This window comes from Crinia signifera, chromosome 3 (genome assembly GCF_055691185.1).
Source record: "Crinia signifera chromosome 3, ASM5569118v1, whole genome shotgun sequence".
NCBI lineage: Eukaryota > Metazoa > Chordata > Amphibia > Anura > Myobatrachidae > Crinia > Crinia signifera.
The window spans coordinates 33,103,635-33,175,723 of record NC_139219.1 but is presented as its reverse complement, the minus strand read 5'-3'; the positions used below and the strand labels follow the sequence as shown (position 1 = coordinate 33,175,723).

At 45.1% G+C, this 72,089-nt stretch overlaps 2 pseudogenes; both read right to left on the bottom strand.

Moving 5' to 3' along the window:
- Positions 1–41,002: 41,002 nt before the first annotated feature.
- Positions 41,003–41,121, bottom strand: LOC146066167 (5S ribosomal RNA; annotated as a pseudogene).
- A 10,100-nt stretch (positions 41,122–51,221) lies between these two features.
- LOC146066155 (5S ribosomal RNA) lies at positions 51,222–51,340 on the bottom strand (annotated as a pseudogene).
- Positions 51,341–72,089: the final 20,749 nt, after the last annotated feature.

Genomic DNA, 72,089 nt, shown 5'->3' with positions numbered 1-72,089 from the left:
GACAACTGACAGACTTTTTGAAGATAGAAGTCAGTTTTTCTCATACATGAAAATAAAAGAGATACAGAAAGATCTTATGGTGTAGTAGGTCATACAAACGGTTTAAAAGTAAAAAAAAAAAACACAATAAAGGGTGGGGTCCACTATGATATATAGGTCCGTGATGTATAACTTCTACGGATTCACCTTCGGTGCTTATCGTTGGATGACAAAAGCTTACATGAAGCTCACTTTAGAAAGGTGCGGATAACACATATAAAGGTATCTTTTTAAAACACAAGTGCTTTTAGATGCTCACATGAAGGCTTAGGTGCATGTAGAGGATCCTCGCATCAAGGTATCTTTCCGTTGTCTTCAAACCGTTTTCAAAAATTGGCTCAAATGATGTTAAAAAACGTGTTTATTTATAAATAAATAAAATATAAAAATATACAGAAATGTTCAAAAATATATACAAATAGCTATGGAGCAGACTACAGTTGGAATAATTCTATACAAAAAACATTACTGGGAGAGATGGAATACACAAATTAACCCGGGTATTGTGCTCACTAGTAGGTCCAATGCAATAGTTGTGGTAGCTCGTGATATAGCCAATCATGTTACACCAATGCGTTTCAACACTAAGGGCCTTATTCTGGTTGAGTCCGATGGTTCCGAATGCAGACGGACGGCCGATGGTTGGTGTTTGCGCATGTGCAGAGGCGTATCTGCGCATGTGCGAACGCCGCGCAACTCCAAATACGGCGTGAATTCTGTACAGAAAATGATCGGTTGTAGCAATCCGAACAGGGGGTGGAGAGGGTCGTGAAGGGTTGTTTGGGCTCATTACCATATGTGTACGCCCCGCGTTTCATGGGCGTTCCCATGAAAACGCTGGGCGTACGTATGGTAATGTGGCCGTGACGCACGTGTGGGGGCCGACATATGACATTGCCGGATGCCAGCTGTCCGTCCATATCCCTGCTTTTGCACAGAGAAATGCCCGAGTGGTCTGGAGCACTCGGTGCTGCCTGACCACTCGGTCCAGCATTCGATGGTTGGAGACCTTTGAATGATGGAGGAGGTGTGCACATGAAAAATCCGCTCGCTGTCCGTTCGGTCGGCATCTTACCGCAATCGGACGGTGTGAGCGATCCATACGGAAGGCGGGGCTAAGAACACTCGGTTCCTGTCCGAAAACACGCATCCGACCGAACCAACCAGAATAAGGCCCTAAGTGTCTTTTTTAAGGTCATCGCCTGACCAAATGGCCTTCCCCCCCACCACCCGATTCCCCTCATTTGCATGCAAGGGATGTGTACGCTTACACTTCCCAGCACATACAGCCGAAAGGAGGAGAAATCATTAGATGGTTGCTGACCGTCAAATGATTTCTGCAGTCTGCGGTCTAAAAAGTACTGTAAGGAATTTTTATAGGGACGCCCATAAAATGCTGTGCGTTCCCCTCCTGCCACCCCTTGCCCGCCCCCGGCCCTCCCTGTCTGGAGCGAATGGCAGTTTGCTCACGGATTCTGCGCATGTGCGTATTCATGCGGAACCTGCAGGGCATACGAGTGGCTGTTATACAGTAACAACCATTCGCAGGCCAGGGGGAACCTCCCACATCTTTCAATGGTCGCTGATCATCGATAGTTGCTCTGAGCAACCTTACATATGCGTGCACACTGGGAAGGAAATGGGAGGTTAGCTGACATCCGGTGATGTCAGCCTCCTGCCCGCCCCCCCCCCCCCCGCAACTGCGTCATGGCTTCATTAGCAGGAGAATGCCCATGAAACTCTGGTCATTCCAATATGCTAATGGGGCTGCCCAACACCCCACGCCCCTCTCTGCCCCCCGCCCGCTGGCCTGACTGTTCGCCGTTGGGGCATGTACCCTGCGTATGCGCGTGCGCAGGGATGCGCATGAGCAGTAAGAAAACATTGGTCCCCGTGCAAACGTAGCGCTGCTAGGAACGGACCGGAATAAGGTGTAAAGTGGAGATAATGTAGAAAGTGAAAATGCACCAGCCAATCAGCTATGTTTGAAAAATGACAGTTAGGAGTTGATTGGCTTGTACATTATCACTTTCCCCTTTATCTCTTCACCAGGCTTAATACATCTGCCCCTGCAAATCAGTTTAAAGAGAACAACCATTACATGTTTACAATTACTTTAATAAGTCACAATAGGAGGCGTACTGCCATATTTCAAATCAGGACACTGTAGTGGTTCAGTTATACCCCATTCACACCAGCATAATTTCCCAGGTTGGGCCGACTAGCGCAGGTGTGAAGGTTCCCGGGCCAAAATCCCGGCAAAAATTGCCGGGATTTCAACCCTGCTATGGAGCAGGGTTGTTCCTGGGTTTAACCCGGGGACCAGGCCGGTGTGAATGGGGTAGGGGATACTTACCCAGGTTGCCGGTCCTCAGTGTGCTGTCCGGTCGGGGATCCACACAGGCGGCTGGCGCAAATGACGGGACAGGCGGCGGATGAAGATGATGCATCTCTCCGGCGGCAGTGAGGGCACTGGAGAGCTGCGTTATTTTCATCCGCCGGCTGTCCCGTCATTTGCACCTGCCACCCGTGTGGATCCCTGGCCTGCACGGAGGACCAGCAACCGGGGTGAGTACATACCTCCTTCCCGCCTCCACCACCATCCCGCCTCCTGCCGGCCACCTCCTTGCCTCCTTCCCGCCCCCTTCACACACCAAAAAATGCAGGGACTTTTCTGGTGTTAAAGGGGCCAACCCAGGAATGGCCCGGCATGATTCCTGGGCCATATTCCCGGGTGGGTCCCTGCATTTTCTGGTGTGAAAGGGGTACTACAGACTTGTTATATAAACAAGAAAACCTGGGTTACCAACACAGACTGTGTACCAACACCAATCACCAGCAATTGAATTTCCCCTATGTGTGCTCCCATTCTTCTCTCTTCCAGTTGGCTGGTGAAGTCATCTGTAGGACAGCGTACAAAGACAAAAGATGTCTAGTTTCTAATTGGTCATTATGGATAACACCATCCTTTTCCGGTTTTTAGAAGCTTTAGTAAATCTCTCCAAATAAATCTAGGTTGAGCTTTGATCTTAAAACTAGATCTACATGAGCAAAAAGATTAATCACCAAGAGGATAAAAACCTGAACTCATGCAAGGCGAATGAACTGTGACCTTGTGCTACTGTAGGACACCATTACACCACGAAGCAGTTAAGACTCACTCGTGTAGCAGGGCACATAGAAAATAATGAGTTACCAAATGAGCAATCTCAATTCTAAGATTCTTGTATTGAAACTTGTGACTACACTTGCCTGAGCTGTATTGTGTTACTGCTTATTACGATCTCTTCTAACAAGTGCTTGACATAAGGGCCGTTCAACTGTTGCTATTTATATGCTAATAGGATGTTTCTAATAGACAATGTGCAGTAGTATTGCGAGATCCTGCAATGTCTCAGAGGGCTTTCTGTAAAAAGTGAAACCAATTACTATATGGAAATGATTTTTTATTATGGGTTCGCGCAAAGGTTAGGCTTACTGTTGGGGTCAGATTCAGGAGTACTATTAGGGTTACCATTAATGACAGAGCTAGGTTTAGTGTTATGATTACCTTTCAGGTTAGGGATAGAGGGCGAGATGTCCTAAACCTTGAAAGTGATAAAATAGTAACATAGTAACATAGTAATTAAGGCTGAAAAACAGACGTTAGTTCATCGAGTTCAACCTATCTTACTTGTAATTACTGACTTGAATAAGTCATATATATATAGGATTCCCTTAGTGGCCAAAAATGCATCCATATTTATTTAAATTCATTAACAGTAGTTGCTGTAACCACCCGCACCGGCAATGAGTTCCAGAATGTTACTGCTCTAATGGGGAACAATCCTCTTCTTACTGTAATTCAGTACGGAATTTCTTTTCCTCGAGCCTCAGTACATGCCTGCATGTCCTAAGTATAGGCCTGTTACTGACCAATCATCTCCCAGTTCCTTATGATTCCCAATCCTGTATTTGAACATACTAATCATATCCTCTCTCAACCTCCGTTTCTCCAGTGACAACAAATTCGGCCTGGTTAACCTATCTTTGTATTGTAGTGATTCAAGACCTTTTACTAGTTTAGTCGCCCTTCTCTGTACCTGTTTCAATTCATTTATGTCCTTTTTAAGGTGCGGTGCCCAGAACTGAACACAGTATTCCAAGTGTGGTCTCACCAATGCCTTGTCAAGAGGCACTATCACATTGGCATCCCAAGAATCCATTCCCCTTTTTATGCATGCCAGTATCCAGTTTTTGCTGCTGCACTTGAGCAGTGTGCACTATTACCCAATTTGTTATCTATGATGACCCCCAAGTCCTTCTCTACAGCAGAATTCCCTATAATAAATTCATTTAGCCTATGAGTAGCTTGTTCATTTGTGTTCCCCATAATCAATTACTTTATATATATCAACATTAAACTACATTTTCCACCTTCCCGCCCACCTTTCCAGTTTAATTAAGTCACTTTGTAATGTATCCACATCCTCTCCTGAGTTAATTTCCTTACTCAATTTTGTGTCATCTACAAATATTGCAATTTTACTCACTATGTCACTTCCTATATCATTAATGAATATATTAAACAAGGTGGGTCCCAATATTGAACCTTGCGGGATTCCACTTTGGACCTTACCCCAGCTGGAATGTATGCCATTTACCATTTACTCTCTGTCCCCGATTGAGCAACCAATTTTTTATCTAATTACAAATTTTATCTCCTAACCCTTAATTACCTTGTTTTATTAATAACCTTTTATGAGGCACCGTGTCAAAAGCTTTAGAGAAATCAATCAACAGATTTCCCTTAATCCAGCCCCCTACTGACTTCCTCATAGAAGCTAATTAAATTAGTCTGACATGATTTACAGTATTGTTGATGAACCCATGCTGAGCCTTACTTATCACCTTCTACTAAAAAATATTGGGTACTATCTCTTATTATTAATTCTAATATTTTCCCCACAATGGATGTAAGGCTGACCGGTCTATAATTTACAGGGTTAGTATTACTACCTTTCTTCCGTATTGGTACTACGTATTGGTACTACGATAGCTACACGCCAGTCCCCTGGCACCGTTCCCGAGTTTATTGATTCCTCGAATATAAAACAGAGAGTGATAAACCATCAGCAAATCAGCTCCCAACTGTATTTTTTATAAACACAGCATGAGCCATGGCAGTTGGTAGCTGATTGGCTAAAAGTTTATCACTCTCCATTTTATCACTTTTTAAGCTTAGTACATCTGTCCCAGAAACAGATGAGAAACACAGTGAGGTAATTTACAATGATGGGAGTTCTACTGAAGATGGGATAGTGCCATGGGCAACCAATCAGATTCTATCTGTTATCTTTTAGATGGTGCTAATAAATAAGAAATAGTTTCTGATTGGTTGCCCATAGCAATATTCCATCTTCAATAGAACTCCCATCTTAATAAATGTACCCATGTTGGCAATTCAACACAACAAAGATTCAATACTAGTAAGCCCACTCAAAGCAAAAGCTTCAAAAGCTGGTCTGCTACCTTCTGTGTTTGTGCATGCGTGAGAAAGAGATGTAGTTTCACTCTCTACCAGCAGATGGCAGTGTTTCGGAGACTCACGGACACTAGACATATGTATAGATGATACATGTTTCAATGTATTTGTTTTTCTGTTGGCAATGTGAAATTAATATATTAAAACATTTTGTTACCTACTTGTACTATATGGGGAGACTTGACTGCTGCCTATTACCTGTCTATACAGTATTTGGTTCCTGTCTGAAACATGGTCCCCGCATACTCCCAACTTTGTTCATTCTGGAATCAGGACGAGATGGGCGTGGCCTTGGTGGAAGTGGCATGGCCTTGCACTGCGACCCCGATTTCTGTCATTTTGGGGAGTACTCAGTGCTCCCCCATCAAGTGAGCATCCCTCGGCTCATCTCCCTGCACTAATAGATGCTGTTACCACGACAGTTGGGAGGTAAATCCCTTTGAATGCAACTGTCAAAGTATTGAGCCACTGGGTTAACAGTGAACATCGTCCAAATGCGTCCTTGTATATACTGTAGTTATATTATATTAATTTACTAAAATGCCACTACACTTTCTGCTGCTGCTGTCCTTTAAGTACTTTCTATTATTAATGATCTACTTATTAATACACAGCAATCACAAAGATAGCAAAGCAATGTACTAAGAAGAGGTTTCCATGACAGCGGAGTGATACTCAGCTCCTCGGCAATACTGGCTGGCAACAAAGGAACTTATTGCTTTACAGGCCAGTCTGGAGCCCTATGAGCATTGGATCTTTGCAAAATGCAGATTCACACTTGATGTCCGGCTTCCAGTTCCACACTTGCTTATAAATTTTTTTTTTTAAATTGGATTTTTTTTTAATAATAAAAATACAAAATTCTGTAATTACTTCTAGAATGATTTCTTTCATTATTTGTACAGTATACCTGCTATAGTCATTCTGAGATGGCAGTGTAGCCTTGAGCTCACATACAGGTTGTATAGGGAAGGGGCCGTGGCAGGCAGCAAGTTGGACACAATTGACTGGCAGGCCGCATACAGCCTGTGGCCCATAATTATCACACCTTAGACCTACACCCCCAACCTCCAGGCAAACAAAGGCCTAGGGGCGAGTTGGACACTTTAACCTTTCGTTGCATACTGTTGCAAATTTGCTACATACCCATATACATATACCCATATACACAAGGTACAGTTGTGCTCATAAGTTTTCATACCCTAGCAGAATTTGGGATTTCCTGGCCATATGTCAGAAAATACAAATGATAACCCACAAACTTTTCTTTCACTCATGGTTAGTGGTTGGGTGAAGCCATTTATTGTCAAACAACTGTGTTTACTATTTTTTAAATCATAATGACAACAGAAACTACCCAAATGTCCCTGATCAAAAGTTTACATACCCCAGTTCTTAATACCATGTATTGCCCCCTTTAACATCAATGACAGCTTGAAGTCTTTTGTGGTAGTTGTGGATAAGGCTCTTTGGCCCTTATTCTGCTCTGTGCGGATTTTTCCGCATGCGGTCGGACCGCCGATGGTTTCCGACTGCGCATGTGCAGAGGTCACTCTGCGCATGTGCAGGCGATTTCGCCGCACGGATTCTTTATACGCCGCACAGGGGGCGTAGAGGGGCGTGAGGGGCTACTTAGCCTCATTACCCTATGCATACGCCCCCCGTTTCATGGGCGTTCCCATGCAAACGCGGGGCGTATGCATGGTAATGAGGCCGTGACGCGTGGGTACGGGGCGGGCATCTGACATCGCCGGATGTCAGCTGCCCGCCCCCATACATGTTTTCACATGGACAAGTGTCCGTGTGGTCTTGTGTTGCGGGACCTGGTGGAGCGTGCGGCCCTGCATTCGATGTTCGGCGACCATCGAATGCAGGGGCAGCTCCCAAGACGGAGGAGGCGTATCCCCGTCCAATTTCATGCGGATCGCCACATATCCGCGTACGGACGGCAGGTGGCGATCCGTATGGAAGGCGGGGATTCGCCTGCACGGTCACGGCCGCATATTCTGATCGGGCCGCACCGATCAGAATAAGGCCCTTTATGTTCTCAGATGGTAAAGCTGCCCATTCTTCTTGGCAAAAAGCCTCCAGTTCCTGTCAATTCTCGGGCTGTCTTGCATGAACTACACGTTTGAGATCTCCCCAGAGTGGCTCAATGATATTGAGGACAGGAGACTGAGATGGCCACTCCAGAACCTTCACTTTATTCTACTGTAGCCAATGACAGGTCGACTTGGCCTTGTGTTTTGGATCATGAGCACAACTGTATATCGGTATACCATTACATGGTGTATTAAATTTGCTACAGAGCGTTTTTTCAAAATAAAACTTTTTTTGCCTGTGATTTTTTTTTGCATTATTTTTCCTTGTCAGTACAATACACAAGAAGCATGAACATATTTAAAAAAGAAAATTAAAAAAAAAAATCATGTAATGAAGGGTTAATGAGCGGTTCATCTGTCATGCCTTAAAGCTATTAAGAAGTCAGGAGCTATAAATGGAGGCTTGATTACTGGTAGTTCCTACTGTACCTTCCAATGTATTGTGATTCACTGGAACAAAGCATCAAAGAAAGAACAACACAGTATTTTCTTAATTTATTAATGAGAGACAAATAAACTCTCACTCTTTGCCAAGAGAACCATAATGTGTATCTGAGTTTTATTACTAGTCTTGGCAATGGGCATTGCACATAAGGGCCAATTAAAATCCGGTAGCACAATCTAGAATACATTATCTTCGGCTATGTAGAGAACACAATCCTAATTTATCGTCAGAGCAGTTAAAAAAAGGATTGTAGAGAAATATTTAATACACTACAAATAAAAAATAACCAACTTTGCTATTTATTACTTTATTATCTCCCCCCCCCACCGTGTTGCATACAGCATTGCCACATGTATGATATATACTGCATATATATAAGTCGCAGGCAAATCTCTTCATGTGCAGTGATCGCAGCAGGGACATCTGCTGGTTACAGTAAATCATTTTAACCCTTTGAGTTCCAACAGCTCTGTGAGAGATGTGCAAAACATCAGCTAAAAATTACCACCGTCGCTCACATTTGTTATATAAATTCAAAAAAAAAAAAAAGTTGTGTAAAAAAAGATTATATTTCCTATAAGGTAACATGACAGGTCATTATGATGAATAAAAATGTTTGCTTGTCAATTTTCACACCAATTACTTAAAATGTAAGTAGCCAATCGGCTACTTGCTAATATAGATTCATAGAGGTGGTTGTTATACTAGTTTATACATAAAAGACTTATAATAACTTATGTGCCAGAGATTATATGTGCTGCACGTAAGATCTCCAGGACGGACCTACTCTCAGCAGCAGATGTATTGCATGCAATCCTGCCGCCTGGGAAGGTCCTGGGCGGCTGAAGGGGGATTAGATGCGACTTCTCAGTCGCATAGTGTATGGGGGGACTTTAATGACAGCATTAGTTATATTGTTTGTAAAATTGTAATACTTACCATGATACAGTGACAGACTTTATAGAAACGATGTTTTCAGTGTGGCGCAACCCTCTTAAACATATGTTCCAAACACCGTGGATATAATAACAAGTGCAAGGTTCCAAAAGTGCATGAAGGGATGTGTCCAATAGAAAGCTTTAACGTGTTTCGGAGACATGCCGGTCTCCTTTATCAAGCTGAGTATGAACACAAATGAGATCTTTTTCCTTTCTTATACCCACATCCGGCCCGCAAAAATCGCGGAGTTTCCATTGGCCACTAAATATTTCCAGACCCAGGATAACAGAGGAAAAGGATCTCATTTGTAGTCATGCTCAGCTTGATAAAGGAGGCCGGCGTGTCTGCGAAACACGTTGCAGCTTTCTGCTGGACACATCACTTTATGTACTTTTGGAGTTTGCACTTTGAAAGCAACTAGACACTTTTTTTTTTTTATATATATTTATTCAGAGTCAACTAGACACTTTTTTTGGATGCACCATCACTTTATTTGGGGACCGGTATAAATCAAGCCATCTGCGGTGGTGCTGCAGACCTATTATGGAGGTATAGCCCACCGCAACTCATTATAATGGTGAGATCAATTATCCATCATTTAATGTCCTTGTAAATGGTCAAATCCAATAAACCTGTGTTGTTATTATATCCACGGTGTTCGGAACATATGTTTAAGAGGGTTGCGCCACACTGAAAACATCATTTCTTTCTGGTCCTATTGCATAGGAGGTGGTGTACCTCCTTTTTTGGTTTTAGTGGGCTACACTCCCTTAATTTGTTGCGCCACTGCACTTCACAAAAAAACATTTTTTTCTTGGATTCAACAATGACAGACTTTATAACAGAATAATTATCTAACTATCTGTATAGATTAATTGTCTGGAGATAATTAGCAAAGTGTGCCTGTTGCCTAGCTAACAGGTAACGATATTATAGACTGAACCAATATTCACAGAAATGTAGCTTATGATGTTATTGCAAGCAGCTGTGACTACTGCCTAGGGGCTCCAGGGATGCAGCCAGTTCCCCACACTGGTGTCCGATTATAGATCTACAAGGTTTAGATCTGGGGTAGCCAACTCCAGTCCTCGAGAGCTAGCAACAGTTAAAGTTTTCCAGGTCTCCTCACAGCATCACAAGTGAAGTAATTAGCTCCACCTGTCGATCTTTTAAAATGTGTTAGCAGCTGTGCAGCAGTTAGGTTGTCTGGAAAATGTGACCTGTTGGTAGCTCTCAAAGACTGGAGTTGGCTACCACTGGCCTAGATAGACAGTCAATTGGTCTACCCCAAAAAGATTGAAATGCAGTAGGTCGACAGAGTCAAAAGGACAACAGGGTCAAAAGGTCGATATGAGTTTTGAATTATAATTTTTTTTAAACCCGCTTGTTCTTACTTCACTAACTATGTCACCACAGAGGTAGAATATAATAGTGTGCTGAGCGTAGAGAGGCACTGATCCAGTGGCGTAACTTCAAAAATTGCGCTCCTCCGCCAAAGGTTTCTGGTGCGCCCTCCCAACTATCCCCTCCCCCCCACCCGCCACATATACATACATCATACCTCCCAACATGACCCTCTCCAGGAGGGACACAATGCTCTGCTCCTGGACTTTCCTCTTAATGTATGATTACCATCACCTGTGTTAAACAGGTAAATTGCTAAGAAAGGTGCTTCAACACAGGTGATGGCAATTATAATTTAAGAGGCAAGTGCAGGAACAGATCAATGTGTCCCTCCTGGAGAGGGTCATGTTGGGAGGTATGCATACATACATACTACATGTATACTTACATACTCAGGAGTCCGGCTGTCAGTGATGCGGGTGGGAGTCCAGCTGTCATCGCGAGGGTGGGAGCTGGGATGCCTGTCAGTGCCGCAGTGATCCCGGCTCCTGTCCTGGCTTCATTCTGATATGAAGAACGGACCATCACAAAATGTCCGCCCCCATACAGCAGACAGTTTCAGAGAACTGTCTGCTATATGGGGGCGGACATTTTATGATGGTCCATTCTTCATATCATCAGAATGAAGCCATGAGGGGAGCTGGGACCACTGCAGCACTGACAGGCATCCCAGCTCCCACCTGCACCATACCGCTATTACAATAGCACCCCAGCCCCTCGGCGCCCGCACTTACATTGCGCCTCCCCGCGACCGCGGGGGCTGCGGTGCTATTGTTACGCCACTGCACTGAGCCTTTGCTCGCCATGCTTGGGTACACGTTACACTATTTGGGGGTCCATGTTGACAGTTGTTGACATTGACACCCCAAAAAAATGGGAAAATGAATGTCGATCTTCTCATGTGTTTACCGTTTTCATTTTGACCTTTTCAGCCTGTCGACCTTTCCCATGCTTACATTTTCCATGTCGACTGACTGTGTTGACCTTTTGACCCTGTCCACCTTTTGGGGTCAGCCTATTGGCTGTCTATCTAAAAATCCACACAATCCCACCCATCCCCAAATGTACACTTACTGTAGTAGCTGGGCAAACTCTTCATATAGGGCGGTATTCAATGAGCCTGATTCGCCAGGTTTTTATGGCGAATTTGTGCTGCTCATTACATATTCATATATTCACTGCACGATCATTACGATCGTGTGTAGTGAATATACGCTCCCCTGCTGGCATCCCCGGGGGGCAGCCTGTGCTGCCTGGCACCCGGGGAGCCCACCTAACCCCCCACAAAGGTCTGGGCTAGGCAGAGAGACTACCATCTCTCTGCCTGGCACCGTCCTCAGGCTCCCTGCGGCAATCGCCGCAGGAGCTCATATTCGCCAGTCAGGGGCTTGCTGCCCCTGACTCGTTGAATACCGGAGCCCGCCGGCTCCGGAACGTGGCGAATGTGCAGCGAATCCAAAAAAGGATTCGCTGCACCTCGCAGGTATTCACATTGAATACCGCCCATAGACAGATATACATGTTATCCCCTGCATGTAATATAGGAGCACGTACACCTGATTTCCGCCCAATTCCAGCATCTGACCCCTAATATTCGCTCTGTGTAGAAACCTATGTACTGTAAAGAGAAAATAGTGTAATGTTCCACAAACCATTTTCCTTCAGAGAGCAGAAGTACAGCAGAGGATCCAAAGGGATGAACATCAATAGAAGGAAGTCATCTTCTTCAGGAAAGCAATTATCACACACCCATCCCCGAGGCTACTGAGAAAAAAACATAAAGTCTAAAATATTTACCTCTACCCATCCTTGAATTGTAATAGTGGCCACTTCTTCACAATGGATGTCATTATTTTCTAATTATCTTAGACTTAGGGGGTTTCTGTACTAAGTCTGGAGAGAGATAAAGTGGACAGAGATAATGTTCCAAATAACCAGCTACTGTAATTTTTTGGGACATAGTCTGAGCTGGTTGGTTGGTACTTTGGGGGAAATTTACCAATATGAAAAACCTAGTTTTTCGTATTGGTATTTCCCCTACGGTTGCATACGACTGTTTAAGTCGTATGCAAAGTCGTGTTCCGGAGGGGAAATTACAAAGCAGTCAGATACAACTGCTTTGTAACCCTCCGATGGTGTAACAATTCGTATTAGCTGGCCATATATACGGCTGCTAATACGAATTATTTCTAGCAGTCTGCACGGATCAGTCAGATCCGTGCAGGCTGCAGTGTGTAAAAAAAAATGGAAAAATAAATAAATTTAAAAAAAAAACGGCGTGGGGTCCCCACCATAGCCGAAACCAGCACCAGGCTGACAGAGCCTGGAGCCGGTAATTAAAAATCAGGGAACCCGACAAATAGGGGTTCCCCGATTTTTAACAACCAGCCCCAGGCTCCAGGTCCGGGGCTGGTTCCCAAAATACGGGGGACAAAATGACTAGGGGTTCCCCGTATTTCAAGAACCAGTCCCAGGCACAACCAGCCAGCAGGGTAATGTCACAGCCGGGGGACACTTATGATATAAGGTCCCGCGGCCAAAACATTAACCCTACCGACCAGTCAGCCTGGCCAGGGGCGCTGGGGGAGTGGGGACCCCCCCAATGAAGGGGTCCCCCCCCCTCCAGGACTTACCTGACCAGGCTGAAGCCTGGTACTGTCCCCGATGCCCCTGGGCGGTGGGCATCGGGCTGATTATGGTGTAAAAAATAGATTAAACTATTGTTTTTTACTGTGGCACTACAAGTGCCAGCAAGCCTCCCCAGCAAGCTGGGACTTGGAGAACCACAAGTCCCAGCCTGCTGGGCATTAAAGGGCCCGCTGGCACTTGTAGTTCCACAGTTAAAAAAATAGTACACAAAACACACTGACACACTTTTAAAATAAAACTTTAATACATACAAAGCCCACACATACTAATACTTACCTATCTTCTTTCCGTAGGTAGCCCTGGTCCTGTGTCGTCGTCTTCTGGTCCTGTGTCGTCTTCTGCCTCCATGTCGACCGTCGCCGTCGCCGTCCGGATCCGACGAAATCCATTTGGGAAGCTGTGGAAGGAAACCATACTCACCTGTCCCAGCGCGACGTAGTCCAGGTAAGTGTCTTGGCAAAAAAACAAACCGACACCCCGAAACCAGCCGGACAGAGAGCCGCACGGTACTCTGTGTACATCGTGCGGCTCCGCCTCCCGAATGCCGCTATTGGCCGCCTTGCGGCCTAGCGGCCAATCAGGAGCCACTAGGCCGCAAGGCGACCAATAGCGGCATTCGGGGGCGGAGCCGCACAATGTAAACAAACACCGTGCGACTCTCTGTCCGGCTGGTTTCGGGGTGTCAGTTTGTTTTTTTGCCAAGACACTTACCTGGACTACGTCGCGCTGGGACAGGTGGCGTTGAGTATGGTTTCCTTCCACAGCTTCCTCCATGGATTTCGTCAGATCCGGACGGCGACGGTCGACATAAAGGCAGAAGACGACACAGGACCAGAAGACGACGACACAGGACCAGGGCTACCTACGGGAAGAAGATAGGTAAGTATTAGTATGTGTGGGCTTTGTGTGTATTAAAGTTTTATTTTAAAAGTGTGTCAGTGTGTTTTGTGTACTATTTTTTTAACTGTGGAACTACAAGTGCCAGCGGGCCCTTTAATGCCCAGCAGGCTGGGACTTGTGGTTCTCCAAGTCCCAGCTTGCTGGCACTTGTAGTGCCACAGTAAAAAACAATAGATTAGTCTTTTTTTTACACCATAATCAGCCCGATGCCCACCGCCCAGGGGCATCGGGGCCAGTACCAGGCTTCAGCCTGGTCAGGTAAGTCCTGGAGGGGGGGACCCCTTCATTGGGGGGGTCCCCACTCCCCCAGGGCCCCTGGCCAGGCTGACTGGTCGGTAGGGTTAATGTTTTGGCCGCGGGACCTTATATAATAAGTGTCCCCCGGCTGTGACATTACCCTGCTGGCTGGTTGTGCCTGGGACTGGTTCTTGAAATACGGGGGACCCCTAGTCATTTTGTCCCCCGTATTTTGGGAACCAGCCCCGGACCTGGAGCCTGGGGCTGGTTGTTAAAAATCGGGGAACCCCTATTTGTCGGGTTCCCTGATTTTTAATTACCGGCCCGGCTTCTTCAGCCTGGTGCTGGTTATAGCTGTGGGGGAGACCCCACGCCGTTTTTTTTTTTTTCTATTTATTTTTTTTTCTATTTTTTTACACTGCAGCCTGCACGGATCTGACTGATCCGTGCAGGCTAAAACGCAAATAGAACAGGAAAATGGTGTTCTATTTTCCTGTCGTATTTGCGTGGGTGTTTCACACCACTTAGCAGCCGTATTATCAGTACGGCTGCTTAGTACATCAGGAACCACCATTCTTTTGAATGGTGATTTCTGTCGTATCCTATCGATGGTGTAGGACATTCGTATTTGTAACTACAAATACGAATGTCACATCTTTAGGACTACGAATTGTTGTATTTTTGGGATTGTAAATCCCGAAAATACAAGTTCGTAAAAAAAAGGTGTATTTCTCCCTACGAATACACCTTTTTTCTACGAATCCATTTTGGTAAATGTCCCCCTAAATGTCAAAAATAAGTGTATTTCTGGATACAAATACACCTATTTTTTTACAAATTTTTTTTAGTAAATTTCCCCCTTTATCTCTATCACTTTGTACATTCATGCATGACTTCATACTGCTCATGCTCTAAAAATTTGCATGCACTAAGTACACGCAGCTGCAGAGCCACCTAGAATGCATACACCCTGCAGCATATAGAGCTGGGCTGGCCAAACCAGTCCTCGAGATTTACGGTACTTGTTTCCTAGCATGGCCCCCATCGCATCGTATACCATAAGACTAAATAAGGTATACGATGGTATGCGATGTGACGCGATGTTGTACAATAAAATATCGCATTGCATCGTATGCCATACAATGGCATAGGATGCGATCGTATGCGATTTTTTATTGTACAACCACCCTGATGGGTCCTTACAATTGAGCCCGAAGCGTGGCGAGTGAAGCGAGCCCTGCGAGGGGACGCGTAATACATGTAAAGTAATCCGTGGCCCCTCGCCACACTTCGGGCTCGGTGGCTCGCTGCACTCACCACACTATCTAAAATCAACTCAACGCCGACGTGGATAGTGGGGTATGAAAAGGTCGGAGAACGCGTACCGCCGCCCCTTGCGGGCTCGTGGCGCTCGCCACGCTTCGGGTTGGCGTGGATCCTGGGGGTGGCGTTGACTATGGGGGGCCATTTAACATTGTAAGGACCCATCAGGGTGGTTGTACAATAAAAAATTGTATAGCATAGCATCGCATGCATCGTATGCGGCTATATGGCATGCGATCGCATAAGATGCCATAAGATGAAAATATTGGGTGCCGTGCTAGGAAACAAGTACCAGATTTACCAACAGTTGGTGCACAGGTGCAGCTATTACTAACTGTCACATTTCCCAGACCACCTAGCTGGTGAACAGATGCAGCCATTACTAACTGTCACATTTCCCAGACCACCTAGCTGGTGAACAGATGCAGCCATTACTAACTGTCACATTTCCCAGACCACCTAGCTGGTGCATAGGTGCAGCCATTACTAACTGTCACATTTTACAGACCACCTAGCTGGTGCACAGGTGCAGCCTTTACTGTCACATTTCTCAGACCACATAGCTGGTGCACAGGTGCAGCCATTACTAACTGTCACATTTTCCAGACCACCTAGCTGGTGCACAGGTGCAGCCATTACTAACTGTCACATTTTCAAACATTAGCTGCATTCATTTCTAACCGCTACATTCAACAGACCCAGAGGTTGGATAGAAAACATGAATTGTTGGTAGACCCCGAGGACTGGCTTGGCCACACCTGCTATAGGCACATCACACAATTGCTCTACTTTCTGGGTTGTCTGGATATGTTGGCAACCTGCTGTCTGGGTGTCACTCTTGACTTCTCCCTCTCCTTTACCCCATCACACACACACACACACACATTCAATCTCTACCTCAATTGGTTACAGTTACGCAACATTGATTGCATAAGGCCGTTCTCCTCCTAGAATGCGACCAAACTTATTATCCATTCACTGGTTATTTCTTGGCTTTTCTACTGTAACCTTCTCTTCACTGGTCTCCCACTTTCCCATCTCACTCCCCTAAAACATTTGCTGCAGCTAGACTCATCTACCTCTCCCACCACTCCACATCTGCCACTCATCTTCATCAGAACCTGCACTTTCTCCTCATCTTCACTTACAAGGTCCTCTACAACTCCACTGTTCTCTAGCTCATCTCTCCCCATACTCCCTCCTATCCCCTCCTGTCAGCCAATAACCGTGGCCTCTCCTCTGCATCTCACAATAATATATAATCATATATATAATCATACATACGGTGTCCATGTCGACTTACAAATACATAGACCCCAAACAATCATGAAAAACTCATGTTGACCTTTTGACCTAGTCAATGTTGACCATTAGAGGTCAACCTAGTGACTGTTAACCTATACATCTCTTATATATTTAGCCAGATCTGTCACTCAACCCCTGTGTAGAACGTTCCTGTGTAGAACATTTTCATGTGTATAACGTTCCACCCCCTTGACATCACCTCCCCCCGCCCAGCCAGGGCTACAGTACACGCCCATCATCCACCATTACTCCACAGCCACCATCCACCATTACTCCTGCACATCCCTACCCTCTGCCAGGACCCCCGCGACCCCCCTCCCGCGATTCACGGGACCCCCGCAACCCCCCCTCCCGCGATTCGCGGGACCCCCGCGACCCCCCCTCCCGCAATTTGCGGGACCCCCGCAAACCCCCCTCCCGCGAATAATGGGACCCCAGCGACCCCCCCTCCCGCGATTCGCAGGACCCCTGCGACCAACCCCTCCCGCGATTCGCGGGACCCCCGCAACCCCCTCCCGCGAATCATGGGACCCCAGCGACCCCCCCTCCCGCGATTCGAGGGACCCCCGCAACCAACCCCTCCCGCGATTCGCGGGACCCCCGCAACCCCCCTCCCGCGATTCGCGGGACCCCCGCGACCCCCCCCTCCTGCGATTCGCGGGACCCCCCCGCGACCACCCCCTCCCGCGATTCGCGGGACCCCCGCGACCCTCCCGCGAAACGCGGGACCCCCGCGACCCTCCCGCGAATCGCGAGACCCCAGCGAAATCCGGCCCTGGCTGCCGCACTGCAGGTTTCCCCTCTGCACCAGCGCCACAACTTTTATCAATGTCTTGCCCACATACCACTATTATACAGCCTCCTGCTCTCATGCACGCTCACTCCCTCCCAGTGGGAGGAGACGCTCACCCACTGCCGGGAGCTGCATACTGTCGCCCACCCTCCTCCAGTTCTAGGGATGCCCATCGACCATCAATGATTTCAAATAATCGATGGTTTATGGCCGATGTTAAATACTTTTGCTATCAATGTGGGAGGACAAGATGGTTTCCCTACAACGATGGCAAAGGAGAACCGATCAAGTTTCAAATTTTTTTAGGCCACCAAGTTCTGATTGACCCACGGCCTATTCAGTCAGATATAATAGATGACCATCGATAGCTACAACAATCGATGGTTATCCAAGTAATATGTTACTACTATCGATGGCAGGATGCAAAATCGCCATCAATGCCAACCATCGATGGTGTCTGCACCAATGCCTATCCCTACTCCGCAACAGCCAAAAACCTTTATTACCCCTCATGCCCACACATCTCTATCACTGCCCTGCCTCCTGTTCTCCTGCCCCGTAACTTCCGCCAGTGGGGACCCGCTCACCCTGTGTTGCCCACATTCTCCTATCATGCTTTACCGCCCAGCCTCCTGCTCTCATGCACCCTAACTCCCACCCAGGCGGAGGAGACACTGACTCAGGGCCACCGTCCTGTACTTCTGTGCTGCCACGCTGGACCCTCACCCACTGGCAGAAGCTGCACAGTGTCCCCCACCCTCTTTAGTCCCCCGTATGCCCACACACCCCTATCACTACCCAGCTTCCTGCTCTCCTGAACCGTAACTTCCACCACTGGGTAATCGCTGATGCTGTGTTGCCCACATACCCCTATTATGCCTCATATCCCAGCCTCCTGCTCTCATGAACCCTAACTCCCACCCAGTAGGAGGAGACACTGACTCAGGGCCACCGTCCTGTACTCCTGTGCTGCCACGCTGGACCCTCACCCACTGGCAGAAGCTGCAATACAGGGCATCTTTCATACAATTCTAACCATATTTCTCACAATACAAACGTTCACAAATTAAGGTGCGTGAAGAGCGCCTGTAGGGCGCGATGAATCACCTAGTTGTCTATCATCTATACCATAACCTTAGCTCTTCTGGTACAAAAGTGTCATGTTTATTAATCCACTTAACCTCACGTTGGCACAATAGTTTTTCTCGATCATTACCATGTGGTGGCTTAGGGTTATGGGTAAATTTACTAAACAAAATACGGTTGGATTTGGCATATTCATATTTTTATAGGGCCTCATATTTGTATTTTTGAAATTTACTAATTGATAAGTACAGTTGGAGCGCAGGGAATTGACAGATTCCCCTAGTTGGCGCAGGCTGGTGGAGATGCGCTTTATTTGTGATTGTGTGTGTGTGTGGTAAAGAGTTGGAGTGTGTTCTGTATTTGTGTGTCGTTTTATTTGTAAGTGCTTTGTTTGTCTGAATGTCTGGGAGTGAGGTCAGTGAGGTGGGGGTGGACGAGCTGGCCTTCTGTGCTGAAGAGGATGCAGGTGAGGGAGCTCTGGCCAAATTTGCGCCGTATGATCACAAGCACCACCAGCACCTACGCCGCCCTCCGTCACCCTCTGCAGCTCCCCCACAGCCCCCCCACACCCCCAGCTGCCCCCAGCTCCCACCGATCCCTGTTCATCTTACTTAAGCAGAGACAGGCAGGGAAAATGCCAGGCTGACGGGGACATGTGAGAGTGTGAGATGCTAGTGTGTCCTCATCAGATGGTGCCCCTCTCAGCAAGCGCAGGGAATTGTCAGATTCCCTTAGTTGACGCAGGCTGGCGGAGATGTGCTCCATCTGATGGGGACGCACAAATATCACACACGCTTGCGCGTCCCTGTCTGCCCGCCGGCGGGGAGCACTTTCCCTGCCTGTCTCTGCTTCAGGGAGATGGGCAGGGATCGGTGGGAGCTGGGGGCAGCTGGTCCGGGCTGCGAGGGAGCTGCAGAGGGTGGCGGAGGTGCTGGCGGTAGCTCATGATCATACGGAACAGGGTGCAACTTTGGACGGAGCTCCCTTACCTGTATCCTCCTCAGCACAGAAGGCCTCCTCCAGCTCATCCACCTCCACCTCAGTGACCTCACTCCCAGACATTCAGACAAACAAAACACTTAAAAATAAAAAGACACACAAATACAGAACACACTCCCACTCCTTACTGCGCACACACACACAATCACAAATAAAGACCAGAGACATTTAAAAAAACACAAAGACTACAAAACCCAATAAGAAATCGCAAAACACACCACAATATATGGCTCAGAGAATGCTCCCAAGTTTGAAAGTACAGCCAATAACTAGCCAAGTTGGTTTTGCTTTGTAAAAAATACGTCTGTATCGTATTAAAAAAATATGTATGTAAAACTAGCCATTGTAAATCACTGGAAATATGAAGACAAATACGTATGACAAAATATGACTCCATGAGACACCATAAGCCATCGAAGAATAACAATTGTAAAAATACGACAAGTTAGTAAATTTGGGGGAAAAAAAATACATCTACTAAATACAATTACACTACCGATGCCAGATGTATTCAGTCATATCCAAAATACGAATACGACTGAGACGTAGTCGTATTCTTAGTAAATTTTGCCCAAATTCTTCTTTATACAAAGTGAAAGGACAGCCATGGGCTCAAATCTAGCACAATCAAATGCTAAATTGTACATGCATGAATACTAAAGTGCACATTTTTTTGTCTGATATGGTGCTAAACTCCATTTTTCTACAAATAATATATTGTGGTTGTTTTTTGTTATGGGGGGCCATTGCTGGTGAATTTAGGGAAATTATCAAAACTCTTAATTCCCATGACAGCCCTATTAACTTGATGTGGCAATTTTATTAGCAGAGGGCTATCAATAGGTACTTGAAGGAAGCAAGGCTTAGACATGCACATATTTTTGATTATACGTGGTGGTGTAATGTTTCCAAGGTAAAAACAGTCTAAATTGGTCAAGATCTTTGGTGTTATAGAGTCCTGCTAGTTAGAGAGCTCAATATAGACTTTTTGTTATCCACAAAAATCTTTTTTTTTCACACTTGTCCCTTTATTACTGTATGAATACAGTATACTCACTACTTGCCGTGGTGCACATCCAAAACAATATCCATAACCTTTATCGTAACCTTCATCAGGCTGACTGATATAACAGCCATGCATCAGGTGATAGGCAGTATGGATGGTGCCTCACAGCACTAAGGTCATGGGTTCGATTCCCACCATGGCTCTAACTGTGCGGAGTTTGTATATTCTCCCCATACTTGTGTGGGTTTCCTCCCACAATCCAAAAATATACTGATAGGTTAATTGGCTACCAACAAATTAACCCTAGAATGTCTATGTGTGCATGTACATGTGGTAGGGAATATAGATTCAGATAGTGGTAGATGCTCAAATTAGTTCAGTAAAACTTTTCAGGGGCATGCAAGGGAGGGGTTAATACTTAGTAAGTAACAAGACATTGGTTCCCCCGACACACTGAATAGTTTTAGCAACCAATCTTGAACACTACATGATAATAGAATTCAGAGATATTGGTTACATACACCTGCGCAGGTATATATAACCAATATCTCTGAATTCTATTATCATGTAGTGTTCAAGATTGGTTGCTAAAACTATTCAGTGTGCCGGGGGGAACCAATGTCTTGTTACTTACTAGGGAATATAGATTGTAAGCTCCACTGGAGGACTGATGTAAATGTTCAAATATTCTCTGTAAAGTGCTGTGGAATTTGTGTGCGCTATATAAGAAACTGTTAATAAATAAATAAATAAATGTACATACTGTATATATACAGTATATATATTCACAATATAGTAAAATGTTACAATTATTTTCTGTTTAGGCTGTTTAGTTTAATTAATCTAAGAGGAAGAGAATAATGTTAGAGACATCAGAAAAAATTTATGCAATAACTGTTGAACCCTGTAAACTTGATTGGGAAACTAGATTTAGAATGAGAGAAATGAAAGGCAGGCAGTACATGACAACACTTGAATGGTGCATTATGTTCCCTAGGGGACTACGCATATAAACAGCATTCAAAAGATACTTCTTGTAACACTTTTATGAATGAATGGAATTTAATTTTAGATTAAATTGCTTCTGGGATCTAATGGGAAAAATGAACTGGAGTACTGTATTTTAACTGTGAGATATAATATATTTAGATGTAGACAAATGCTCCCAATCTATGGGGTTTATCACAGTTAGATGGTATCTGCAGATCTGGACGTGTGTTTGATTCAGGGCCGCAATGTCAATCACAATAGCTGCAGCATTAGTGACAGGTCACTAGGATTTGGGTGTGGCGATGGGCAGTACACAGGGGTATTGACTCCAAAATCTGGGGGTGTCTGAGGCTCAGGGACACCTTTACTAGCTCCGGCAGCATGGTTTCACAGACATTTTAACTTCTGCCCTCAGGGCCGGCGCCACCACTAGGCAGCTCTAGGCATTTGCCTAGGGCGCCGGCACCTGGAGGGCGGCAGTTCGCCCCTCACCCCCAGCACTGTGGTACCTGTGTAAAAAAAACTTCCGTCCCCGGCGTCCCTGCTGAGTGCTGGTGCGTGCAGGGGTGTCCGTGCCGCCGGGGGAGCCTGCGGCGCTGTTATTGTGTATAAGCTTGTCGCGCCCGGTGGGGTCCCTACAGTGAATAGAAAATAACTAGCGCTATGCGCGCGGCGGCGCGGGAAGCGCTAGTTATTTTCTATTCACTGTAGGAACCCCACCGGGCGTGACAAGCTTATACACAATAACAGCGCCGCAGGCTCCCCCGGCGGCACGGACACCCCTGCACGCACCAGCACTCAGCGGTGACGCCGGGGACGGAAGTTTTTTTACATAGGTACCAACCTTCCCCCCCCCCCCAGCACCCGACTCGCCTGGGGCGCTCCGGTGCCTTGCACCGGCCCTGTCTGCCCTACAGTATGTGCGAGTCCCGTACTACTGCTGTCAATCACTGCACTTCGGTGCTGCTCTGTCTCCAGCTGTCGGCTCCCAGCATGCAACTCACAGCGTGAGATCTTCTTGCGAAGCACACAGCAGGTTCTTTTTGAGGTTTAATAACCGTCTGCTGTGAGGGGGTGGGCACTGCGCTGATAGGCTATAGCCCCGATCTGTCACTCTATGACTCCGCCCAGCGTTATACACACAGGGCCTTATTCTAGTTCCCTCTTTCTGACAAAATCCTTCTTAGATGGACAAAACCATGTACACTGCAGGGGGGGGGGGGGGGGGGCAGATATAAAATGTGCAGAGAGAATTAGATTTGGGTGAGTTATTTTGTTTCCGTGCAGGGAAAATACTGGCTACTTTATTTGTACACTGCAATAGTAAAATCACTTTGAAGTAAAACCCCACCCAAATCTAATTCTCTCTGCACAAGTAACATCTGCCCCACCTGCAGTGCACATGGTTTTGTCCATCTAAGAAGGATTTTGTCAGAAAGAGTGAACTACAATAAGGCCCACAGTCACAGATCTTGGCTAATATATAGGATAGAGAGAGAGAGATGGCGTGGCTCAACGATTTGGGTGTTTAAACCCTTTATCAAGACATGTCTTGATAAAGGGTTTCAACACCAAAAACGTTGACCCAGCACCTACTTGTGTGTGCCATCTGCAATCCCGGCGGTCAAAATTTCGACGCCGGAATCCCGACCGCCGAAATCCTGAAACTTTCTCCCTCCGTGGGTGTCCACAACGCCCATAGAGGGAGAATAAATTATCGTGCCGAGCGTAGCGAGTCACCGGGCCCACTGCGTGGCGAGCGCAGTGAGCCCTCAAGGGGGGGCAATCCACGTCCCCCCCTTGTTGGGATTTCGGCGGTTGGGATTTCGGCAGTCGGGATTCCGGCGTTGGGATTTTGACCACCGGGATTCCATACCGAATCTGTTTAAAACAGGTGATGGCAATCATAAATTAAGAGGGAAGTCCAGAAACATTATTTCATTAAAGCATTATGTTCCTCCTGGAGAGGGTCATGTTGGGAGGTATGCAACTCTGCATCCACAGAAGATCTGTGGTTATTTCTCCAAGATGTTTGGAACAACCTCCCTTCCAAGTTCCTTCAAAACCTGTGTGCATGTGTACAGTACCTAGAAGAACTGATGCTGTTTTGAAGGCAAAGCTTGGTCACACCAAAATATTGATTTGATTTAGATTCCTCTTCTGTCTATTCACTTTGCAGTTTGTTAGTAGATCAAAATAATCTATTAACATTTTTTGGAAGCATTCTTACTTTGCAGCATTTTTCCAGTCCTGTATATGAAGTACAGTTTATTATACAGTAGGTTAATGTATGATATTTCATAATGCAGCTCCCAATGCATATTGTTCTACATGACAATGGACCATAATCTAAATTCACTCTTTTTCTCTTTCTCTTTTCAATTATAGGGTCAGATTATCTGGCGATGGTGCTAGTGTGGTTGTTAGATGACACACTTTAGAAGACTTAACCCTGAAGTGTGGTTTATTGAATAGTATTCACACAACATACAGCGATACTGAAAGGGTTAACTTGGTATGCAGGGTAACATATGTCTTGTATGTCATATATCACAGTCACAGACAGATTTACATAGGCAATATTCAGCAGGTGGAGGTCTCTCTGTGCAGGCTTGAGGTGCTGCACAGCTTTCACGCGCTCCGGCTCCTGCCGGCGGCGAAACCCCGCATGTCCAAAAGCTGTGCTGTACACAGAAGTTAATAATGGACACGATTGTGTCCATTCACACGTGACGGCCATGGCCCGGCCACCCGGTTGCAGCCGGATGTCACCACTGGAAAGGAAGGCTGCTGGGCAGTGGCCATCCCCACCATTCTAAACTTCTGTGTGCGGCACGGCTTCTTGGCCGTGCAGGGTTTTGCCGCCCGGCAGGAGCCGGAGTGTGTGAAAGGTGGCTTTAAGCTGTGGTCTGTGAGGCTTCAGTGGGGCACTAGCCCTGCAGTGCTATCTAGGCAGGAGCTCCAGCAGTGATTGGCAGGCTCCTTCTCTCCTTCCAGCGGCTTACACTCTCCCTACAGCGGGGATGTGGCGGGCGCACATAGGGGGACACTTCTCACTAAGGGTGCAAGCTGACCAGGACAAAGGAGGGTGCACGCTTCACTAACTAAGGACGGAAGAGGATACAAGAACCAAGGGGGCAGGGGCAACTGTACTGCTATAGGCTGAGTGCGCTGTCACTCAAAGTAATAGCAGTGCTCAGGGACACTGGAGCTGCTATGGAGACAGGACGCAGAGCGCTCCACTCCAACACTCCCCCTCACTCAAAACTGTCTCCGGCTACATAAAAGAACATAATACAATACTTTGTCCTTGGTTATATCGGTAACCAAAAAACATGGTTTGAAGAGAGACACACAAAAAAAACAGCAAAACATCATATCAACATTTTGGATTTAAACAAGTCCTTCACGAACTTGGTAAGCAAGTTTGTCGACAGATTTTTAGTAAGCATATCTGTAACATTTTCTTCACTTGCTATGTAGTCCACACTAACAAACTTGTTCTACACTAGTTCACGAATGAAGTGGTACCTGATAGCTATGTGCTTTGACGTCCACAGGGGCGGATTGGGAATTAAAACCAGCCCGGGAAATATCTTGAGGCAGCCGTGGGGGGGTCCTGTTGCGCGCCGTAGGCGCGGCCGATTTTTTTTGGGGGGGGTGTGGCCTAGGGCTATGGGGGTGTGGTCTATTTCAATGAGGCCACTGCCCATTTTTTTGACGCTGTGGGGGCATGGCTAGTGGCTCTCTGAGCTGCTGGCTATGTCCCCAGCCCCTCCGGCTGCAAATGAGGTGCATGGGAGGGGAGACGCAGGGTGGCGTAGTATGCTGGGCGGTGAGATGCAAAGTGGCTGAGGACAAAGGGAGGGAGGACGTACGCAGGGTGGCATAGGATGCAGATTGTGAGGGGTACATGGTGGCACAGGATGCAGGGTAGGAGGGGGAATGCAGAGTGACAGAGGATGCAGGGAGCGGAGTCGCAAAGTGGTGGAGGATGCAGGGAGGGGAGATGCAGAGTGGCGTTGGTTGCATGGTGGCAGAGGATACAGGGAGGGGGGATGCAGGGTAGCATAGGATGTAGGGTGACAGAGGGGAGACGCAGAGTGGCATAGGATGTGGGGTAGCGAAGGATTCAGGTAGGGAGGGGGGAAGCAGGGTGGCATATATATATATATATATACATAAATATATATGTATGTATATATATACATAAATGTATGTATGTATGTATGTATGTATGTATGTATGTATGTATGTATATATATATATATATATAGCTTTAGTGGAGCAAAAGCCGACGTTTCGTGGTCTGCAAACCCCTTTATCAAGGTGCAAAAAGTGTTGTGAATAAAACATACCTTATATAGCTGTACAGGGTGTGCGCAGGGAGTCCCGGTCTCGCCAGACGGGGGTTGGCGCTGGTTGCGTCTTGTATGTGGTGTTTGCCAGCGCAGGCTCGCTGCTCTCCAGGACAGGGATCCCTGGTGAAAGAGGGTGTCATAGGTTACAATCTGTGCACTTGCAGTAGTAAAAGTGACATTGATAAAAAAAGACTTTAAGGAGGGTAGGAAGCTGCGTAAAAAAAGGCAGCTATGTTGAGTGTAATCGGTGACTGAGTGACAACGTGATCTAGGCGGACGGGCAACATAGGAATGCATGGATCCAGCACTCATGGAAATAAAGTACACATAATTGACAATACTGTAAATGAAATTGTAAATAAGGCTGGATGAGGAGGTGCTGGACTCAAGGGTGGCTCAACAATTATATATATATATATACACAGGGGCGTAACTAGAACTTTGTGGACCCAATAGCAAAAATTTATAATGCCCCCCCAACTACCAGTGCGCACCAGTAGTGCAAACAGTAAAAATGTGCACCTCCAATAGATATTTTAAAAATAAAGAACGCACACATTCTAAAAAAAAAAAAAGGTGTGTCCCTCACACAATATACGACACACAGAAAAGCCCATCACACATTATGCGACACACCGCAAAGCCCATCACACGTTATGCAACACACCGCAAAGCCCATTACACGTTATGCAACACACTGCAAAGCCCCTTACACATTATGCGACACACAGCAAAGACCATCACACGTTATGCAACACACCGCAAAGCCCATTACCCGTTATGCGACACACCGCAATGCCCATTTCACATTATGTGACACACCGTAATGCCCATTACACGTTATGCGACACACCGCAAAGCCATTACACGTTATGTGACACACCGCAAAGCCCATTACACGTTATGCGACACACCGCAAAGCCCATTACACGTTATGCAACACACTGCAAAGCCCCTTACACATTATGCGACACACAGCAAAGACCATCACACGTTATGTGACACACCGCAAAGCCCATTACCCGTTATGCGACACACCGCAATGCCCATTTCACATTATGTGACACACCGTAATGCCCATTACACGTTATGCGACACACCGCAAAGCCCATTACACGTTATGTGACACACCGCAAAGCCCATTACACGTTATGCGACACACCGCAAAGCCCATTACACGTTATGTGACACACCGCAAAGCCCATTACACGTTATGCGACACACCGCAAAGCCCATTACACGTTATGCGACACACAGCAAAGCCCATTACACGTTATTGGCAGGGGTATCTGCGGCAGGCGGCTGTGGTGGGGGGTATCTGCAGCAGTCAGCAGGGGGAGAGGTATGGAGGGGTATCTGCGGCAGCCGACAGGGGGCATCAGCGGCAGCTGGTGGGGGGCTGTGCCTCTCTGGACACTGTCACCTCCGCGCACGTCACTGACAGGAGTCTTCTTTTGGCGCACACTGCCGTGCCAAAGGTCAGACTCCCTCCTCCCTCGTAGCAGGCAGCATGGGGGCATCTGGTCCCGATGTATGCGGCTGCCTCTCTTTGACTCGGGGGCCTGCCTGGCACCCCAGCTCTCCTCTGTCTACGTCTCTCCCGCAAGCAGCTCAGCCTTCCTACAGGCTCCCGTGGCACTCTGAATAAAAATAGTAAGCATGGTGCAGGGGTGTGCCTGCTGTCCATCGGGCGCCCCCAGCCGCCGGGCCCCATAGCAGCTGCACCCCCTGCACCCATGGTAGTTCTGCCACTGAATACATATATACACATATACACACACATATATATACACACACACACACATATATATATATATATATATATATATATATACACATATATATATAGATATATATCTATATAGATATATATCTATATCTATATAGATATATATCTATATAGATATATATCTATATAGATATATATCTATATAGATATAGAGACATATAAATATATAAATTCTGCCAGTGTGCGCCCTTAGTGGCTAGTTTACCCTTGAGTGCTGCTGTGCTGGGTGGGTGGTGCTGCTATCCTGGCTGCCGCCCATCGGTTTCAGGCTCCGCCGCTCCAGCCCAACAGTAATCCTCACGTGGGTGGGCAGAGACTCGAGAGCCAGCGCAGGAAGCCTGTCTGGACCACGGGAGCGGCTGCGTGCGCGCGCGCGCATGCGCACAAGCCCTCCCGCGGCCATTTTTACTATGGCAGCGCTTGAGGCCGGCCGCGGCCATCGTTCTTCAGGGCAAAATACATGTAGATGCCGCGGCCGGCCCTGTAAAGGAGCGAGGGCGGGCTGTTTTGAGCAGGAAGCTTGTCTGGACCACGGGAGCGGCTGCGTGCGCGCGCGCATGCGCACCAGCCCTCCCGCGGCCATTTTAATTGTGGCAGCAGTCGAGGCCGGCAGCGGCCATCTTTGATAAGGGGAAAATGCACGTAGATGCCGCGGCCGGCCCTGTAAAGGAAGAAAACGGCCGGTTACACTCCAAAACATGCCGGCCCACCGGGAAACAGCCCGGTTTCCCGGTAGGCCAATCCGCCCCTGGACGTCCATGATGCTTGTACTGCAGGAATGGTCTATGGCTCCTCTGTTATCACATGCAATGCTGATAGTCGTTCTTTCATAAAGTAGGCCTAGTTCACACAAAGTCTCTTTGACCCAGTGTGCTTCCTTAGAGGTCTCTGTAAGAGCCATGTATTTGGCTTCTGTTGTTGAAAGGGTGACTCTTGGTTGCTTTCTACTTGCCCAGCTAACTGCTGCTTCAGCCAGTTAAATAGATGGCCGGTCATCCTCATCCGCTCCCCAGTCGGCATCACAAAAGACTTTTAAGTTGGAGTAGCTTGTCTTTGTGAATTTTAGCTTCAAGGAACTTCCTTTTAGGTGTCTCAGAATCCTCTTCACGGCAATCCAGTGTTGCCTTCCAGGATTCACTGCAAATTGACTCACCTGACTTACTGCATGGGTGATGTCAGAGCGGTTTCCAATACTTGCACACATAAGACTTCCATCCACATTCTTGTAAGAAACATCTTGCATTTCCTCTATCTCTTCTTGTTTGGTTGATGACATAGGGCCTTATTTTGGTTCATTCTTTCTGACAAAATCCTTCTTAGATGGACAAAACCATGTGCACTGCAGGGGGGCAGATGTAACATGTGCAGAGAGAATTAGATTTGTGTGAGTAATTTTGTTTCTGTGCAGGGAAAATACTGACTGCTTTATTTTTACACTGCAATATAGATCTCACTTTGAAGTAAAACCCCACCCAAATCTAATTCTCTCTGCACAAGTAACACCTGCCCCACCTGCAGTGCACATGGTTTTGCCCATCTAAGAAGGATTTTGTCAGAAAGAATGAACCAAAATAAGGCCCATAGTTTGACCATCTTGATACTTTTATTGATTGTAGTATTCACTGGTTTGGATTCTGCCATTCGATACTTCAAAATCGTTGCCTCCATGTACATTTCTTGGTCAACTGTAACTTTTCCCTTTTTTAAGTCTTGAACTGTTCTCAATAATTGGCTGGACATGGGTCTTTCAACTTGAATCTTTGTTTTAGTTGATCTCTCACATCAGCGATGTGATCTTCTTGACCTGCTATCAGTATATCGTCAATATAGACCACTATGATGAACAATTTTTCTTCCAAGTTTTGTGATAGAGGCAGTGGTAAGTCTCTGATCTAACAAAGTTCATTCCAAGTAGTGCTGCCTCAAGCTTTATGTACCAGCAGCGACCACTTTGTTTGAGAACGTATTCTCATTGTAATGATCTGGTGACTCCACGTAGATTTCTTCAGTCAGTTCTTAGTTCAAGAATGCTGAATTGAAGTCTAATTGGTATAGCAGTAAGTTGTGTAGGGTGGCAACTGCAATTACCAATCTCAGAGTGCTGTATCTTGCAACTGGTGAATAAACCTCCCCGTAGTCAATCCCGGATCTCTGAGTGTATCCTTTTGCAACAAGGCAGGATTTGTAATGGGCGACCTCTCCAGCCAAATTTAACTTCTTTTATTGTCTTACAGTGGTCTGGCCTATCTACGATATTCCATGTATTGTTCTCTCTTAGAGATGATAGCTCTGTGTCTATTGCAGATTTCCATTCCGCCCAATCACTGTATGCTTTCACTTCTTGAATACTCTCTGAGGTTCACTGAAACCGATGTTCGCATACTCTTTGCTATATCTTTTGGCGGGTATGCCCTTGTTGCTTCTTGCAGAAACTCTGTTGATTAATTTCCCTCTTTAGTATTCTCCATCTCAGACATGCTTTCTGTTGCCTATGCATCTACCAGTGCTTCTCTTTCTTTCTATTTTGCTTTTGTTGGTGGAACTGTTTCTTGAATTATTACATCTCTGGATTCCAGAAGACGTCGGTTCTTGGCATCCCAGATTCAGTACCCTTTGCTCTCTTCACAATAGCCTAGCAGTATGCACTTTCTAGATTTTGGATCTAGTATTTTCCTTTTCTCCTTTGGTATATGCGCAAAAGCTCTGCTTCCAAAGATGCGGAGGTGACTGACGTCTGGCTTCTTCCCGGACCAGGCCTCTAGTGGAGTTTTTCCATTTTCCACCGTGGGTGTTGTTTTTAAGGTATACTGCAGTAGATACAGCTTCTGCCCAAAAACTCTTCTCCAAGCTGGTGTAATTTACCATTACTCGCACTCTTTTGACGATTCTTTGGTTTGCTCTCTCACTCACATGGTTTTGTTCTGGTGTGTAGGCCATTGTCAGCTGATGTTTCTGAGGAATGTGGTTAGTGCTTCTTTCTCGTACTCTCCCCCATTGTTGGATTACAAGACTTTTAGCTTTAAGCCCATCTGAGTTTCCACTAGGTTTTTGTACTCCACAATTTTCTTGACCACTTCACTTTTCTTCTTGATGAAGTATACAATTGTCATCCTTGAGGCGTCATCAATGAGAGTCATGAAGTACGTGTAACCGCTAGTCCTCTTCCATTGGTATGCACACATCCATGTGCACCAGAGCTAGTGGTGATTCCGCTCTACTTGCTGGCTTGGGGAATGTGTTGTGGCTTTGCTTGCCTTTAATGCAATGCTCGCACACAGATCTTTCCATGTCGCTCACTGTGATCCCTGTTACCATTCCATCAGCTAATTTCTGGACGTTTTCATATCCTAAGTGTCCCAAATGTCTGTGCCACAGTTCCATTGACTTGCTTTCATTAGAGGCTGCCAAGGCTGTGCATTCCTCTGTGTCCAGGACATATAGTTGTTTGCATCGGGTTTCTGAACCAATTACAGTCCCTCTTTTACCTTTCACCTGGAGTACGCTGATCATGTTGAGGTTACTTCCTAATTCCGGCACCTACAAGACGTCTTGGATATCCATAATGACTGTGTGTCTCTCAATTCTTAGTCTCACTGTGATTGTCCCAACTTGTGACGCAGTAAGGACCTTGTCTCCGATCCCTGTAAACTGTTGTGGGTGTACACTGTGTCAGAGAATTAAACCACTGCTGGTTGCAGCTGAAGTGTCTAGTGGCTCCCGAGTCCATGTACCAGCAATATTTTCTGGGCTTGTCTGCTACATTCAATGCTAACTCGTTCTTCTTGTTGTGTCATTTTTGTGCACCACCAGTGTTCTTCATCCACCATTCCAAAGCCTTGTGCCCTACTTTGTGGCATACAAATCACTTAAATGTGTATTTATTTGGTTTTGCACCCTTCGCTAAGAAGGCAGAACCCTCAGCTATGGTGCCGATAAGAATCCTTTCTTGGAAATGAAGTAGTTTGGCCCTCACAACTTCAGTCATAAGCTTGGTTTCATTTGACTCCAGTGTGACAACTAGGAAATCAAATTCTGCTGTTAAGTTCTGCAGCATTACCATCACCACTTCTTCCTCGTCCACCTTTGCTCCCTTAGATGCCAATTGCTCAGCTATCGATAGGATCATATCGATGTAGTTGTTCATGTCCCTGCAGGTGTTCAACTTTGTTCCGTATAGTGTGCGTCTTAAGCTTATCCTTCTCATCAGGCCTTTATTCTCATAAGCACCTTATAGGGTTGTCCACATGGCCTGGGCGGATGCTTTCCCACTAAGTAAAGAATAGACATGCTGCTCCACAGCAAGGCCTATCGTGCCAATAATTCTGTCTATCTCTTCTGGGTTCAGACTATCTCCTGGGGCTATCATGACCTTCCATAGCTTCTCCCTTTTAAGCTGCATCTCCATAGCTAACTTCCACGTAGTTCTCTGAGCCTTTGAGTTTAGGAAAACTCATGCTATGCCCCGTGCTGTACATTCTCATTAACTCTTGCACCAATGTCACTTCAGAAGTCATTTCTTTATGTTCTTTTATGTACTATGCTACCAATTGGCTTTAGGGGGTTAATCTTCGCAGCACGCAGGGTATTGGGCCCATAACCTATTTGCAGAGTATCTGGCGATGGTGCTAGTGTGGTTGTTAGACAACACACTCTAGAAGACTTATGCGAAGACCATGAAGCGTGGTTTATTGACTAATATGCGCACAACATACAACGGTACTGAAAGGGTTAACTTGGTATGCAGGGTAACATATGCCTTGTATGTCATATATCACAGTCACAGGCAGACTTAAATAGGCAATATTCAGCAGGTGTTTCTGCGCCAGCAGCTCTATGCTCTGTGCAGTCTTAAGCTTTGGTCTGTGAGGCTTCAGCGGGGCTCTAGCGCTGCGGCACTATCTAGACAGGAGCTCCAGCAGGGATTGACAGGCTCCTTCTCTCGCTCCGGCAGCCTACACGCTCCCTACAGTGGGGATGCAGCGGCACACACAGGGGGACTCTTCTCACTAAGGCCGCACGCTGACCAGGACAAAGGAGGGCGCACGCTTCACTAACTAAGGGTGGAAGCGGATACACGCAGCAGTGTGCGCCGTCACTCAAAGTGGCAGCACTCAGGGACACTGGGGTTACTATGGAGACAGAACACTGAGCGCTCCTCTCCAACAAGATTCAGCTGTGTTAGCCAGGCAGGGTTGCCTATTTTCTGTCTGCCTTCTAAGAAAGAGGGCAGACAGTTCAGTGTAGCAGGGGGGGCAGGGTCACTGACAGGATGAGAAAGGGGCAGGGCCACTGAAAGAACATCTTCTTGGGGTTATGACCAGCATTATCGAGTCCTTGTGGCCCTGCCCATGCCGAGCAATGCCATTATTTCAGGCATTGCACTGTGGTGGGCAGGGCTAAATGACGCGATTCATGTCATTTGACCTACGGATCCACCTGCCGAGGGGGGGGGTTCACGGGAGCCAGACAGCATTCTGGGAGGGTTTCCGGGACCCTCCCGGTCATTCCGGCCATTCCTGAGTCAAACGCCGCAGCGGTATTGGACACAGTGTAGCAATTGTCTGTGTATGTGCCTAAGTCGCACTACACATACTCCCCGATTTTGAGGTACAGAGTTGAAGTAAAGAGTTGGAAAGATGACAGCAGAAATGAGAGGAGCGCTTCTGGATAGTGATTTATTCAGGATGTGTTTGATAAAGGGGTGTGGTCTAGATATGGTGGGCATGACTTCACTGCATATCCCTCATTTTCCTAATTTTGGGAGTTTGTCCATTGCTAGGTAAGGCTGCAGGGGATTGGGGGGGGGGTTTGCATGGGCGGCGGGGGATTGGTGATGCTTGGCGGGGCGGTGGCGGGGGGTGGGGGCGCCCCCCCCCCTAACAGCGGGGGGGCACCCAAAACTTAGTTACGCCACTGGTTGAGAGGTAATAAGGGAGTGTCTAAAATGATGCATGGAGATGTTATGTCTTAGGGATTCTCGCAGGCCTGTTGCAGAAGCGTTGTGGAAAGTGGTTGCATAAAAGACTCACATCGAAGGCTATACTGAGATGGAGAAATTGCACCTGTCACAGGGCTGGTAAGAGTTACCATGGTGCAACCAACTGTACATGTAAAGATGCACAAAGTGGTATTATAGTGTCTATGGACCCTAACGGTGGGCGTCTCAGTCCATACATATTTGCAGGGCCGCCAATAGGGGGGTGCTGTGGGTACAGCTGTCCCAGGCCCCAGCCTTTGGAAGGGCCCGGTCAGCTCATTTTGCCCACCACAACCCCCGACTGCCTCCGCTGCGTTGAACAAAGCAGGTCCCAGAAAGCAGCCTTATTTAACCCAGGATGTCGGTAGCTAATTAAAATGCTTCACCGGTTTTTGAGCCAATTAGAGCTTGCATACTGGCAGCCAATCAGAGCGGTTGCCGGTACGCGAGCTCTGATAGTTTCACCAGCCGGTGCTGCATTTCAATTGGCTGCCGGCATCCTGAACTGAAGAAGCCTGCACTCTGGGCTGCAGCTCAGCAAAAGTGGAGATGGGAGAGCAGGAGCCGGGTTACGCTAAGTCAAGTGAGGAGGGTGAGAGGGTGCCCAGGGCCCAGACTGGAAATGAGTCCCGGGCCCCAAAATTCCTGTTGGTGGGCCTGCATATTTGGGCGCATCAATCTACACCAGTGAAGGACTGTGTAGCACTTGTATAAAGACACAGCTAATTGCTAAACAAAATGAGTCTGGAGCGCTAGGGGTAGTAGTTGTGTGCTGTGTACACAAGCAGACACACGGTGGGGGGAATGCCACCCTCTAATATACTAAAGAACAGGAATAATACCATAAGGTGCTAGGCGTACACAAAGAAACCAATTTGATAAACATTTATAGAAATTTATTCAAAACAGCATCATAGTTAATAAATGCATGCATGCATTAAAAAGTATATAAACACACAAAAAATGCTAGCAATGAAATAATACTACTAAATAAAAAAAATAAAAAAACAGCCGCAAATGCACCATCAGTGGACAGTGGCATCTGCATCTAACTCAGTATCAGCCACAGTGTGTGTTTCAGGTAAGTTCAGGACTGCAATAAGCAGACGGCAAGACTCTAGAGTCTAGACTTTACTAGATCAAGGAGTTCTGGTTGAGTCCACTATGCAAGCAGTGCCACTAGCCAGCAAATAAAGAGCTATCGCCGATGATAAAGGCCTTTCTATGGGTGATTTTGGGGGGTCAATCATGGCCTACAAATTCTACCTAAAGCCATTTAGGAACTGCAAAACAGCATATATGGGTTTGCTTTCATTTACAGTAAGTCTTGCACTATGGTCTGCCACAATCCCAGTAAGTAGCCAATGACTGGAACAAACGTATCAGTACATAAGCCGTATCATCGTGTGGTCCAGGAGACATGGTGAGAACAGTGGGTTTCCTCTGGGTGCTCCAGTTTCCTCCTACTACCGCAAAAAATTCTGGTAGGCTAGTTGGCTCTTTACTAAAACAAACCCTCGTAGGTACTGTGGCAGGGACAGCATCTTTACACATGAAATAATGTGGAAGATCAAGTTCAGGTTTTAGAGCAGCAGCAATAAAACTGATGTGATCAAGGTTGGGCTGATTAGCAGCACCTGTGGCTTCCTAATAAAAGTGTTTCCAGGGCAGGGGGTGCCCAAGTGATAACCCGGAGTGTGGCTACGGTAGGGACCACTGGAGCTTTCTGAAGAGTTTGTACTATGCTGTGATTACCTGTATGTTGTAACTATAATTGCCTATACTGTATAAAATAAAGACCAAGACTTCATCTTGATCCAGTGTATGTGATTCCTTGTCACAGTACATATGTGTGTATGTACTTGGGCATAGGCTAGAAGGTCCAAGTGGTTCTTATCTGCCATCAAATTCTATGTTTAATGCCAATAGAACACAGCAATGATAAAGTCTACATTTAACTCTAAACTAATACCATGAAAATAGATCGGACGGGATAAGATATTGTGCCATCATCTGTTGAGCTCCACATATTAACCCTCCCAGAATTGCACAAAGCGATCAATAACATTATTACATTTCATCTCATTAATTCTTATGTTCGCCCCCAGATATATCTTTTCATTTTATTCATAGAAGCGTTATTGAAAGTCACATCACGTTCCCCTTGATTAATATATATATATATAAACACAAATACCAAGAACTGAAGAATACATTTCAACGTCTCCCATATTATTAAACACGGGTTCAAAGCCCAAACACATTAACTGATTAAAGCCTGTGCATTCTATAGAAAATATGATTTCCTCTCAGATTAAGATAGGCTTTGGAGAGAAAATCCACATTACATTGGTGAATTCATGTAATAGGTGAGCGTAGAGCGGACTATAGCTGCATTAAAGGAATTAAAAAGACGTCATGGAAAAAAAATTGATAGAACTTTATTATGTATTAACATTTTGACATAAAAGCAATTATATTAATTAGCTAGATGGAACAAATCTGCAGAGCCCAGAAATAGAACTTGATTAGTTTTGACAACCACGTTTGTCATTTGAGACTGTAGTCAAGGACGAGGTAGTAATATTCTGATCTCTAATATCGTTGACGTAGTCCGAGATATGAACCCAGTATTGGTTCTCAGAGATGTTAGTCTGTAGAACACACTACCCTTGGGGTCTAATTCAGACCTGTTTATAAGGCTGTGTGTAATCGCAGCCTAGCGAACATCTAAACGCCACCCGCCACCTGGCTGAACACCCGCATCCCCCTTGGCGCCCAAATCCCCTCGTTAGCATGCAAGGGGATGTGTAGACAAACACTTCCCAGCACATGCAGCTGAATGGAGTCAAAATCATTTGATGGTTGCTGATCTTTGGGGCAGCACGGACGGTGTAATGGTTAGCATTACTGCCTCACAGCACTGAGGTCATGGGTTAGATTCCCACCATGGCCCTGACTGTGCGGAGTTTATATGTTCTCCCTCTGCTTGCGTGGGTTTCCTCCGGGTACTCCGCTTTCCTCCCACAATCCAAAAATATACTGGTAGGTTAAATGGCTTCCAACAAAAATTAACCCTAGAATGTCTGTGTGTTCGTGTACATGTGGTAGGGAATATCGATTCTAAGATCCACTGGGGCAGGGACTGATGTGATTGTTCAAATATTCTCTCTGTAAAGCGCTGCAGAATATGTGTGTGCTGTATAAGAAACTGGTAATAAAAAAATAAATTTGAATTTATATAACAAATGTGAGGGATGCTGGAATTTTTAGCGGATATTTTGAGCATCTCTCACAGATATGTTGGCATTTAGAGATTTAAGCCTGGTAAAATGATAAAGTGCCTGGTGATAACGCAGCAGCCAATCAGCTCCTAACAGACTGTAACTTAACAGTTAGCAGCTGATTGGCTGATGCGTTATCACCGCCCACTTTATCATTACACCAGGCTTATTAAATCGGCCCCTGGGTGCTGTGGATCCCTTGTGGTGCTATATAAAGAAAGTATAATAATGATTCCTACAAGTGCACAGTTGTTCCTCCATCTGTTTAGTGTTGCAAATGTTATAGGCTAAGCCAGCCCTGGTCACATCTAGAAGGCTGATTCTTACCAGAATGTAGAAAGTATTCCAGACACAGCACAGGTTTAATGAACCTACTGATGTATATTCCAGCATGATGCAATCAGGGCGCATTCCTCTCTCACCCATCACAACTGTTTGTGCCAATTTCCCTCCTCTTTGGCTTATGGTGATATACAGGAACATTCCTTAGCATATTCTGATTCTAGTTGATATAGCAACACTAATTAATTATATACAGAAGCAGTCCTACAGAAAGGGAAGGTGACGGGGTGAGATGATTCTTTCTGATTTTCCGGGGCTGTTTTGTCTCCCAAATAAGATGAATTTGGGAGACCCTCAGCCCTGGAAACACTTATATCATGAGAGCACAGGTGCTGCTAATCAGCCCAACCCTGATCACATCAGTTTCCTTCTGCTGCTGCTGCTGCTCTAAAACCCGGACTGGATCCTCCACATTAGCTTCATGTGGAGGTATGCCGTCCCTGCCATAATATATATATATAAATTATAGACTGAGAAACTGTTGCTCACGTGTGTGTTCTGGTTCCTGCTTCATACAATTAATAGATTAACCATTGCCTTAGGCAGTAGGGGAGACACGTGGCTCTCATACAGAACCACTTGTCTATAATATATTACTATCCCCTCTCCAGCACAAAGCAGAGAGCAGCACCGGTACTATCTTTCTAATTATTATCAAATCTCAAGGTTTCCAATTCATCACTTTAATTACTGCAGTTAATTAATACTGGTACCTCTATCAAGCAACAGTACTGCCTTCATTTATGTCAGTAATTAAACTGATAAGCTGGCCGCTCACTCAATCTCTCCACATTCCTAGGTTTACCTAGGAGACCACCGTTTTTTTACTGTATATATTTGAGCATGTGGTCACAGGCCATTGCACCCCAACCTGTTAATGGCGATTGCAGTTTACACCCCATTCCGAGAAATTGTCAGTGTGGTGGTATGCTGTATGTATATGCTTCAGGGTTGCCTACTTTTAAAGTCTCCTCTCCGGGAGAAGCCTGGGGAGGTGACTTTTAGCAGCACTCCAGGCTTAGCAGGGACCTGCAGATCTCTGCGGTGCGGTCCCGGCTCCCCTCTTGGCTACTGCTGCTTTGGAAATGGACCATCATAAAATTTCCGCCCCCCCTACAGCAGACAGTTCTGTGAAACTGTCTGCTGTATGGGGGTGGACATTTTGTGATGGACCATTTTCATAGCAGAAGCAGGAGGGGAGCCGGGACCGCACCACAGAGTAGATCTGCGGGTCCCTGCTGAGAGGGGGGGGGGGGGGTAAGGCGGCACGAAGGGGGCATGGGCGAACGGGGGGAGGGTTGCTAACTTTACTGGGGGGAGGGCGCTGCAAATTTTTTTGGTGGGGGGTGGAAAAATTATAGTTACGCCACTGATTCACGGTCCCACCGTGCCAGACACCCCCCTCCCACGATTCGCGGCCCCCCTACTGTGATTCATGCCACCCCCCCCCCCCGAGCCCCCCTCCAGTGATTTGCGAACTCCTGCCACCTCCTGCGATTCGCGGACCCCTGAGTCCCCCGTCCCGCGATTCTAGCCCCCCTGCGCCCCCCTCCCTTGATTCACAGTGCCCCTCCCGCGATTCACGGACCCCCCTAATTCCCCCTTCCTGCAATTCACTGACCCCCACAACCCCCCTTCCGCAATTTGCAGACCCCCCCTTTCCCCTATCATGCTTTACCACCCAGCCTCCTGCTCTCATGCACCCTAACTCCCACCCAGTAGGAGGAGACACTGACTCAGGGGCACCGTCCTGTACTCCTGTGCTGCCACGCTGGACCCTCACCCACTGGCAGAAGCTGCACAGTGTCCCCCACCCTCTTTAGTCCCCCGTATGCCCACACACCCCTATCACTACCCAGTTTCCTGCTCTCCTGAACCGTAACTTCCACCACTGGGGAGTCGCTGACGCTGTGTTGCCCACATACCCCTATCATGCCTCGAAGCCCAGCCTCCTGCTCTCATGCACCCTAACTCCCACCCAGTAGGAGGAGACACTGACTCAGGGCCACAGTAAAAGTAACTCCTGGGCTGCAAACAGAGGAAAAGTCATTCAGTGTGAGTAACCATCGAATAATTTTTCCTCTTTGCAGGCAAATGCGAGAGAATGTGTAAACATACACATCCACTCACAGCGTAGCGAGGGGATACGGGTGGCGGGGGCTTTAACCTGCCTGCTAGTTTGTGAATATATGCAGCCTAGTGAGCAGGTCTGAATTACCCCCTTTACCTTGTGAGGGCATTAGGAGAAGGTATTAATCCCATCATTGGAGTACCAGAACAATTGAGTATCTATCTCTATAGAGACATACATATATATATATATATATATATATATATGCAGCGCAGGTCCCGGCACTCCTTGCTTAATAAGTGAACTGCTCCGGTGCCCTCTCAGGTGTAATAACCTTGTATAGAATCCTCGAATAAGCGGCACTCAGAAGACTTCTCTTTGCAGGTGAAAAACTTTATTTCAAGAAGCCGACATGTTTCGGGACGCAGCCCGTCGTCAGGGATAAAGTGCATAGTGAAAACAGACTTACATATATACCCCACATGAACACACCCCCCTTGCGTCATTCCATTCACCACAGCTGTGTGGCTTTCCTCTGGGCGCCAATCCAGTACGGAGCGGCAGCCGCCTCTCCCGGTACTAGACTCACGTCACCACAGTGCGCCTCCCAGCTGATGGCGTCTGGTTGCTAAGGAACCTAGTGAATGAAAGATACGTATTAAAACCACGTAATGAATCAATGTAAATTATTGTGCAAATAGTGCAAGTTAAAATAGATAATAAAAGGTTAAAAACATTGCGGCATGGGCTAGTGCAATTTAATAAGCAGTTCATATATTTAATAAATTCAAGGAAATAAAGTTATTATATAAATGATAAATGTAAACATTTGTATAGAGACACATAACCTGTTAGTATGTTATATGTAGCAGACAATTTACAGAAAACTACTTAAACCTGAGTATTCATTTAAGCCTCTGGGGGAGAGTGAATCTATGGTGAACACTGGGGTTTTTTTGTCAGAGGAAGAGTCCGACAAAAGAAAGAAAGAAAAAAACGCTTTTTGGGCGCACTCGTTTGTTAAAGATGTAATATGATAATTTTAAAACATAGCTTTTATTTTAGACTTTATTTAAAATAAATGGCACAAAAATAATTTAATATTTAGATATTGGAATGTAGTGTGATCCTTGGACTGGTTTTAATTCCAGGGAAATTGATAATTTAGTCACACACTTAATCTGTCATTCAAGCACTGATGTTATCAGAGGTATGATTACCAATGATTATAGGCAGTGAAATGATTCGATTCCCCTAGGTATGAACAATCTTATGCTTGATAGCATTTGGTAATACACCTAGTATTGGTAGTATGGGGAAAAAGAAAAAAGGATGTCACAGCCTCTATACGTGTTGATAAATTCTTTAATAGACACTCTCTCTGGCAGTCATGTTACAGGTGTTTGTTTATTACGGCGGCTTATACCCCTATTTTGAATATTGCCACACCTGGGCTTCCCCAGGGGTCTCCCACCTGGGTACTGTCCTGGCCCTCCACTGCTTGGCTTCCAAGTTCGGGGAGGGTTTGGGCAGACCAGTGGGGTATGGTGGCAATATATTAGGGTTTGGTATTTGATCACAAGTAACCTGTTGGGCTGCAAAGGGAGGTGGCTCAGCAGGCGCGGCACCTGAGTCACACTGTCACTGAAAAAACAATAATAATTATATATTAATTTTTAATTTTAGTGATGGTACTAATATTCATGAAAAAAAAGGGGGGGGGGGGGGTTTGGTTGCTGAGTGCTATAACTGCTGGGGAGTAGAAAAACCGAAACAGGAGCAGTTCTGTGTGTTACACAAAGCTGAAGGAGACAGTCAGCATCAGAAATGGTAGCATACTTGATAATTAGCAATTTGGGTTGTCACCAAATTTTTAAGCAGCTGCGGAGAGATAGTAGCGTCAGACAGACATTATTCCATTCCTGTATTTCACTGGATACAATAAATCTCCATAGGATACAAAGTAACAGAGTAACTGTGTCTGATCAAATAGTTGCAAGTTGCTTTTTTAGTAACGATATACACGCTGTGATGACAGACAAACTGTATAGAGTATTAGAGTTGCTAAACGCAGTCTGATGATAGTTATGGATGGTACAAACCCAGTTTGCTCAAAGAGAGCTCATGAATAATTAATAAAGCATATCTCCAAGGGGAGATAATCACAATTGGACAGGTATAGGTGTCAGTACAGGGAGCGCTAACCGGCTGCTTGCTGCAGTAACGGTGCGCTTGTCTAACCTGATGCCGCTGCCTGAGTTAGCGGTTTTGCAGGAGATAGAGATCGTGCGCTAGCTGGCGGCGAAGCTGTGAGCAGAGACCGGCCGGATACTCTGCGCCGGAGCTGGGCGCGTGGAAGTCTGGATGCCCGACCTTGCTGTCAGAGCCGGAGCTCCCGGAGGAGTGTGTCGGCGGCGGCGTGTGGACGCTGAGAGTTGCTGCCAGTATCAGGTAGACGGTCAGAGAGGTGAGAGGCTGGACATCAGGGCTGTGGACACGTGTTTCGCCTATAGGGCTTCTTCTTGCAGTGCCATTTTGGATGAGGGCAGATGCCCTTGCTTTATTCTCTCGTTTTTTGATGGACAGCCTTTTTGACCAATCCGGTCTTGAATGGGGCTGTGTTGGTTTGATTCAGCGTATATTTGTTCCTCTCCTGGATACACTGATTAAACGTTTTTAGTATAAGATGCATATTAGTTATAGGTTGCATAGTATCGTTTAGCTAGTATACGCAAGCCGCATATATATTCAGATGATATCGGCTGATATCTTTGTATCGGACTTTAATTAGGTCACTCTGCATTTTTATTATTTTAAGAGATTTGGCATATACGGAGTAATTGGCTTGTAAGGAATCCTCGCCTGGGTACATAGATACATGAGACACAAACATATTAAGTTGTATATTATAACTGGCTGGTATATGCAGAACGCATATGTTTTGAGATTATGTCGGCTGGTGTGTACGTATTGTACATTCATTCTGTCATTCAACATTTTTCATTATCATTGTAAAGATTGGCTGGTATAGAGTAATTAACCTCGAGGTATAGTGAAGGTTAGGGAGTGAATAATATTATAGTGATAATAATCATCAATAGTGAATAATTAGGTATGCTATTACTTAGGTTGTAATAGGTTTTGGTGAGACCTCAGGATTTCTCGTGGGTCTGAGCTTACATATCCGGGGAATGTCTTTTGTAGGGAATTATTTGTGCTAGCAGGTTGGTGCCAGATGTGACAAAATAGAGCAACACAAAACAGAACAAATAAATCGTGAGTGATAACGTGCTAGTGGGGAGTCTACACCCCTAGGTGAGATTGCATGTTGACATAGGTGGATTAATAAGATCTATGATTGTGAGGATGATGATAGGTTGGGTGATGCTGGTGTAGATTCCAGTATTCAAAGTGAAATCACATGATATATAGTGCCCGATCATTAGGTGTGTGGGAGGGGATAGTCAGAGGTGAATGTGTGAAAACCATGGTGAGGTTAGTTATCAGAGATTACTTGATAAGTGGGAGTTACCCACTGTTTGGTTGTAAATCAGGAAATGTACATGATGGTGATTTTATTTCAGAAATGATCCATATTTGATGTCCTCATTCAGGCCGTCAGGGGCCAAAGATCCCAAACTGAAAATCCATTTACTTTCCTTTTGAAGGAGTATTTGATTCAAGTCTCCTCCCCTTAGTCCTAAATGGATCTGTTCCAAGCCTCGTATCTGGAAACCAGCTGGTTTTCCTTCATGTTTTTTTAGGAAATGCCTGGCGACCGTTGTCAGTTTTTTCATTTTCGTGATGTCTGATGGAGCATTGCGGATGTTGCCAAGATGTTCTAAGGCTCGCTGCTTGAGCATCCTTGTAGTCAGTCCCACGTACTTCATATTGCACTCACATGTTATACAATAAATGATATTTTTGCTCTTGCAATTGAAGAAGTCTTTGATTGTGATGATATTGTCATATTTATCATTTATTGTAAGTGTCTTGTCGACATGGGGGCAAATTTTACAGCCTCCACAGGGATGGGTACCTTTGAGGAGTGGAGCTTTGGTCGTTGTATTAGTGAAATGGCTGTGCACTAATTGATCTTTTAAATTTGGGGCGCGCCTCCAGCTCATGTCTACTTGTGGTTTCACCTTTGCGGCCAGGTCACTGTCACTGAGAATTATCGGCCAGTGGTTTTGTATGATGTTCTTAATTTCTTTCCATTCTGAGCAGTAGTTGCCCACGAACCTGATGGTATTGTCCATGGGTTTTGCTGAGGTTCCCTTATCTTGGAATAGCATTCTGGATCGATCTGTCTGTGTAACGTTTTTTGCTGCTTTCTTAATTGACCTATTGGAGTATCCTCTGTCCTTTAATCTCTTGGTGAGATCTTTACAGTTGGATTTGAAGGTTTCATCATTTGAGCAGTTCCTGCGTAACCTTAAGAACTCTCCTTTTGGAATGTTATTAACAGTAGGAGGAAAATGAGCGCTTGACTGGTGGAGAAGGCTGTTGGTAGCCGTTGTCTTGCGGAACAGTTCTGTTTCTATCATGTTCTGAGCGCCTCTGTAAATTTTTAGGTCCAAAAACGAAATGCTGGAACGGTCCTGGGTATACGTCAGTTTGAGGTTTAAGGTATTGGTGTTCAAATGGTTGACGAATTCTTTGAGTTGTTGTTCGGTACCTCTCCATATCAAGAAAATGTCATCTATGTAACGCATCCATGTTGTGATGCAGTTATCATAGATCTGATTTGATTCGCTGAATACCACCTCTCGCTCCCACCATCCAAGGAAGAGGTTGGCATACGTGGGGGCACAGGCCGCCCCCATTGCCGTCCCCCTCCCTTGGATGTAGTATCTGTTATTGAATGTAAAGTAATTCTTGTGCAGGACAAAGTTTAGAAGGTCCAGTAGAAACAGCTGAAAATCACCAATGTTGTCCATTTCAAGGAAATATTTTACTGCTTTGATACCCAGGTCATGACTGATGCAGGTGTAAAGTGCTTCAACGTCCATGCTGACAAGTATTTCTTCCTCATCCAGGTAGACATCATGTAATTTTTTTAAAACGTCTGCAGTGTCCTGTGTATAGGAGGGCAAAGATGTGACATGTTGTCTGAGATGTGTGTCTAGAAAGACACATGCTTTCTCTATTAATGCTCCATTCCCTGATACAATTGGGCGTCCGGGAGGTTCATGTAGGTTTTTATGAACCTTTGGTAGCAAATAAAAGGTTGCTACACGTGGGTTAGGGGTTTGTAGGAATTGATGTTCATTTTTGGTGATGACATCGTCCTTTAATGCCCCATCAATAAGCCGATTATATGCAATTTGGAAATTTGATGTGGGATTGAACATGGTCTTGGTGTAGCAGGTGACATCATCCAACTGTCTGTTGGCTTCCTGTAGATATAGAGAGTGGGGCCATATAACTATATTGCCACCCTTATCCGAGGGCTTGATTTGGACATCCTTCCATTCTCTTAGTTCTTTAATTGCCTTCCTTTCCTTTTTATTGGTATTGCCAATATGTATCCGATGTTTCCTTTTTTTGTACAGTTTATCAAAGTCCTGGGCAACCATCTTGGTAAACACTTGTACCTCAGGGCATATGTTTGGTGGGGGGAAGAAGGTTGATCTTTTCTTGCATACCGGTCTTTTCTCAGGTTCATGGGTGGTGGTGTCACCAAGTTCCTCCAAAGCTTGTAGGGCTTCTAGTTCTTGATTGGTCCATGTGGTGTTGTGGAGGATACTGTCATCTTTTTTAGCATGAAATTTGGTAAGTAGTAATTTCCTACTAAATAATTGCAGATTAGTTTCCCATTGGAATCTGTCGAAAGAGGATGTGGGGCAGAAAGTTAAACCTTTTTGGAGAACTTGTTCTTGTATCGCTGTTAGGGTGTGTTCAGATAAGTTAATTATCTGAAGTTGTGATATGTCTGTTCTTGTGTCTCCGTGCCCCTCAGAGGATATCGGTTCGGTATGTGCGGCCCCCATCGTGATGCGTTTCTTCTTCCTCTTCTTTTTGCTGCGTCTTGTCTTTCGTTTTGTTTGGGGCCTCGGCCTCTGCTGTACTCTAAAAAAGGTTCCGGTATGGATTGAGTTGCTCCGATTGGTTGTGAGTGGTAGAAGTGGTTGGTCGGTCTTCTGGGTATGGGATCCTCCCTTTGGTGACTGTCCTCACTTAGTTCATCCGTGCTGGAATAATCTGTCTCAGATGTGGATGAAGAGACAAAGAGGCAACTTATGGACACCAACACCTACGAAAAATTACACACAAACCCAACCAATAAGTTCACCAAAGAAATAGAAGCATCTTTGCGATCAGCATTTGACCAAGGAATCCTGAACAAGCAGGAGTACAAGTTCCTGCAGCCAAAAGACCCAAAGATCCCTGTTCTTTACCACCTCCCAAAAATACATAAAGACAAGCAAAACCCACCTGGACGCCCCATAGTGGCAGGAATCCAGTCGATCACGTCGAATTTATCAGAATACATCGACAAATTTCTACAGCCGATTGTCACTAAGCAAAAAGGTTATATCAGAGATACCACCCACATCCTGGAAACACTAGGAGAGATCAAGTGGGAGGATACTTTCTTATTGGCAACCTGCGACGTTAAAGCCCTGTACACATGTATAGACCATCACCAGGGGTGCAACAACGTGAAAAAGAAACTAGAGGACGAATCAGACCTTAATCCAGCTCAAAGAAACTTCATCATCGAAGCCATTATGTTCACACTTACACACAATTATTTTTGCTATGGAGAAGAATTCTACCGACAATGCAGAGGGACAGCAATGGGGACGAAATTTGCGCCCTCATATGCAAATCTATTCCTGGCACAATGGGAGACCGACACCATATGGGCACCAGGTGACCACCAGAAGCACCTACGCCTCTGGGGGAGATATATTGACGACGTCATCATAATATGGGACGGGGACAAAGAAACCTTAAAACAATTCATAGAAGAAATAAATGACAACAACTTGAATCTAGAATTCACCAGTAACATCAGCGCAGACAGTATCAACTTCTTAGATCTGAACATATTCATTGAAAAAGGAAAAATCGAAACAAAGACGTACATAAAGGAGACAGACTGCAACAGTTACCTAGAGGCCACGAGCAACCATCATAAGAAATGGATCCAAAATATCCCAGGGGGCCAACTTAGGAGGATCCGCAGGAACTGTTCAAAAACAAACGACTATGAAATTCAAAGTCAACAACTAGTCAATAACTTTAAGGAGAAAAAATTCGACAACCATACACTACAAATTGAGAGAGACAAGATTGGAAGGCTAGAAAGAGAAGTCCTACTACAGGTCAGAGAACAGAAAGATGAGGAGAATAAAATACAAGAATGTGTAACCTTCGTCTCACAATATTCAGCGCAGAGCAGATGGTTGGAAAAGAGCTTACGGAAACACTGGCACATATTGCGGGCAGATGAAGAATTGAAAGAATTCATCCCAAACCAACCTCGTGTGATTTATAGAAGAGCAGACAACATAAAAAAATCATTGGTTCAAAGCTACCTCAAACCCCTCACCCCCACATCTAATATGAGATCCATCATCAAAACGAAAGGTTTCTCCAGATGCGGAGACTGCACGGCGTGCAAGAAAACATACAAAAAATACACAAAACCGGTGAAGATAATAACATCATTCGCCAATGGAAAAGAATTTGAAATAAAAGACCGGATCACATGCAAAACTGCAGGGGTGATATACCTCCTAGAGTGCCCCTGCGGTTTACAATATGTCGGGAAGACAAAAAGGAAGCTCCACATAAGAATTCAAGAGCACCTCTGTAACATAAAGAATGGTAAAGAAAACCACAGTGTACCTGCACACTTTAAGGATAAACACAGTGGCGACCCGAGCGTTTTGAAGTACTATGGGCTCAAGAAAGTGACCGTCCCATGGAGAGGAGGGAATCAGGAAATAGCACTCAGCAAAGAGGAAACAAAACTGATCTATTACATGGGGACTCTAGCCCCCAATGGCATGAACGTTGACTTTGAGATCGCAGCGTTCCTTTAAGTAAAAATTCCCAGAAGGCATGAAAAGCACAATGAGGATCCTCCCCATCACCTTAGCTAACTCTTTCTAAAATCATTACAAAACATCTGGAATTGTAAACCACTCAATCCTTTTATATCTGACCGATGGATTCATGTACTCAATGTCCCCAATTCTTTATATTCTTTAGATTCTCTAGATCCCACAACCCCCAAGAAAAAAGGACGGGTACACCACCGAAGTCATAATATGTTCATGACAACTACATGCGTATATATTTTTAAAAAAAAAAAAAATTTCCCTTCTGTGGGCATATTTTATGACCCTTTTTGATATTGCCAATGCATTTTAGATATAAAATTTTTTATGAATTCTATAGGAATGTTTTATGGTTTTTTATGGAGATTATATATGTATTTTTATCAGTATTATATTTATGATCCATGCATATTATTCTATGTGAACTATTCTATATGAATTATTTTAGATGAATATTTTATATGTATTCTTATGTGAATTTTATTTGTGTATTGTCCTGATAAGGACTTTCAATTCATTGGAATAAATCCCTGATGGACTGTAGGAATTTAGCGATACATCCACGGAGATTCACTAGCATATAATGATAGAGACCTATGCTATCCTAAGAACCACCATACAAGGGGTGCTCTCATTATCTCACATACCACTCTATGGTACCACCGCACACTTCCCCATTGCATGCCTGCATAGATTTGATAGGGGTGCACTCCCTTATGGAAAGAATCCAGTAGCCCATAGGGGATTGTAAGCACCAGACCCCTAATACCGTACAGTGACACTTAGGTATAAATGGGACACGTATACTACTCCACCTTCCCAGAAGTGTCCCCCCTTCTATTGCATGCACTTCAATATGAAGATTTAAAATAGCCTCCATCTTCACCTATTATTTTTCTTTATATCCATCAAACAGTTAATATTGTCCATCCATTTATCATCACAATGGTCTTTGTAGTCATTTAAGCTAATTTGCAGTTAGACACATGAAGCCCCATACACTTTATGTATTATACATGAATTTATGCAGGACTACCACTTGTGGCTACCCTGTCCCTTTTTTTCCCCTATCCCACCTTCCTGAATGTGTCCAAAATATAGCATGAAATCACCTAACTTCATATTGGAGCCACACTGTAACACAGGGACATAAACAATATAATAAACATCGGACTCCAGCGTGGTGACAGCATCCATGAACTTGACGACGGCTTAACAACAAACGCCGACCAGCAGAGACGCTCGCACAAGAAGACAGCGGCATACACAGACGGCGTCACCATGGCAACGACGCTTGCACGGCCCTAAGAAGGGCGGAAGTCTGACAGACGCTCCCAGGAGAAGAGGGGAGGACAGCGTCACCGCGTCACCATGACAACGGCGGAGCATCGCTAACACGGCCCTGAGAAGGGCGGAAGTCCAACTGTCAGAAGGGCAGTAGTGACGTCACCCGCCCACGGCAATCTCCGCTGCAACAGCATATTGCATATCAGCGATAAGTGCGGGCACCGAGTCCCGCCCCCCGCCCCCTAAAGTGAGCAATAGCAATGATTGGTGCAAGTTTTTAGAGGCTGCACCAGCGTCACTTTAACACACCCACACCTCTACCTTATAAGGAGGAACAGGAAGCTTCATCCAGTACTGCGACCATCCTGAGGAAGCCAGTTACCTGGCGAAACTAGTCGAAGGCACGCAAGCACCTGGATCCGCCGATTACACCTCACCCTAATAGAGGTCAGTCGACGGGAGTCTGCCGGCAGACGTTTCCATGTCCATCTCCTACATCTGGAAGAGGTAATACCAGCCCACAGCGGCATCCTCATTTGAAGGCTACAGAAACTTTCATCCAGACAGAATACAAGTGTGATCACACCTAAAGGCATACCCCCTGTGTGTTATCCCTTACCCCACCCACCCCACGTTTGTGTGTACCGGTATTAGGCCTAGACATCTTGCCATAACCCGTTTTTAAAGTAGTGTGTATACTTCACCTGGATATATTTCATCTTTTTTTTTTTTTTACTGTTTTTATACCACATGTATTATGCAGAAATTCAATAAATGCTATTTATTTTGAAAAGATATTGCTTCACTCATATATGTTGACTTCATGTAAAGAGTCAAAAAGAGTGTATTCTTGCACACTCACAAGGGTCCCCTGAGCGCAAAAGTGACACCGCAAGGTGTAAACCCCCCCCCTTTTTTTCAGATGTGGATGGCTGGTGTCGGTTTAGATCCCTGCGTTGATTTCGCTTTGTCCAGCGGAAGACTCGTCCTGTGTGGAAGTCAGTCTGGTCACGATGGAATTTATTTCTCTTCCTTTCAATTATTACTTTTTCATACTCCTCAAGATCTTTTTTGTTTTTTTCAAAGTGGAGTTGAAAGGAAGTATTCGTCTCCCATGGTTCCAATTTCTTACCTAATGCTTCAACTTCTTTAGAGATGGACTCTAGCACAAGGTGATTATGTTGGATTAGGATTCCCATCAATTCCTGGGAACACTTCAAAAGGCTATTTTCCCACTCTTTTTTGAGGTTTTCGGTGCATAACTCAAATGCTGGAAAGGTCCTAGGTCTAAGCCCTCGTGGGGTAATTTTTAGTTTGCAATAGTTTTCTAAGCTTGTTAGGTCCCAATTTGTTCTAATTTGTTTTTGTAATGTAAATTTTAATCTGGTGATGTCATCATTCCAGTTGGAATCTGGCACATTCTCATTAACGGTAGTAGGAAAAATATTATCCAGGTTGTCAGTCCTTCTTTTGGATGCTAGTTCATTTCTCAAACTAAATGTTGACATTGATTGATTTGGGGTTGACAAGGCCTGAATGAAGAAGTTGAGAGAGAGCGCAAGAGCAAGGATTCTATGTGTAAGCAAAGTCTGTATATGGTGCCAATACCGAAGTGTCGTGCTGGATCTTGGAGCTGAGAAAGACCTCAGGAAATTCTAGTAGGTAAAAAAAAGGGGTTTAAAGATCCGCACAGACTTATAATCTGTGTAATGATTTTAGTACCAACTTAATGAACTACTATACTTGACAAATTCTGGTAGTTGCTTGGTTGGCGGTGCGCCCGGCGTTTAGAATCAATGGTGAACACTGGGGTTTTTTTGTCAGAGGAAGAGTCCGACAAAAGAAAGAAAGAAAAAAACGCTTTTTGGGCGCACTCGTTTGTTAAATATGTAATATGATAATTTTAAAACATAGCTTTTATTTTAGACTTTATTTAAAATAAATGGCACAAAAATAATTTAATATTTAGATATTGGAATGTAGTGTGATCCTTGGACTGGTTTTAATTCCAGGGAAATTGATAATTTAGTCACACACTTAATCTGTCATTCAAGCACTGATGTTATCAGAGGTATGATTACCAATGATTATAGGCAGTGAAATGATTCGATTCCCCTAGGTATGAACAATCTTATGCTTGATAGCATTTGGTAATACACCTAGTATTGGTAGTATGGGGAAAAAGAAAAAAGGATGTCACAGCCTCTATACGTGTTGATAAATTCTTTAATAGACACTCTCTCTGGCAGTCATGTTACAGGTGTTTATTACGGCGGCTTATACCCCTATTTTGAATATTGCCACACCTGGGCTTCCCCAGGGGTCTCCCACCTGGGTACTGTCCTGGCCCTCCACTGCTTGGCTTCCAAGTTCGGGGAGGGTTTGGGCAGACCAGTGGGGTATGGTGGCAATATATTAGGGTTTGGTATTTGATCACAAGTAACCTGTTGGGCTGCAAAGGGAGGTGGCTCAGCAGGCGCGGCACCTGAGTCACACTGTCACTGAAAAAACAATAATAATTATATATTAATTTTTAATTTTAGTGATGGTACTAATATTCATGAAAAAAAAGGGGGGGGGGGGGGGGGTTTGGTTGCTGAGTGCTATAACTGCTGGGGAGTAGAAAAACCGAAACAGGAGCAGTTCTGTGTGTTACACAAAGCTGAAGGAGACAGTCAGCATCAGAAATGGTAGCATACTTGATAATTAGCAATTTGGGTTGTCACCAAATTTTTAAGCAGCTGCGGAGAGATAGTAGCGTCAGACAGACATTATTCCATTCCTGTATTTCACTGGATACAATAAATCTCCATAGGATACAAAGTAACAGAGTAACTGTGTCTGATCAAATAGTTGCAAGTTGCTTTTTTAGTAACGATATACACGCTGTGATGACAGACAAACTGTATAGAGTATTAGAGTTGCTAAACGCAGTCTGATGATAGTTATGGATGGTACAAACCCAGTTTGCTCAAAGAGAGCTCATGAATAATTAATAAAGCATATCTCCAAGGGGAGATAATCACAATTGGACAGGTATAGGTGTCAGTACAGGGAGCGCTAACCGGCTGCTTGCTGCAGTAACGGTGCGCTTGTCTAACCTGATGCCGCTGCCTGAGTTAGCGGTTTTGCAGGAGATAGAGATCGTGCGCTAGCTGGCGGCGAAGCTGTGAGCAGAGACCGGCCGGATACTCTGCGCCGGAGCTGGGCGCGTGGAAGTCTGGATGCCCGACCTTGCTGTCAGAGCCGGAGCTCCCGGAGGAGTGTGTCGGCGGCGGCGTGTGGACGCTGAGAGTTGCTGCCAGTATCAGGTAGACGGTCAGAGAGGTGAGAGGCTGGACATCAGGGCTGTGGACACGTGTTTCGCCTATAGGGCTTCTTCTTGCAGTGCCATTTTGGATGAGGGCAGATGCCCTTGCTTTATTCTCTCGTTTTTTGATGGACAGCCTTTTTGACCAATCCGGTCTTGAATGGGGCTGTGTTGGTTTGATTCAGCGTATATTTGTTCCTCTCCTGGATACACTGATTAAACGTTTTTAGTATAAGATGCATATTAGTTATAGGTTGCATAGTATCGTTTAGCTAGTATACGCAAGCCGCATATATATTCAGATGATATCGGCTGATATCTTTGTATCGGACTTTAATTAGGTCACTCTGCATTTTTATTATTTTAAGAGATTTGGCATATACGGAGTAATTGGCTTGTAAGGAATCCTCGCCTGGGTACATAGATACATGAGACACAAACATATTAAGTTGTATATTATAACTGGCTGGTATATGCAGAACGCATATGTTTTGAGATTATGTCGGCTGGTGTGTACGTATTGTACATTCATTCTGTCATTCAACATGAATCTAGTTTGTGTATCCACAAACTCTCTCTTTGAAGTAATCTTCTGTTGCGGTCACCTCCACGGACTGATTCCGGGATGTGATCTATAATTCTGCTCCGTATGCTGGCAACTGAATGACCCGCTTCTACACAGTGCCTTGCTATGGGATGTTCACTAGTCTTGGATATGAGGGCTGCTCGAATGGTACATCTATGGTTAGCCATCCTTTCTTTAAAAGTGGTAGTGGTTTTACCCACATACACTAATCCGCAGGGACAGGTTAAGGTATAAACAACGTATTTAGACGTGCAAGTGAGGACAAAATTGATAGAGAACTTTTTACCAGTATATGGATGGTAAAAGGCATTGCTTGCTACCATTGAGCTACAGGTCGTACAGCCCGTGCAACGGTAGCAACCGGGGCGTTTAGACATGAAATGTTTTTTAGGGGTCTGTTTATTCAAATCTGTCACATCCAATTTGACTAATGAATCTCTCAAATTTTTACCCCTAGAATATGCTGGCATCAAATGCGTATTATATAAACTTTTAAGTTCCCCATCAGTATTTACTATAGGCCACAGTTTTTTAACGGCACTTCTAGTGACATGACTAGAGCTAGAATATCGATTAACCCAAGGAATTTTGGCTATTTTATTATCTGTTGTTAATTTGGGTTTTAATGTGTCTGCTCTAGGGATGTCTCTGACTTTTTCTCTCACTTTGATCAAATCCTTACGTTCATATCCTCTAGCTGTAAATTTGTTCACCATATTGTCCAAGGCTGATTCTAATTTTTCTTCACTACTCACAATGCGTCTCACTCTCAGCATCTGTGAGTAAGGAAGACCATATTTCATGGTTTCTGGATGGAAGCTATCAGCTCTCAATATGGTGTTGCGGTCTGTTGGTTTAATGTAGATATCAGTGTTGATACCACTATTATCCAAGTAAATATCGACATCTAGAAAGTTCACTCTGACATTACTCATATTGTATGTGAATTTTATCACACTATCAGATTTGTTATGGATGTCTAGTACTGTGGATAGGGTATCCTGTTCCCCCTTCCAGACAAATAGTAAATCATCGATGAATCTCACAAATAATAACATATCGTCTGATTGGATCTGTTGGTAAATCAATTGAGTTTCAAGATGTATCATGAAGGCATTGGCGTACGATGGGGCCACATTGGACCCCATCGCACAGCCCCGCCTCTGCAAAAAGAACCGCCCATCAAAATAGAAGAAGTTTCTAGTTAAAGTTAAATTCAACAACTCTATAAAAAAATGGATGGGTGGACCTTTGTATTTAGGATTATTGGTAATTTACATTGATTCATTACGTGGTTTTAATACGTATCTTTCATTCACTAGGTTCCTTAGCAACCAGACGCCATCAGCTGGGAGGCGCACTGTGGTGACGTGAGTCTAGTACCGGGAGAGGCGGCTGCCGCTCCGTACTGGATTGGCGCCCAGAGGAAAGCCACACAGCTGTGGTGAATGGAATGACGCAAGGGGGGTGTGTTCATGTGGGGTATATATGTAAGTCTGTTTTCACTATGCACTTTATCCCTGACGACGGGCTGCGTCCCGAAACATGTCGGCTTCTTGAAATAAAGTTTTTCACCTGCAAAGAGAAGTCTTCTGAGTGCCGCTTATTCGAGGATTCTATACAAGGTTATTACACCTGAGAGGGCACCGGAGCAGTTCACTTATTAAGCAAGGAGTGCCGGGACCTGCGCTGCATATACCTGGACGATCGACACCATCGAGTGAGGATCTCCTTCCAAGGCACCCACAGCAACGTTTACTTTGAATACGCCAGAGGACACCCGGGCACGGGACTTGTGCAAAGACTTAAGCAGTCATATACTCACCTACTACTATGGATGGAACCATACCTGGGGCGCAATTGGCCCAAATGGACACAGGTGAGAGTTTCAGTTACTCTGACATAGAAGCTGATCACATTGTATATGACCGTAGACTTGACCAAGACAGCACTACACCTGCGACTGATGATTTGTTTAAGGAATGGTATCGTTTAAAAAAACGAGAGATGGACTTCTTATATCATGGGATCACTTTATCAGATTATTTCAAAGATAAACAAATACCCCGTGGTTTCAGGGTTCGGAACACCCCTACTATAGGACGCCATAATATCCCGTTTTGTAAAAAATGGATTGCGATCCTTAACAAATGCTCAATGGACCTTGTACTTCTCGTGATCGAGGAGTCCAGAAGAGAGCTAGCCCTGACCCAAACGCAATTGACCACATTTGAATTGAATAATAAAGCAAACTTTGAAAAAGATACGGACACTAATTGGCTAGAAAAATTAAACTTGGCTGTAGAAACATACAAACGAGACTTAATTAAGTTTAAAAGGGACAAAAAAAAGAAGGTCCAAATTGACTATGAGACTAATTCAGTCTATACTTGGCTGAACCCTCAGCGCAATCCCCGCCCACCCTACTCACAACGTAAAAATCGATACAACCGAGGTCAATATAATGCACCTGAAGGGTCCAACACCTCAAGAGTGATGTGGATTCCATAACATCGATTAACCCCACACAAAGTCTCCCTTTAGGGGTCACAACTCGCCAAGCAGGCACAAAACCACCGGCTGCCGGACGAGGAGGGGGGGCCAAAGCCAGAGGGGGAAGAAAAGCGACAGCCAAAAGCCAACGTTAATATCTTCAGTATTTAATTTGACAAATATTCCTCTAACTACAGCAGAGCATAACATCCTCTCGAAGGGGTTGTCATTCGTACCAACCACTCCACATGACACTTTTCAGTGGAAAGTGGACAGCTATAAATTCAATAGAGGCTTAAGATTAAAGGAATATTTTGATAAAAACCCACGACCCATGAAGAATATAGACATTCCGCCACATATAAGGAAATTACAAAAGAAGTCCACATTTGACCCGCCTTCTTCAAGTGCATCATTAAAAACTTTCAATCGTCTTATGGAAAAAACCGCACCAGCCACCGACAACAATGAGCACATCCGCTATAATTTAACAAAAACAGAAAAGCAAGCTCTTCAAGATTTAAGTAAGCGGACTGATATTATTATCAGAAATGCGGATAAGGGTGGGGGTGTGGTTATACAGGAAACTGAGTCCTATATAAAAGAATGTTATAGACAATTGAATGATGTATCGGTTTATGATGAATTAGATAAAGATCCTACGGTGCGCTACAAGAATGAACTTGATAACATTTTGCAAAATGCTGTTATGTCTGGGTACATTACAAATGAATTAAAGGAGGCATTGTCTGTGGATTTTCCGGTGGTACCACTATTTTATGTGCTACCTAAGATCCACAAACAGCTAATGGATCCCCCTGGCAGACCCATCATCTCTGCCAGGGGTTCCTTGTATCAGCCCATCTCCATGTACTTAGACCACTTTTTAAACCCATGTGTACAAGATAGCGCATCATATATTAGGGATACCACTGACCTGATCCTGAGGCTGGAGGGAATTGATGCCACTGCAAATAATATTACTCTATGCAGTGCGGACGTAACTAGCTTGTATACAAGCATACCCCATCAACCTGGGATTGAGGCTGTGGTAGAACTCATTACCAATAATCCTAAATACAAAGGTCCACCCATCCATTTTTTTATAGAGTTGTTGAATTTAACTTTAACTAGAAACTTCTTCTATTTTGATGGGCGGTTCTTTTTGCAGAGGCGGGGCTGTGCGATGGGGTCCAATGTGGCCCCATCGTACGCCAATGCCTTCATGATACATCTTGAAACTCAATTGATTTACCAACAGATCCAATCAGACGATATGTTATTATTTGTGAGATTCATCGATGATTTACTATTTGTCTGGAAGGGGGAACAGGATACCCTATCCACAGTACTAGACATCCATAACAAATCTGATAGTGTGATAAAATTCACATACAATATGAGTAATGTCAGAGTGAACTTTCTAGATGTCGATATTTACTTGGATAATAGTGGTATCAACACTGATATCTACATTAAACCAACAGACCGCAACACCATATTGAGAGCTGATAGCTTCCATCCAGAAACCATGAAATATGGTCTTCCTTACTCACAGATGCTGAGAGTGAGACGCATTGTGAGTAGTGAAGAAAAATTAGAATCAGCCTTGGACAATATGGTGAACAAATTTACAGCTAGAGGATATGAACGTAAGGATTTGATCAAAGTGAGAGAAAAAGTCAGAGACATCCCTAGAGCAGACACATTAAAACCCAAATTAACAACAGATAATAAAATAGCCAAAATTCCTTGGGTTAATCGATATTCTAGCTCTAGTCATGTCACTAGAAGTGCCGTTAAAAAACTGTGGCCTATAGTAAATACTGATGGGGAACTTAAAAGTTTATATAATACGCATTTGATGCCAGCATATTCTAGGGGTAAAAATTTGAGAGATTCATTAGTCAAATTGGATGTGACAGATTTGAATAAACAGACCCCTAAAAAACATTTCATGTCTAAACGCCCCGGTTGCTACCGTTGCACGGGCTGTACGACCTGTAGCTCAATGGTAGCAAGCAATGCCTTTTACCATCCATATACTGGTAAAAAGTTCTCTATCAATTTTGTCCTCACTTGCACGTCTAAATACGTTGTTTATACCTTAACCTGTCCCTGCGGATTAGTGTATGTGGGTAAAACCACTACCACTTTTAAAGAAAGGATGGCTAACCATAGATGTACCATTCGAGCAGCCCTCATATCCAAGACTAGTGAACATCCCATAGCAAGGCACTGTGTAGAAGCGGGTCATTCAGTTGCCAGCATACGGAGCAGAATTATAGATCACATCCCGGAATCAGTCCGTGGAGGTGACCGCAACAGAAGATTACTTCAAAGAGAGAGTTTGTGGATACACAAACTAGATTCACTCTCCCCCAGAGGCTTAAATGAATACTCAGGTTTAAGTAGTTTTCTGTAAATTGTCTGCTACATATAACATACTAACAGGTTATGTGTCTCTATACAAATGTTTACATTTATCATTTATATAATAACTTTATTTCCTTGAATTTATTAAATATATGAACTGCTTATTAAATTGCACTAGCCCATGCCGCAATGTTTTTAACCTTTTATTATCTATTTAAACTTGCACTATTTGCACAATAATTTACATTGATTCATTACGTGGTTTTAATACGTATCTTTCATTCACTAGGTTCCTTAGCAACCAGACGCCATCAGCTGGGAGGCGCACTGTGGTGACGTGAGTCTAGTACCGGGAGAGGCGGCTGCCGCTCCGTACTGGATTGGCGCCCAGAGGAAAGCCACACAGCTGTGGTGAATGGAATGACGCAAGGGGGGTGTGTTCATGTGGGGTATATATGTAAGTCTGTTTTCACTATGCACTTTATCCCTGACGACGGGCTGCGTCCCGAAACATGTCGGCTTCTTGAAATAAAGTTTTTCACCTGCAAAGAGAAGTCTTCTGAGTGCCGCTTATTCGAGGATTCTATATATATATATATATATATATATATATATATATATATATATATATATATACTAGTAAGCAGGGGTGGATTAAGCCTTTGGGGGGCCCGGGTCACTTTAGACACTTGTCATTACTGGCCACATGAAAAGCATTACTGGCCACATGAAAAGCATGTGTTTGTCCCTCTGTACCTTACTCTGTAGGGGACCTCACAGGCTCAGATCAAAACCCCTCCCATGATAAGGCCGCTGCTGCTGTCTTCCATGGGCCTGAGAAGCATATGATGAGTTCCATCAATCAGAGCTCAGCACAACTTTATCAGCCTCTGACCTCTTGTGCAAAGTCTCATTGGTCAACTCCCAGTAATGAACTGCACACTTGTGCATTCAGTGTGCCTTGGTTCCTGATGCTCAGCACCATTAATCAATGTCACATTGGCAGCTAGGTGAAGCTGCAGCACTACCCCACCCCAATTCATTATTTCCTCCTTCAGCCCTTGCTCTGGCCAAGGAATCCTACTTTAAGTCCCTCATACTTTCCCAATCATCCAACCCCCGCAGGCTCTTCGCCACCTTCAACTCCTTGCTCTTCCCCCCTCATCCAGCTCTTCCGTCCTCCATTGTAGCCGCTGATTTTGCTACCTACTTTTCCTACCTTTTTGCTACCTACAAAATCTCCTCTCTCAGGACTGCCATGACCTCATCCTTTCCCTCCTCCCCTCTAACATCTCCGCTCCACTCCTTCCCACCCCTGTCCTCATTTTACCCCACCACTGCCACTGAAGTCCATTCTATCCTTCGATCCGCTTCTCCCTCCACCTGCCCACTCGATCCTATCCCCTCCAATATTATCCGTCGTCTCAGTACTGTCGGTCTGCTCTCACCTGGCTCACCTTATTAATCTTTCCCTATCCTCTGGGATCTTCCCCTCCTCCTTCAAACATGCTCTTGTCTCCCTAGTTCTAAAAAAAAAAACATTTAAAATACCTCACACGTTACGATAAACATTTTTTCCGCATCTGACTGAAAAATCCATGACATCACCATCCACATGTCAGATACTGTAAGTCTGGTATATCTCATATGGTTGCAGAATTTGTATCTTCAGTGTTATACTGACATAACCAATATGTACAGTAGTATGTTTCTCTTAAAAACAATCGTAAATGACATAATCTGAAGTTGAAAATATAAACTTTGTATATAAAATAAATTTGTTCAATGTGTGAGAATAATAATATTTTAATTGTAATTAATATTCCTTTATTTGAACCACTAAGAACTTTTTTTTAAATATACTAATCTTAATTAAATTACTAGCAACGATTGTAAGAATACTTGGTAATATGCAATAGACCATTAGAACTTAAACATGAAGCCTCTTTTAAAAAGCAGGCAAATATTCAGTCCAGTTCAATTACACAATACCATTCATTAAAACACTATGGGATAAATTTAATAGGGGTAAATTTACTGGTTCAAATCAATTTTCACTGGTAGGTCACAGAGAGTTTCATCTGGAGTGTATTCATCATCCCCATCCCACTTCCATGTGGTGTCCCGCAGGGTCCCATATAATCTCCCATGCTATTTACCGTTGACATGCTACCACTTGGTGAAATAATCAGACGTCATGGCCTACCACTGCTATGCAGATGTTACACAACCATAGGTGCCGATTCTGTGGGTGCTCAAGGGCCCGAGCACCCACGGAAATTGATGAGCACCCACGAGCCAGAGTCCCGCTGCTGGGCCGCCATATTAACTTGATAATTCGTGGCTGCAGCACCCACATTGCCGGACCCACCACCTGGGAAATAGTATGCCGGGAAGAGTGTATTCTGTCCACGGAGTACCTGCACTGTGGGGGCATTTATGTACCTGCACTGTGGGGGCATTTATGTACCTGCACTGTGGGGGCATTTATGTATGTGGAACTCTGTTGCTGTAATTTGAATTTTGGAGACAACTGTGGTCCGTAATATAAATTGGTATTATTTTGTGGTCACACCCCTTCCCCATGAAGCCACTCCTCTATATTTTTGGCTTGAGCACCCACCAACAAAAACATAAATCGGCACCTATGTACACAACTATACCTGTCCTTTGCTCCAGGTACTGAGAACCCAATAACAACCCTTAATGGCTGTCTAGCTGAGCTCCAGCAGTGGATGAGTGCCAGTTGGCTGAGACTGAACCCTGATAAAACAGAGGTGCTTATGATAGGTCACACAGCAAGACTGCAGAAGAGCCAAAGAAAAGGACTTACGCTTGGGGGTGCAGAACTTCAAAATACGGAACATGTGCGGAATCTTAGTGTTGTCCTGGATAGTGGCTTGACAGTTAAACATCAGGTATCAGCCACAATTCAATCCTCATTCTATCATCTAAGGAATACAGCCAGAATCAAGCACTTAATTCCCTCAGAAGACCTGCCTAAAGTCATACATGCATTTGTATCATCGCGCCATGAATACTGCAATGCCCTCTACCTTGGGCTCCCAGCAAAATTTTTTACCGCTTGCAGATGGTACAAAATACAGCTGCCAGGCTATTAACCAATCAGCCCCGCTCCAGCCACATAACACCCATTCTATACTCCCTTCACTGGCTGTCTATAAGTTGGCGAATAATTTTCAAGATTGTCTTACTGACTTTCAAAGCTCTACATGACCAGGACCCAAGGTACCTGCAGCAGCTTCTGATCCCTTATTGTCCCACTAGATTACTGCGATCCATTGATGAAGGACTACTAACAGTACCCAGAATTTTCCTGAATTCATCTGGGGGTCCAGCTTTCAGCGATGTGGCTCCAACTCTATGGGCTCCTTTTCGCATCCTCCATTGCCCCGCACTGGACCCCGCCGCCCTCCCCCTCCACCACCACCACCTGTTGTCTCGCAGGGACCTTCTAACCAATCAGCGTCTGCTTCATATGCATATGCGATTAGTATAACTGCGATGTGCTGTGGGGTGTACTGCAATTGCTTAGTTCATCCCCCCAATGTATTAGCCAATCAGCTGCTGACATTTGACAGGTTGTTTAAAAAAAAATAGGAGGATAGGGGCCGATTGGTTTATTTTATTTATTTACAGTTATTTATATAGCGCACACATATTCCGCAGCGCTTTACAAAGAGCATTTGAACATTCACATCAGTCCCTGCCCCAGTGGAGCTTACAGTCTATATTCCCTACAACATGTACACGCACACACAGACGTTCTAGGGTTAATTTGTTGGGAGCCAATTAAGCTACCTGTATATTTTTAGATTGTGGGAAACCGGAGTACCCGGAGGAAACCCACGCAAGCACGGGGAGAATATACAAACTCCGCACAGTTAGAGCCATGGTGGGAATGGAACCCATGACCCCAGTGCTGTGAGGCAGTAATGCTAACCATTACACCATCCGTACTGCCCGCAATAAAAAAAGTATTATTAATAAAAAGAATTCTCGCATTTCGCCTGTGCTATGTACCTTTCAGTCCTGCCGTCTCCTACACAGCCACCGCATAGAATTGTTATAAATATGGTTACATAGTCTCAGTGCCCAACCAATAATGCAGCCAATCAGACACGAATGATTACTGCAAGGAAAGTTCATGGATTTATGAGACCAGCTGTCAAACTGCCATATTTCTTTTTAGCAAAATGTCCCCATAAATCGCCCAGCGAGTATAATAATCCATTTCTTAAAGCATTTAATTAAATTCTCTCTTGTAACCAAAGACTGTTCTAGGTTGCTATCATTTAGATGAATAAAAAGTAATTTTCTTAATGTAAGAGAAGGAGGTCGGATTAAAGAGATTTTTGTGGCTGTGATTTGTTGCCAGACATAATTTACTTATTAAATCCAACTGTTTTATCACTGTGTAGAATGTTTTCATTACTGGAAAGAATGGATTGACCTGCATTATGTATAAATGTTCTGTCAACAGAACGAACAGGAAAGCAGAAGTTCAAGGATTTTTATGGGAGAAGGAGACAAGTCAAAAATGGAATTTACAGTTATTTGGAAGTATTTTAGGTACTTATGTATTATCTGGGCTCCCATGTTAAATGCACCCCATTTTTTCATACCCCTACTATCCAACTACGCATGGAGTTGATTTTATATAGTGTGGTGAGCGCAGCGAGCCCCGCAAGGGGACGTGGTCTCATAAGAAAAACGGGAGCCCAGATATTACATAAGTACCGGATTTTATTATAATACCTGTCAGGGCCGTAACTAGGGGAGGCTGGGGGGTCACGCGCACCAGGCGCTGCATGGAGGGGGGGCGCATATTGAGCTGAGACAGTCAATGTTACAGTGGTTACTGCCTCAGCGTGAGGGAGAAGACGGCGCATTCCAGCAGAACAGAAATTGTGTTACAGCCAGGCATAGAGACGTGGGCTGCCCGGCTGTCTTCAGAGAGAGTCCACCGCTGTTTGAAATTTCATGCCGGATCGCCAGCCAATAGGAGGCCTACCGGTCCGGCAGCCAATCAGGAGTGGACCACCGATTTGCTCCTGTGCCGCAAGCTCCTTTTGTGTGGGGACCCGGCATGACATTTCACACAGCCGGGCAGCCCACCTCTCTCTGCCCGGCTATCAAATTGGTGCTGAGGCTTGCAGCCTGGTGGCGCCATGCCGGAGTCTGTACTGCGGCGGGCTGCTGCAGTGCTGCTGGATCCTGGATGATCCCGCCCTGTCTCTTTCTGCACCGGCCATTCGACTTGACGATTTTCCCGATGAGCATGTGGGTAAGTGGCACTACTTATGTGGCATATGTCATGGGAATCATGGTGTGTGGTATGCATCATGTCTAAGACCCTATAGTTTTGTGGGACCACCATTTTTTGCCATGTGCATTGGATTTTTTGGGGGGGCACCAAGTGTGTGCCTTGCCCCGGGCACTGAAAAACCTAGTTTTGGCCCTGTACCTGGTATGTCAGGGTTCTCTGGGCTTCTTAGGGACAATAATATACATTTGATGACTTTTATAGCCAGAAAAAAAAGTTCCGCACTTCTAGGGGTCTCCGGACAGTCTAGGATGGTGGTCACACAATCAGAGTGGTGGGGCATCATCCACCACCTGCCTACCAGCCTGCAGCCAGACAGTGAATGTTTTTCAGCATGCTGATTGGAAGCATGTGGAGAGTCGACGCAGGACCTTAAGGGGGGCAGGTTAAGATTGTTTCTAATTGGTTCCCATGAATGGGTGGGAAGGGACCCCAGTGCTTTGCTTTGCCCAGGGCATACAAAGCTGTTTGAAGTCCCTGCACATATAGAATCTCCCACATGCCCTAAGAACTACCCACCTGTATTTTATATGCCCATCATTACATGTCATCCGACTTTCTCTGCCCGCAGAACCAGAATCCATGCACTCATTATATCCCGCATTGATTATTTCAATAGTCTCCTAACTGGTCTTCCCAAGAACAGACTTTCGCCACAACAATCCTTTTTGAATGCTGCTGCTAGACTGATCTTCCTAGCAAGACGCTGATCCGCTCTGCCAGTCCCTGCATTAGTTGCCCATATTCTACTGTACTCAATATAAATTACTTCTACCCACATATAAAATTATTAACCATACTGCCAGGGCTGGCACCACCACTAGGCAGCTTTAGGCAATAGCCTATGGGCACCGGCCACTGGAGAACGGCATCACACGCTGTTAGTGTATTGAGTTAAGTTCTTTGGAAGAGGCGAGGAGCAGGGAAGAAACACAGCCGCACCCCAGCCCACCTTGGACGCTAACGTCCTTTAACCCCTTCCCGACATTTGACGTACATTTACGTCATGGTCGGGATGTACTTCCCGACACATGGCATAAATGTACGTCATGCCATTAAACTGTCACCGCGTCTATAGACGCGGTGACAGAGGTACGATGTCTGCTGTCCCTGACAGCAGACATCTTCCCTCATTGCCCAGGGGGGGCAGCGATGCCCCCCCCCCCATCGGCGATCGTTGCGATTGGCTGTTCAAATGTGAACAGCCAATTGCAGCGTTTTATGAGTTATGTGTATAATTTTGACTCTGCTGCCCCTTAGTGTCCCAAAAAAATAAAAGGAGGTTGAAATAATGATTAAAACATAAAGTATACATATGGTCTATGTTAGTTATTAACTATTTTGAGTGGTATGATTATTTGTCTCACAAGCAGAAAATTTAACATTTTGCAAATTGCAAAATGTTCAATTTTTTTACGACATTTTGGTATTTTTCACACAAAAAAAAAGACTGTATCGACCAAAATTTACCACTAACTTAAAGTACAATGTGTCACGAGAAAACAATCTCAAAATCACTGGGATAAGTAAAAGCAATAAAAAGTTATCCCCACATATAAAGTGATACATGTCAGATTTGAAAAAAAGGGCTCTGTCAGGAAGGCAAAAACAGGCTGCGGCGGTAAGGGGTTAAACATAAGTAGCCCATCCCCCCTCCCTCCAGACCCCTCCCTCTAGTCAACCAGCCCTCACCATCACTGCTGCCTTACTAGAACCAGAGCCCTTCCTGCAGTAACAGGCCCTGCCCCCCTACCCACGGCCATCTTTCCCATTGGGCTTAATGGGCAGTTGCCCAGGGGCCCAAGGATTGTAGAGGCCCACCCCAATGGGGAAGACAGTCCTGCGCTGGGGAACAGCGGTGGGCGGCAGGGATCCGGGCAGTGGGAGGGCCGGGAGCTTGATGCTGCGCTCCAGGCGGCGTGTGGAGGGCATCCAGGGGGCTTGTGGAGTGGATCCGGGCGGCGTGCGGAGGGGATCCGGGTGGTGTGCGGAGGGGATCCGTGCAGCGTGCGGAGGGGTTCCTGGCGGTGGCTGTCAGCTGCGTCCGTCAGGGCTCAGACCTTGATGTAGTGCTATTTGCCGAGTGGGAAGCATTGCTGATTTTGAAAATACTGGCCAGACGCTGATTGGCCGGACGCTCAGCCAATCAGTGTATGGCCAGTTATTTCAAAACCTGCAGAGCTCCCGCCCGGCAGTGTTTAGCGGTACATCAAGGTCTGAGTCACCGCAGATTGGACTGATCCTGCCACCCGCCGCTGCCCGGATCCCTGGAGCCGGAATCGCTACCCCCAGCTGCTGTGCACAAAGGTGGGTGGAGGCAGGGGGTTAATTGTGAGGAGGGTGGAGGCGGGGTTGTGAGGAGGGGGGTGGCGTTGTGAAGAGGGGGTTGTGAGGGGTGCCCCTCAAATTATTTTGCCCAGGGGCCCACTCTATTGTAAAGGCGGCCCTGCCCCTACCCCCTGTTTTCTAACCAGTGGCAGCGCTGTGTGAACCAGGTCCTCCTCTCAGAAATCTCCTCTCCCCCGCAGCGTGTTTCAACCCCCAGCTTTCGTCTGTGAAACTACCCCCCTGGCATACTCCTGTAAACCCTCCCATTCTTCCTAGTTCCCCCCCCACCCCCCCTGGCCTTCACTGCCCCACTCTGACTACCTCTCCCATACTCCGCGGTGACTTGGTAGAGCAAGTGCCAGCAGAGTTTGCAGCGGAGAGTAAAAGTCATTGAGTAGCATCAGGAGCATTAGTATCTCAGCTGCACTGATTACCTGCTCCCTGGGCAGCCAGTGTAGTGTCCCTCTCATGCAGTGTTGCAAGTAAGGGGGTACGGCGTGGTACGGAGTACCTGTAAGAAATATGTTGCAGGTACGCAGTACCACTTACACCCTGACCCACTGTCAATTCTATTTTTATTTTAAGTCTAAATATAATGCATCTGCATTATGATTAGTGCTGTATGCAGCTACCGGCTACTGCTGATTTAGCCTGTCACACTGACAGGTATCAGCGGTGCCGAAAGCATGAAGAGCAGGCCCCACAATTGTAAGTACAAGCTGCCCGGCTCTCCCCCAAGCAAGAGCTTGGGGGAGAGCCGGGCAGCTTCCCTGTTTCTCATTCCCTGTCTCCTGATGCCACACCACTATTGTCATTTAGTCACTCCTCTAGCTTTGTGTGACCACGACCCCTCATGACACATGGTCACGCCCATTTTTGGTGGAGGCTATCAGTACCACCAAGAAAAAAATACTACTTGCACCACTGCTCTCATGGGCCCGTAAGCAGGGAGGAGGGGTTGCTTCCTCCAGCCCCCGCCATGATCAGCCAGTCGCTGGTATTTGCTAAAAGCTGACTGAACACCAGCTACTGTATGATTTATGTTAATGCAGGGCGCCTCAGCCGCAATTGTCCCCAGCTCCCTTCAATGGTCCACTCCGGAGAGAGATTAGCAGCATGCAGAGCATGTAGACTGCTGCTGCCTGCATTAAAACATCACATCCCAGGAGAACAGCCACGAGCCACAGAAAATTTATTTATTTATTTATTATATTTATTAACAGTCGCATATTCCGTTGCGCTTTACAAAGGAGACAGTGATACAACAAAACAGGGTATTTACAGACAGTCAAAATGTAGGAGGGCCCTGCTCGCAAGCTTACAATCTATAGGGAAATAGGCATTGATACATAAGGATAGATACTGTATTCTTTATTGCATCGATTCTACCAGAATGCAAGGTTCTGTGACTGGTTCTGGAATTTGATAAGCTTGCCTGAAGAGATGAGTTTTTAGGGAACGCTTATAGGTTTGGAGACTGGAGGAGAGTCTTATTGTGCTTGGGAGGGCATTCCACAGAGTGGGTGCAGCCCGAAAAAAGTCCTGCAGTCGGGAATGGGAGCGAGTAATGATTGTGGATGAGAGACGCAGATCTTGGGAGGAGCGTAGAGGTCGTGTTGGATGATATTTTGAGATAAGAGATGATATGTATGTTGGTGTAGTTTGGTTTATGGGTTTGTGTGTAAGTAAAAGAATTTTGTATTGAAAACAGTAGAATACAGGTAACCAATGAAGTGCCTGACAGAGTAGCTTTGCAGACGATGAACGTCTGGCTAGGAAGATTAGCCTCGCAGCTGCATTCATGATGGACTGTAGTGGTGAGAGTCTGTATTGGGGGAAGGCCAATAAGGAGACTATTGCAATAATCAATGCGTGAGATGATGAGAGCATGGATTAGAGTTTTTGCAGTGTCTTGTATGACAGAAAAGAAAATCCTAAACAAGTAGGTTAAACATGCATGTGTTAGTGGGTGGTAGGCATTAAGGACAGATACATAAGGGATGAGGGAGTGGTGATTTTTATATATACTATATGGGGTATGGGGGGGTGTTATAGGTAAAGAGTATATAAAGCACTTCCCCTCTATTTTGGTGCGGGGGGTGGGGGTGTCAGGCTGACAGTTTGCCTAGGGTGCTAGGAAATCTTGCAGCAGCCCTGCATACCACACAAGCATATATCTATTTAATTATCTCAAAATATCTCCCATCTCGACCGCTCTGTGCAAGATCTGCGTCTATCTTCTGCACGGATCACTAGCTCCCATTCACTATTACAAGACTTTTAGCGGGCTGCTCCCATCCTATGGAATGCTCTTCCACGCACAATAAGACTCTCCACTAGCCTCCAAACTTTCAAGTGTTCCCTGAAAACTTACCTCTTCAGGCAAGCCTATCATATTTAGGTACCTCAAGCATAACCCTCTGAGGCACTTATGCCACTTGCCTCCAAACTTTCAAGAATTCCTTGAAAATACCTAATCAGGCAAGCCTATCAAAATAAACATCCAGCCAATCAGCTTCTTACTGTCTTGGTATAGGCTGTGTTTCAGTTATGAGCTGAATGGCTGGATGTTTATCACTCTTTATCTTTGTCTCTTTTTAAGGCTTAATACATTTGCCCCATTATGTCTTATCAAGGTTACTTGTCTCATGTCTGGTGTAGTACGTACCATGGTGCACCTGATAACCTGCAATATTTGTTGCCTACCCGAGCAAGATATTTTTTTACGTTTCTCTACCACATTATCTAATGAAGCAGGTAGACCAATGGTTCCCAAACTGTGTGCTTAGGCACCCTGGGGTGCCTCAGGACACTTGCAGGGGTGCCTTGGGTTCATTTCATATTATTTATGGTCAATGTACCAGGCAAAACCAGTGCTTGTGGCTGCCAATCATAATATATGTGGACAAACAGAAGCAAATCCTGCCCCTCACCAGATAACTGTGACATATAAACACAATGCACTTGATTACATTTTTTTTTCTGAATTTCTCTATAAGAAGCATTTGGCCTAGGGGTGCCTTGAAAATATTTTGATGCTCTAGGGTGCCGTGATTCAAAAAAGTTTGGGAACCACTGAGGTAGACCATTGTATATCTTGACTGATCAACAGAAACCAGACAATGGTATAATACTTCTTTTGTACAGGAGCTTATCCAACACAATGTTGCAAATGAATAGTAGACTGCTCAGCTATTTTCTTGCCCAATTTGGAACACATCATTTCCACTTTCAAGCACCTAGCATTTTAATGGCCGGTCATTACTGTATATCATTTTGGAAGTGCAGTTTAACAACAGTAGCTTTCCTTACCCTATATGTCAGTGTTGAATATGAATGCAGATTGTACTGTATATCCTTCCTGCTTAGCATTGTTGACATCTTCTTTGCACTTCAACTTGTACAATTCATCAGTTATTTTAATTTGGGAAGGAAGAAAGTGTGCTCTGCGCTCGGATGTAGCAGCTTTTTGTAAATTATTTAAACTTGGTTCACTGGCAGAAAAAAGCGCTTATGTGTTATGGTTATATGGCATAAAATGTAATACAATAATAATGGTGAAGGAATGTGCTTAGCCGTGAAAGAAAAAAGGGGTTAGTGATAAAATGTTTACAGCCCTTATCAGGCTTTTTTGGGGGGAGAAAGTTTTGCGGGTCCCGGCTGTGGTTGAAGGTGTAGCACTATTGGTGAAGATCCTCGGCAGCTCTAACTGTCCCTAAGTTTACCTAGGTCTTCTGGCTTTCCATTCTTTCTCCACGCCGTCTGTGTTCCGGACCTCTGCGAGAATGCCGCGATTACCGGAAGTTCGGATGTGAGGGACTTCCGGAATCGGCGGTGTGCGGACTTGAGTGTTCCCCGGCTTCCAACACGTTTCGAGAGGCTTGCTCTCTTTGTCATATATATATATATATATATATATATATATATATATATATATATATATATATATATATATATATATATATAAAACATACACACATTGCTGGAGTCTATGTGAGCGGAGTGCTGTTGGACGTGCTCAGCAGCCCCCCCTGCTGGTGCCTGTGTCCTGTGCACTGGAGCTCTCAGTGAGGAGCAGCAGCTGTTCCCCTATCCTGCAGCATGTGTGGCCACGGGCAGTTCAGAGATGGAGACAAGCATACAGGTATAAACTGTCCCCTTTACTATTAGCAATAAAAGTAGTAATTACAGTATTAGTAATCAAGCTGGGGCAATAATGAACTGTGGTGAGTTAGATCCTTAACTTGCATGGACTGTTGCATGTTAATCATCAATAAGGCCATAAGTATTAAAAACTGATTTAAACAAACTTTGAATATCATCGTTATAGGGCATCAAGTTATAAGAAGAGGATATAGTACAGTGGCGTAGCTACGTTTTGAGCGCCCCCCCCCCCCGTCGCCGCCCCGCCGAGCACCCCTACCCCGCCGCCCATGCAAACCCCCCCCCCTCAATCCCCCACAGCCTTACCTATCGCGCTGGTCCCGGCGGCTCCGTTCTTCTGCTGAGGACCACCAGAAAATGGCCCCCCATACAGCAGACAGTTTCAGAGAACTGTGTGCTATATGGGGGCGGCCATTTTGTGGTGGTCCTCAGCAGAAGAACGGAGCAGCCGGGACCAGCGCGATAGGTAAGTCTGCGGGGGATTGAGGGGGGGTTTAACTATAGCACCGCAGCCCCCGGCGCCCCCACATGCACAGCGCCCCCCCGCAGTGGTGGGGGCTGCGGTGCTATAGTTACGCCCCTGATATAGTAGTACCAGCGTTGGACTGAGGCATAAAGGGCCGATATGGGAAATGCAGTGATAGGAGGCCAAGTTTAGGGGTTTTGTTAACCATTAGAGAGTGCTTGGTCCGGGACCCTTGATAACTATTTATATAGTAAATATTGCTAGTCTATTAATGATAATGTACTCAATGCTTTAATCCTCTGAAATATAAGTTAACATCTGTAAAATGTGTAATAAATGCACAGTCTGGTACTTGATCCCTAGAAGAAGATCTGGGCCTCCTAGGAAGGGAGGCCCTCCGGGGGTTACCTCTGTGCCCCCATAAGTCAGTCCGGCCCTGAATAGGAATTATGATCACAAAGAACGTTAGGAAGATTATATTTTTCAACATGCAGGGTGAAATTTAATAGGATGAGAGATTCGGAAAGTGAGAGATTTGGTAAGAAATCTCCAGTTTTTTTAAAGCGGCAATCATTTACACTGCAAAATCAAACTGCGGTGTAAATGATTGCCGCTTTAAAAAAAAACTGGAGATTCCTTACCAAATCTCTCACTTTCCGAATCTCTCATCCTATTAAATTTCCCCAAAAATGTTACATATTTAAATTCACCACATTACGAATGAAAAGGAAGTTCCCTCATTTTCTTGTACTACAGAGTGCGGCTATCATACTGACAGTAAAATACATACCTTTCATCCATCCTGATCTACTGAAGTACAGTACATTGTACTGGATAATGTAATGAAAGGGATAATCAGATCTAGGGAACAAAAGAAGGCAGAATGAGTGTAATACAGGCACGGCTCTCTGTTTCTGAAGATGTTACAGACTTGGATGACTAATGCACTTCTGCTTTGATTGGAGAAATGTGACATGGGTGTGCGACTCCGAGAGGAATCTATAAATTATATTTGGCAAATTAATTGTTATGCGATGGGAAACAATCCATGAGTACAAAAGTGCGCTACATGCTTAGCCTGGGAGACACATGTACCTGACAATAGCTTGTAGCAGATAACTTTTCGTACATGTCCCATGCATGTTATGTATAGAGATGTGCGACGGCCACTTTTTCGGGTTTTGGTTTTGGATCTGGATCTCCCTTCGTGTTTTGGATCTGGATTGGTTTTGGCAAAACCACCCTTGTGGGTTTGGTTTTGGATCTGGATTTTTATGAAAAAATGCTAAAAATGGCTAAAATAACAGAATTTGGGCCTGTTTTTGCCCCTAAAGTATTATTAACCTCAATAACATTAGTTTCCACTCATTTCTAGTCAATTTTGATCACTTCACAGCTTACAAAATTGTTTTCATTTACTGTAGTTGGGCCAAAAGGGTATACCGAGGTAGCTGGATGACTAAGCTAAGCCACAGCAGTGGGCATCACATACATGTGGACCTTACACTTCCAACCTGGCACATCTTGGAAGCAGAGCGGCACTGCAGGGGCAGACAGGGTGGCAGTTTAATTTTAATAGCCGTCGCGGCCATTGTCCGGTGATTCGCACATGCACCATAGAGTTGTCCTTGGGAATGCGATGAGGGTGCTATAACTTTGGAGACCTGTTTATACGCAGGAGTTTGCTGCAATGCTGCACTTTGGCCTCCACCTCTTAACATGGAACCGTCTCTACATTAAGATAACATTTCTTACATGTCCAAAATGAATTCTTTACAGGAAAAGATGAGGACTCTGCCAGCCTTCCCCAGCACATGGAGATTGCCCAGGCAATACTGGCCTGCAAATGCAAGGGTTACATAATTTACCACTTTGCTCAGCTAAACTTTCTTTGTGAATACATAGGTTAGTTTTTATTATTATTATTATTATTATTATTATTATTATTATTATTATTAATAATAATAAACTTTATTTATAAGGTGCCACAAGTTGTCTGCAGCACAGTACAGAGGACAAGACAATAAGTCAATACAGGGCAAAACGGTACAGTACAGGGTACATAACAATAGACAAGTTCATTTTGGAGGTT